General features: G+C 33.1%; 2 protein-coding genes across 3 annotated transcripts; both read right to left on the bottom strand.

The window, feature by feature from the left end:
• Positions 1-19,778: 19,778 nt before the first annotated feature.
• On the bottom strand, positions 19,779-32,102 carry LOC143063242 (D-serine dehydratase-like). Of its 2 annotated transcripts, none has more exons than XM_076235257.1 (9): positions 31,971-32,102; positions 28,889-29,087; positions 28,361-28,498; positions 27,854-27,996; positions 26,216-26,396; positions 25,786-25,907; positions 23,753-23,942; positions 22,997-23,105; positions 19,779-20,096 (listed from the first exon to the last, which is right to left on the bottom strand). In XM_076235257.1, exons 2-9 carry the CDS (start codon positions 29,077-29,079, stop codon positions 20,007-20,009), a joined length of 1,164 nt encoding a protein of 387 aa, XP_076091372.1. In that variant the 5' UTR covers positions 29,080-29,087; positions 31,971-32,102; the 3' UTR covers positions 19,779-20,006. The 2 variants fall into 2 exon arrangements, with proteins under 2 accessions (XP_076091372.1, XP_076091373.1); XM_076235258.1 differs by lacking the exon at positions 31,971-32,102 and adding an exon at positions 30,904-31,030.
• Positions 32,103-35,523: 3,421 nt separating this feature from the next.
• On the bottom strand, positions 35,524-66,443 carry LOC143063241 (uncharacterized). The gene is made up of 5 exons (XM_076235256.1): positions 66,142-66,443; positions 45,656-45,876; positions 44,236-44,453; positions 42,508-42,718; positions 35,524-41,002 (listed from the first exon to the last, which is right to left on the bottom strand). Exons 2-5 carry the CDS (start codon positions 45,870-45,872, stop codon positions 36,237-36,239), a joined length of 5,412 nt encoding a protein of 1,803 aa, XP_076091371.1. The 5' UTR covers positions 45,873-45,876; positions 66,142-66,443; the 3' UTR covers positions 35,524-36,236.
• Positions 66,444-72,089: the final 5,646 nt, after the last annotated feature.

The following is a 72,089-nucleotide window of genomic DNA, read 5'->3' as shown; positions in this document are numbered from 1 at the left end:
TACAGAAACAGTCCTTGGAGCTCGAGCACAGCAGCATTTGCAGCTCAGTATGACTACATCCGCCGACCACACCTTTTGATTGCGATCTGAAAACGATGGTATCTTCATCAGAAGCTGACCAGTTACTTTTGACGGCGATAATTTGTTCATGGATAGTGTAAAGTACAAAGGAACCCTTGGCCTCTGGGAAGTTATGGTGAAAAAGAAACCAGAATCGTTCGAGCACGACGACCTTGACGACTATGCAGAGATCCTGAAAAGTTCCGGTGATATGTTTAAAGTAGGGATGGCAACGAGTACTCGAGTACTCGGGTACTCGCTCGGAAGGCCGAGTACTCGAGTACAGTTTTAGTACTCGGATACTCGCTTGCCTGTTATACATGTTGAGATATTTTCTCTTCACATTTCCACTCACTTTAGTTCCGTTGAAATATCCCCTTCGTAATATTAAATAAAATCAATTAAGATTATAAATATGATTATCCTGAGGCTACTATTTGTTAAAGTAGTATCAGCAACGTCCTTTCCTTCCGAGGGAATGTTTTCATGTGCACTACTTGTAACAAAAAATAGAAAGTCAAACAGTCTTTCGTCTGAAATTGTTGACCAGATCATATTTCTAAATAAGAACAAAATCAAAGTGACCGGCGGTGAACCCTACGCAACAGATTAGGGACATTTTTAACGGTGTTTGTATACGGATCAACACTTTCATGGATTAATAATTAACTCGTCACAAGCCATAAAACTCACCTTTGTTTGTTAATCAAGACTTCTATGTAAACGTGATTGGTATGAGATGTACAATTAAATTAATTTAATCACTCTATATTTTAAACTTAACTATAATTGTTTAATATTAAAAAAAACAAAAGTCGAAAATAAACTGACAACGTCATGGCTTTAAAAAAAAAAGAAAATCAGATAAACGATGGTGCAAAAGGGGAAGACTAAGCAACACAAAACAGTTATTTGAAGTCCAATATTATTGTTGCCAAATTAATGGACAAGTTCTATCATAAAAGATACCAACTCCTCATGAATAGATGATACATGTATTGGCTACTTTGTCGGACTTTATATGCAAATATTTTTGGTTTTTTTTATTGTAATTTGGTTCATGAACACGTACATAAACTGCTATTATGATAGGTTATTTGTAGAAAACGGCAGTCGGTAATTCATTGCTTAATTGACACAAAAACAGAAGAGCAATGTTTATAGTACGTTAGTTTTATATGTAACAAAACACTGCATCCCACCTTAAATCTCAACTTTTCAATAGACGTTTAAGATTCATCCGAGTACTCGAGTATCTTGACCGAGTATCCGAGTATTAAATTTCAGATCTTTTGACATCCCTAGTATAAAGGCAATTCCATCTTTTCAAGAACCCCGAAAGCGAGTAAGAATTACAAGTGAATGGGAATCGTGTCCCACATCTACCAGAAATATAAGTTTGGCAGTGAGCTGCAAACCGTGTTTTTTTCCAACTTCAAGCAGCTTCTAGATCGCTTGGAACTGTGTGCTGCAGCATACCAAGCAGGAAATAATGGTGTGTGCAACGAAATTGTGTCGATTATCCATGCTATGAAAAAGGGTAGATATATCAGCATCGAAGAATATATGGCGCTTCATCATAGTATCCTATACTAAATGTTGCAAATCAAGAAAGGTTACGCCTGAAAGTAGGCATACAGTGGTAGAGGACTGTTTGGCACAATTAACAGTTTGGCTGGACGCATGTTTACTTCCTCTGCCACCAAAACCATAGGAAGTAAGACCGTGAGTGCAAACACCAATGAAGCCTTGAGAGGTGTTGAAAAAGGGGCCCCAAAGCCGTCGACCATGTGGTTGATAAAGAGACCCGCCCCCGAAAATGCAGAATGTCCACTCAACAGTCCAATGGTCAACCAGCAAACCGCAGCAAATCCAGTTGAACAACCTGATCTCCGGTTCTGGCATTGCTACCAGCCACGACTTTGCGCTATAAATAAATACATAATGTCCAACATCCTTATAATCACCGAAGGGTTGATCTACGACGTAAGTCTATAAAAATATAAGGTTCACGAATACGAACCTCAAGCTGGTGCCAACCTGAATAATTCAGGTGAGATCCTAATCAACATCGAAACCCAAGACTTGTTCCTCCATCCCGCTGAAAGTTATCTCTTGGTAAAGGGGCGACTGTAAAAGAACCACGGTAGTTCATATGCTAATGCAGATCTAGTGTCTCTCATTCACAATGGAATCATGTTTCTCTTCAAGACTATCAGTTACAATTAATGCAAGCTCTCATGCCAGCTGATCGAACATATCAACGACCCAGTCGTTGATATCACTATGCTGGGAATGTTGATTTATCCCAACAATTTCTCCAAATCCCAAGGCCTTAACTAGCTGTGGTACAAAGATTCATCTACCGAAGCCGAGGCCGAAAACACAGGCTTTGCAGCACGTCATGGGTATATTATCACCAAGCCCGCCAATAAAAGGATCGTTTTCATTCACCACACCCCTGAGACATATTTTCGGCTTTGCAGACGATTACAACAAGATTGTGTATGGATTCAAGCACGAATTGTCACTCGTGCGCGACTCGGACGACAATGCCATCCTGCTGCTGCCGTCAACGACGTGGCGAAAATCATCCTGAGTAAGATCTCTTGGTTTGTTCCTCACGTCCTTCCTTCCTTCCGATAAAAAAAAACTGCGGTTGTAAAAGACCATCCAAAGCAAGAGTAAGATCGATTTTGGTTCCGAATACGACAGTGTGATTCTACAAGTGCTACCGAAACCTTACAGTTCCACTGGCGTTTGTCTGCCAAGAGCGGTCGGGAGAAACTGAGATACATCATCGTAGCCTTTCAGACCGGTAAAAGTACGATCGGACTTAAAATGAAGCCGTGTTCGACCACTGCCGGTTGCGAACTATCTACGTCACCCTCAACGCAGAACGCTACCTGGCGGTAGACTTCAATGCCAGTTTCACACAAACCAAGATCGCCAGAGAGTACAAGAATGTCGCAGAGTTCTAACTACTTCAACATTGACCGTTTTATCAGCAACTGCAACATTAACCCCTCCGATTTCAACGATCTGTATCTACTGTTTGTCATTGATGTGAGTCACCAGTCCATTTGAATCCGATAGTCAGAAGATTAACGTCGTGTACAAAAAGTACAAAAATGGATAAAATTCACCTACAAGTAACTCCTCTTTGCCAGCCGCCCTGTCGAAGTCTATGCGATCGTTGTGACCAACAACTGAGAAGTATGACGGTATCGAAGAGTGGAAGTAAAAATATGTGATAATGGTGTACCATAAATAAATGGATAACACATGGTTTCAGCAATTGCTAAAATCACCAACCCCAAGCATGGGTTTTCCTTCATCGTTTCTGGAAACGATAGCCAAATTCTTTCCCGGTTCAACCTCCACTGCAACTCAAGGAATCAAAGACCTACGAGATGGCATTGGTAAATCTGAAAACCAATAATTCCACCCCTAACATTCATATGTATACAGGAAACCATTCAATCTGCTACTCTCCCGATGATGGTGCCAACTGGTTTTCCATCGCACTGAGCACAGGTTCCTATGACATCGAAGACATCAACAATGAAATCCAGCGACAGCTACGGCTCAACAAACACAAAACGAAGATCATCATCGATGCCAACCAAGCGACCCTAAAGCAACGCTGACCCTCGCCAAACTCTATCAAGTAGACTTCAAAGTTGTCAATAACATCAACACCGTCTTTGGATCCAAGTGGCAGATTTACACGTTCGGTATGATCACAAACGGTTATACAGAAGGGGAGCACATTGTAAATATCATCAGAATCAACAGCATTCTGGTGAATGGTGATATCAACCATGAAGTTATGTAAATGGTACACAACAGTCTTCAATCTACAGCTTTTTTTTTCCCGCAGACGGTCCTGGTATGAAAATCATTCAAACCCCCAAGCACCTTTTGGTAGTATACTTGCTAGTGATCTTGCGAACCAGCAATCGCATGCAAACATATATCAACGATCAAGACGGTAGGCTCATCGATCTCAGAGGTGAACATCTCACTATCCGTTTTCATCTTCTTGCGTTTACACAGTGAATCCCAGTGGCAACGGTCTCTACCTCAAATCCCCAAACGCCAGGATTACCTATGGGTATGGACTCTACTTGGAGCGTGGTCAGCAATTCCATGACGGAGCCGTTCTGATCTTATATTTAGATGCTTACAGTCCCTTCAAAAACATTGTCCTCCTCGGTATGCTCCTATAAAATAAATGAACGATTTAGATTCTTGGTACCGACAATGTGTGTCGAATCAACTCGATGCAGAAATTTGAAGGTATCAAACTACCTTGAATGCCTATAAACGTCTGGACAAAGCTGTATATGTAGCACTGGGTGCTTGTTCTGTGGTTAGTTTGATGTTAACCAGCAGTACCCTGGGTTCAGCTTTGACCGGTACAGGTCTTATAGCCACCCTTCCTCTGGGGTTTCTAGCTTGCTTGAATGCTACCACCGTAATGGATCTCACACTAATTTCTAGGCATGTAACAAAAACAAAACCAAAAAAACACCACGATACCTTGCGATTGCCCCAGTCCAAAGAGTCCTTGGTTGAGCAATGTATCAGATCTGATTTAGCTAATGATGAACTGATCTATGATGCCGAGTTTGGGAAAGTCGTCACCTGCCTCAAAAACTCAATTCAATGGTTTTATACCCGATTTTCAGGCTTAAACAACATATCCTAACACTTCCAATTATACCGTCCTTATCAAAAATATAAAAGCCGTGGTAATCATAGCCGGTGCGCCTGGTTTTTTTCCATCCAATAGCTCACGATTTGCACTGCTCCATCGGTCTCTCTCTTTGCCCCGACGGTGGTCAGCTGATTGTTTAGTCTTTCACATCCCCGGATATTTTTCCCTTTCCAGCACAAGGTTATGATTTTTGCGAACCCACATTTCGTGTCAACTTCGTGTCAACATCTTTAATGTCTTTGACAATCCAGGGTGAGTACTGACTAACTTCTCGCCATTTGAGGGTTTCCTCAGCAGTATTTTCCAAAATTTCGACCTCTTGCGCCATATTCTCTCTCTGATCAGACATATTTGTAATCTCACAATCCATTGTGTTTATTATCTGTGGATTTTTCTTGGTGTGTTTTCTTTCTTCCACAAAGATACATTTTCCCACGACCCCAGCCCCCACTTTTTCTCCTCTTAACCTCGTCAACGAGCGTGCAAGATTTTCGAATTTTTCAGTCCGGTCCCAGCAGAACTCCCCTCAAAATGTTCACGCATATTTCGATATTTAAGTCCTTCGTTACTCCGCGGAATAAATTGACTATATACCATGTGTTCCTCTTTTTATAAGCTTCCGAATGAGGTATTAGGTCGATCTGTAATAAAGGGCTGAAGGGTCACAGTATTCCATTCCATTATTCAAAATATCCATTTCATTATGCAAATTGGCTATTTCTTAATTTTCACGCGTATTTTGGCATTTAAGTCCCCCGTAACCCCTAAAATGGTCATTGCGGTACATATTGGTTTTTTTCTCAATTTATTCACGTATTATTTCGACATTTAAGTCCGTCGTTACTCCTCTAATATGCGTTGCCAAACATATTGACTATATACCTTTTGTTCCTCTCGTAATAAGCTTTCGAATGAGGTATAAAGTATATCTATAATTAGGGGATAAATGGTCGCAGCATTCCATTCCATTATTCAAAATACCCAATCATTATTTAAAATTTGCTATTTCTTAATTTTCAAGCGTAATTTGGCATTTAGGTCCTCTTTAATCCCTGTAATGGTCATTGCGGCACATAATGTTTATTCTCAGTTTATTCTTCTATTAATAAGCTTTGATTTGGTGTAAAAAAATCCTGAATAAGAGGCGACGGGTTGCAGCAGTCCAATCCATTATTCAAAATATCCATTTCATTATTCAAAATTGGCTATTTCTCAATGTTCACGCGTAATTTGATCTTTAAGTCCTTCGTTACTCCTCTAATATGCGTTGCGGAACAAATTGACTATATACCTTTTGTTCCTCTTTTAATAAGGTTTCGATTGAGGTATAATAAATAAATCTGTTATTACGGGTTGAAGGGTCCTGTCAGTCCATTCCATTATTCAAAATACCCATTTCATTATTCAAAATTGGCTATTTCTTAATGTTCAGGTGTATTTCGATATTTAAGTCCTTCGTTACTCCTCTAATATGCGTTGCGGAACATATTGACTATATACCTTTTGTTCCTCTCTGAAAAAGCTTTTGATTGAGGTATAATATATATCTGTAATTAGGGCCTGAAGGGTCCTGCTAGTCCATTCCATTATTCAAAATATCCATTTCATTATTCAAAATTGCCTATTTCTTAATGTTCATGCGTAATTCGATCTTTAAGTCCTTCGTTACTTCTCTAATATGCGTTGCAGGACATATTGACTATATACCTTTTGTTCCTCTTTTGATAAGCTTTCGATTGAGGTATAATATATATATCTGTAATTAGGGGCTGAAGGGTCTGCCAGTCCATTCCAATATTCAAAATATCCATTTCATTATTCAAAATTGGCTATTTCTTAATTTTCACGCGTATTTTGGTATTTAGCTCTTCTAATATTCGTTGCAGAACATATTGACTATAAGCATGTTGTTCCTCTTGTAATCAGCTTTCGAATGAGGTATAAGGTTTATCTATAATTAGGGACTAAAGGGTCGCCGCAGTCCATTCCATTATTCAAAATATCCATTTCATTATTCAAAATTGGCTATTTCTTAATTTTCACGCGTATTTTGGCAGTTAGCTCTTCTAATTTTCGTGAACATATTGACTTTATACATTTTGTTCCTCTTGTAATCAGCTTTAGAATGAGGTATAAGGTTTATCTATAATTAGGGGCTAAAGGGTCGCCGCACTCCATTCCATTATTCAAAATATCCATTTCATTATTCAAAATTGGCTATTCCTTAATTTTCACGCGTATTTTGGCATTTAGGTCTTCTTGTATTCGTTGCGGAACATAAAGACTATATACATTTTGTTCCTCTTGTAATCAGCTTTCGAATGAGGTATAAGATTTATCTATAATTGAGGATAAAGGGTCGACGCAGTCCATTCCATTATTCAAAATATCCATTTCATTATTCAAAATTGTCTTTTTCTTCATTTTCACGCGTTTTTTGGCTATTAGGTCTTCTAATATTCATTGCGGAACATATTGACTATATATATTTTGTTCCTCTTGTAATCAGCTTTAGAATGAGGTATAAGGTTTATCTATAATTAGGGGCTAAACGGTCGCCGCACTCCATTCCATTATTCAAAATATCCATTTCATTATTCAAAATTGGCTATTCCTCAATTTTCACGCGTATTTTGGCATTTAGGTCTTCTTATATTCGTTGCGGAACATATTGACTATATACATTTTGTTCCTCTTGTAATCAGCTTTCGAATGAGGTATAAGATTTATCTATAATTGAGGCTAAAGGGTCGACGCAGTCCATTCCATTATTCAAAATATCCATTTCATTATTCAAAATTGACTATTTCTTAATTTTCACGCGTAATTAGGCATTTAGGTCTTCTAATATTCGTTGCGGAACGTATTGACTATATACATTTTGTTCGTCTTGTAATCAGCTTTCGAATGAGGTATAAGGTTTATCTATAATAGGGGCTAAAGGGTCGCCACAGTCCATTCCATTATTCAAAATATCCATTTCATTATTCAAAATTGGCTGTTTCTTAATTTTCACGCGTATTTTGGCATTTAGGTCTTCTAATATTTGTTGCGGAACATATTGACTATATACATTTTGTTCGTCTTGTAATCACCTTTCGAATGAGGTATAAGGTTTATCTATAATTAGGGGCTAAAGGGTCGCCACAGTCCATTCCATTATTCAAAATATCCATTTCATTATTCAAAATTGACTATTTCTTAATTTTCACGCGTAATTAGGCATTTAGGTCTTCTAATATTCGTTGTGGAACATATTGACTATATACATTTTGTTCGTCACGTAATCAGCTTTCGAATGAGGTATAAGGTTTATCTATAATTAGGGTCTAAAGGGTCGCCGCACTCCATTCCATTATTCAAAATATCCATTTCATTATTCAAAATTGACTATTTCTTAATTTTCACGCGTAATTAGGCATTTAGGTCTTCTAATATTCGTTGCGGAACGTATTGACTATATACATTTTGTTCGTCTTGTAATCAGCTTTCGAATGAGGTATAAGGTTTATCTATAATAGGGGCTAAAGGGTCGCCACAGTCCATTCCATTATTCAAAATATCCATTTCATTATTCAAAATTGGCTGTTTCTTAATTTTCACGCGTATTTTGGCATTTAAGGTCTTCTAATATTTGTTGCGGAACATATTGACTATATACATTTTGTTCGTCTTGTAATCACCTTTCGAATGAGGTATAAGGTTTATCTATAATTAGGGGCTAAAGGGTCGCCACAGTCCATTCCATTATTCAAAATATCCATTTCATTGTTCAAAATTGACTATTTCTTAATTTTCACGCGTAATAGGCATTTAGGTCTTCTAATATTCGTTGCGAAACATATTGACTATAAACATTTTGTTCGTTTTGTAATCAGCTTTCGAATGAGGTATAAGGTTTATCTATAATAGGGGCTAAAGGGTCGCCACAGTCCATTCCATTATTCAAAATATCCATTTCATTATTCAAAATTGGCTGTTTCTTAATCTTCACGGGTTTTTTGGCATTTAGGTCTTCTAATATTCGTTGGGGAACATATTGACTATATACATTTTTTTCGTCTTGTAATCAGCTTTCGAATGAGGTATAAGGTTTATCTATAATTGGGGGCTATAGGGTCGCCGCACTCCATTCCATTATTCAAAATATCCATTTCATTATTCAAAATTGGCTATTTCTTGATTTTCACGCGTATTTCGGCATTTAGGACTTCTAATATTCTTTGCGGAACATATTGACTATATACATTTTGTTCGTCTTGTAATCAGCTGTCGAATGAGGTATAAGGTTTATCTATAATTAGGGTCTAAAGGGTCGCCGCACTCCATTCCATTATTCAAAATATCCATTTCATTATTCAAAATTGACTATTTCTTAATTTTCACGCGTAATTAGGCATTTAGGTCTTCTAATATTCGTTGCGGAACGTATTGACTATATACATTTTGTTCGTCTTGTAATCAGCTTTCGAATGAGGTATAAGGTTTATCTATAATAGGAGCTAAAGGGTCGCCACAGTCCATTCCATTATTCAAAATATCCATTTCATTATTCAAAATTGGCTGTTTCTTAATTTTCACGCGTATTTTGGCATTTAAGGTCTTCTAATATTTGTTGCGGAACATATTGACTATATACATTTTGTTCGTCTTGTAATCACCTTTCGAATGAGGTATAAGGTTTATCTATAATTAGGGGCTAAAGGGTCGCCACAGTCCATTCCATTATTCAAAATATCCATTTCATTGTTCAAAATTGACTGTTTCTTAATTTTCACGCGTAATTAGGCATTTAGGTCTTCTAATATTCGTTGCGGAACATATTGACTATAAACATTTTGTTCGTCTTGTAATCAGCTTTCGAATGAGGTATAAGGTTTATCTATAATAGGGGCTAAAGGGTCGCCACAGTCCATTCCATTATTCAAAATATCCATTTCATTATTCAAAATTGGCTGTTTCTTAATCTTCACGGGTTTTTTGGCATTGAGGTCTTCTAATATTCGTTGGGGAACATATTGACTATATACATTTTGTTCGTCTTGTGATCAGCTTTCGAATGAGGTATAAGGTTTATCTATAATTGGGGGCTATAGGGTCGCCGCACTCCATTCCATTATTCAAAATATCCATTTCATTATTCAAAATTGGCTATTTCTTGATTTTCACGCGTATTTCGGCATTTAGGACTTCTAATATTCTTTGCGGAACCTTTAATAGCAGACTGTGCGGTATGGGCTTTGCTCATTGTTGAAGGCTGTACGGTGAGCTATAGTTGTTAATGTCTGTGTCATTGTGGTCTTTCTGGATAGTTGTCTCATTGGCAATCATACCACATCTTCTATTTTAAATTTCCTCATTTTTATGCATTTTGTGGCATTTAGGTCCTCCGTAAACCCTCTTATGGTCATTTCGAATCAAAATATAGCTATTGTGTCACAGTCAATTTTTTCTATATTTTTTTTCACTATTCACCGCTTCAATTTGAATAATGAAACATAAACCATTTCATTATTCATTATTCATTTTTCAATAGTGAATAGTGAATAGTGAACTATTTCATTATTCATTATTGAATAATGAATAATGAACTATGAATAATGGACGTACTTCAGCGCGGTTAGATATAGGATTATTGCATGCCGTGCTAGCAATGATTTCCTTAAAACAAGTTTATTCATGTAGTAATTGATAAACCAAATTTAAATATGGATCAAATCAAGTACACCTTTTAAGGTGCACTCGACTTTAGTGACTTTAGATTTAAAAGGTTTCTTAGAACTTTTTATAAAAGATAAATGCTAGCATATCATAGAAAGGCAGGTGAGTAATCTATGATTTAAATTTTATAACAAAAATCTCTGTATTGAAGGCTGTGGATTTTCTATAAAAATTTTGATTTATTTGCCACAAAGTCCTCTTTTTCTATTAAATACAATGAAAAAGTAAATAATAATGCTTTGGATCAAGTTACCCCTTGGTATATGTACAAAATGGCCTATCTGTATTATTCATTATATCTGTAGTTTTGATACTATTGAAGTTTGAAAAGTTCGTACAAAAATGGAAGGAGTCATAAACCTTAAAAACACTAATGAATGGGTTATATCTGAAAGCAAAGGAAATGCACTATTGTCATTCTACAGACACGCCAAATAATAATTTAGGATTTATTACAAAGTTTTAGTTGAGATTGAATTCAAATTCTAGTCGTGGTAGAAGAAATAATAACAGGGGATTCAATGTCATTTCTGAATCTGGATATTTATCGATACATATGATTGTCAGTGTGTAATATGTTGAACTTATGTTTTTAATTTTGAATTTGGATCTATTAGAAGTATTTTCAATCAGACTTGCTGCATTCGATTTGTATTAATCTTCATTGGTCAAAGGCGAAAAATTGGGGAACCAAGGCGAAATTACGATTTTCATCTACAAGTTAAAAGATAAGTAATAACAAACAAAATTGATGACTTTATCTGTTTATTTTCAAAATGTATCTTAAAGTCTCCAGTCTATGTCTAACTTTGCTAAGCTGTATTGCTTTGTACTTTATATTCCTTATAATCATTTGCCATATTCCTTAGTATTGAACTAATCGGTATATAGGGTGTTAAATTTGGAGGAGTATTTCAGGAGCGACTGTTTCTTGTAAAATGGCAAGGATATGGAGATTGTAAATGGAAACCCCACCGTCATATTCCAAAATATCTTTAACAGGACTATCTTACATCATATTCTTCTGAAGAGTGTTCTTCTATTTTTGAGGAAGCCGTCCGGTAAAAAAAAAGCGCGCCATTAGGTATTTTTTTTTATAACATTTCGACTGACGCTTTATAGATACACGTTTGGAATGATCAAATAATCACTAGTAACAAAGACCAGTTTAATGGACTGAAATAGCGAATTGACCGGCCCAATGGTGTAAATGTAGGACTGAAATCCCCTGTTAAATTACAATCAGCACTTACTTTTATTAAAAACTTCCTTTCCGTTGCTGGTAAGATAGTGAACAAGAAGATTGAAGTCGTGAACCTAAGAATGCTTCATCAACAAGTGTAACATCTGCAGAAACATCCTTTTGTTGGTCTCAACATATCAATTGCCCTTTTCCCAGAATGTACATAGAAAACAGTGTGTTGACAAGCGGTGGTACATGACTCCAATAGAATATTCATGTAATAATGTAAGGAAATAGATTTTTGCAGCAATATGTTGATGAAGAAATATGTTTTTCAGATAATTATATATTAGAAGCATCATGATAGTAACGTTCGTTCATATAAAAACCTGAAGATTTCCCTTTGACTTCTGACATCATCAGATAGTAAAGTCTAGGAGCTTAATTTCATATAAATAAAAGTTAGTAAATTCATTATAGATATACTATTTCGTACCTCATGGAATTATATATATATATATATAATACCGTTTTGATCCCTAACATCACTGAAGAGACATTGATCTGCTTACCCTTCCGGAGCACCTGAGATCACGCCTAGTTTTTTGGTGGGGTTCGTGTTGTTTATTCTTTGGTTTTCTATGTTGTGTCGTGTATGCTGTTGTTTGTTTGTCTTTTTCGTTTTTAGCCATGGCGTTGTCAGTTGTTTTGGATTTATGAGTTTGACTGTCCCTTTGGTATCTTTCGTCCCTCTTTTATTGTCGAAATCCGGATCTGGTGTACTAAAAAAAAATTGACACCGTATGTTTGTGGCATAACATCGTGGCCACAAGTTAATTTTTTTTCTGTTTAGTATTAAACTTATATTAAGATCCATTTTGTTACATCTTGTGATCAATTTTATTTGGCAATCGCCAATGGCATCCTGAGTCAGCAGGGTTAAAGAACATCAGTTGTTCGACCTGTTAGTCAATTGCGTTTTGTTTTAATATACCTTTTCACTTTTTTGGTCTTTTGGAAAATGTTGTTTGTGCTGTTTTTAAACCCTTCTACAACGAAATTTGTTTTACATGCACACGTATAAAAATTGCAGTTTTTATCCAACGCAATCAAAGGTTTGAACGTAATTTTCAATTTATATATATGCCATTTCGTACCTAATGAAAGATTTTTAAAATATATAAAACTTTGAACCTCATGGAAGATTTGTATATGTACCATTTTGTACCTCATATACATTTTAGCTATAGCTTTAGTAAAAGGTAGGTCACATTTCTGTTAATACCATTGATTTTGATGCTTTTATATAAACCTGCTACTAGCGTGTTGTTTTAAAAAGGTAGCATTCTGTTTTTTGAAATTGCGACGTGTGCCTTAACATTGAGATATACTCAATTGATTCTCGTAATGTGTAGTTGAACCTTACCTATATTTTATATGCAAGAATGTTTTTTTTTAATTATTCTTTTGAAAAATATGTTATACACTAAAAAAAATATATGTACAAAACGTTTTTGAAATTTAGAAGATTAGATAAATCAAGGATAGTTTATGAATCTAATATAATGTTTAAAAACTTTAACTGCAAACTGAATTTAATGTTAACTGGAAGAGAAAAAATCCTTCTAGATACTAGCATTTGATCATAACAAGCTTCTGTTCAAGTTTGGTACAAATCCAAAATAGTATAAGAAAGTTATTAAAACTTTAAAAAGTTTAACCGCATAGTGAATGTGTTGTTTTCTGGCAGAAAATCTAAGCCCATTTAAAAGTAAAATACGGAAAAAATAGATTTATTTTTTACCAAATTTCCTTCTAGATATTAGCTTTTGATCATAAAAAAGCTTCTGTCCAAGTTTGGTACAAATCCAAATAATATGAAAAAGATATTAAATTATTTTATTTAAAGTTTAACCACAGAGTGATTGTGTTGTTTTCTTGCAAAAAATATAAGTCCATTTAAAAGTAAAATAAGGAAAAAATGGATTTATTTTTTAACAAATTTACTTCTGGATACTATGTTATGATCATAACCAAACTTCTGTTCAAGTTTGGTACAAACCCCGGATAGTTTAAGAAAGGTATTAAGATTTTAAAAACTTTAACCACAAGTGGGTGTAATGTTTCCCCAGCAGAAAAACTAAGTCCATTTATAAGTAAAATACGGAAACATTGGAATTTTATTTTTACAAAATTTACTTCTGGATACTATCTTATGATCATAAACAAGCTTCTGTAAGTAAGTAAGTAAGTAAGTAAGTAAGTATATCATTTATTATAGTGACATGTGTAGTATAGATAATATTACATAATAATAATACAATAGTTAAATAAATTTACACCCGGCCCGTTGGACATATAAGTCACTTTAAACTTAATGTTCAAATTTTCAATACGCAATGTGATGGTTACTTATAAAGAAGTTCCTTACTTTTACAGAAAAATAAATTTAAATATTTGGCAGTTTGTCTTTGATGAAGTTTCATTAAATTAGCAAATGTTCTATTGATTCAAATAATAATTGTCTTAAATTATGGTAAGCTTTACAGTACAACAAGAAATGTTTTTCATCTTCTACAGATTCGTCATCACAGAAAGTGCAAAATCATTCATCAGGAGCCTCATTTCTGAATCGTCCAGTTTCAATGCGTAAAGGTAGAATACCACAGCGAAATTGTGCCATAACTGATCGTTCTTGTTTCTTGATGTTCATTTTGACGTAAAGTTCAGTCTCGTACCTCTGTTTAATAGTAATGCAAGTCCTTAATTTGGGGAGAGTATTGATTTTTACCAGTCCAATCGTTTTCACAGTATTCCATAATCTTTGTTTTAAAAAGTTCAATGTTTCTTAAATTTACATATTCATAGCAACTGTCCATGTCCACTTTGTGAAGAATTTCCTTCATCTGAGAGCTCCACTGACCCGATTTATTATAGTTCCAAAGAAAAGCTCTTTCGTTAGTCTATTATTGTCCATTTTAACTAGCCGATTCCATCTTCTAACCATAGAAATCCACCACCTTAAAGTTGGTTGTAACCATCCTAGTTCACTATTCAGAGAAACAACTAGTGTAAATCTGTGTAATCCCAAAATATATCTAATAGCACGGTTTTGTATAGCTTCAGTTGAGTGGTATGTTTTATATCCACAAACACCTGCACAATAATCAATGACTGGTACATTACACGACTCGAAAAGTGTTTCAAATGTTTTAAATGCAACATCCTTAAAATTGTGAATCTTTGATATCATCCCTCCTACTGCCCGTCCTCCAGCTTTTTCTAATGTTTCGGTGGCAACACTAAAATCCATTTTATCATTGAAAATAATGCCAAGATATTTGTATTGACTTACATATTGTAAACTAATTGGTCCAATCTTGAAATTATAGTTGCTTTGTGGGACACGCTGTTTTCAAAAATGCATGACATTTGATTTTGAACAGTTAACACTAAGTCTCAATCGTTGGCACCAGCTGTATAAAACATCTAAGTAACGTTGCATATCATTTTCGTTCTCTGTTAGAATAACAATGTCGTCAGCATACAATAGAAGACTGATTTTCTCATTATCACAAGATATTCCAGTTTCTAGATCTTTAATTTCAGTAGCTAAATCGTTGACAAATAAAGCAAACAGGCGATAAATTATCCCCTTGGCGGACCCCATTTGAATGCTGGAACCAATTTGTACGATGATCATTTACGCAGACACATGATTCTGTGTCAATATATAAGCTAGAAATAACATTATATACATGTTTCCGTCAATTCCGTTTAAGGGAACAGTCATTATTTATCAACTGAGGGGGTCGGTGCATTTTAGGGGGGGGGGGGGGTGTCATTGCCAAAAATATTATATCACTGGGGGGGGGGGGGTACCATTAAAAAATATTTTTACTGGCGGGAGTCACACAATAAAGGTTTTTATGTCTGACTTGTACAGATAAATTGTTGACAAAATTGAAGTGAGTGTGCAATCTGTGAAATAATGTCTGTTTATTAAATCTTTGATAGTGTAAACTGTAAAGCACCATGCAGCAGGATATGGCTAAATTCTCAAGGGCAGTGAATCTGATCACTCCTTATCACAGTTTTGTAAATTTACAATCAATTCTAGTTTTGACCACAATACACTATATGATTTGGAAAAAGAACAAATATATTCAGCTGGGGCCCAAAACAAAAATGTGTACTTGTTCAGGGAAAATTGATAACACAATAAACTCTTAAAACATACATCTGTACAAAACAAAGAAAGGTCAGAGGTTCCTGGCTTGGTTGTATATTTCTTTATCTCAAATAAATCATTTACATATTTAATCAAGAAAGGACAAGAACCATTTAATCGATGCTATTTTATTTGCACTTCCTAATCATTTGTAAATGTGAATCCTGACCCCCCCCCCCCATTCATAACTAGATATTTTTAAGTTCAAAGGTTAAAAAAAATAAGATACAAGGGACTGTGATTTGGATTAAAATAACAGTCAGTATTGAAAGTTTATCTACCAGTATACTGACAAAATTTGTAGAACTATAGGTTGCAGTAAAATAAATTAATAAATTGGAACATACAATTTTCTGTATATTTTTTCTATTTTTCTACATGCACTTGTCAGATATTCCTTTCTGAAAAAAAACAAGAAAAAAAGCTGTTTGTTATACTCAGAGCTTCTCTAAGCCAGTTACTATGTAGCTGGTCATCATCTCCTCAACACAACTGGGAATTCTTTTTTTTTTGGGGGGGGGGGTCAAACTTTTGAAATTATGTTCTTAGGGGGGGTCATTATGTGGTTTTATAAAATAGGGGGGGGTCAAACTTTTGAAATTATGTTCTTAGGGGGGGTCATTATGTGGTTTTATAAAATAATGGGGGGGGGGGTTCCCAACATAAAATTTTATATCAAAAATATGAACCGACCCCCTCAGCTGATAAATAATGACCATTCCCTAATTGCAGTTTGTATTGTAATAAATTCCTATCTACATAATCAAAGGCTTTTTTTCAGATCCTCAAAGGTATCAAATGTTGATTTCCTATCCTGAATAAGGCAATTCTAAGAAAACACGTGATCGTCACATGACCTATCTCTTCTGAAACCGCTTTGTTCGTCAACAATTAATCCGTTATCTTCTAAAAATTGTTGCACTCGTTATTTAAAGTAGAACTGTAACATTTCGCAATTACCGAGACTAAACAGATCTCTTCCTGTAGTTCAGTGGAATTATTGGGTCAATAGAACAACCTATCGGAATTGGTCGAATAAGTGCTTTCCTCCATAACAACGGAACTTTTCCTGTGTCGAAACAGAACTGAAATAACACCTGCAATAGTTTAATAATTGGTTCATCTTTTAAGCACTTCATTATAAATTCCATCTATTCCAGGATCTTTTTTCTCTTTCAAATGTAGAACAACTTTTTGTATTTCGTCTTTATGAATTTTCTGATTCAGTATATCATTTGGTATATACAACGGAAGAAGCATATTATCTTTCAAAAGTCGTTTATGTCGTAATGCGTTTTCATAAAATTCATCATCGTAATCGTTATTGTTGTTCATGTACACATTTTTAAAATTCCCATTTGTTTATCACTGTTTTCTCATCGAATGACATAGAACCATCGTCATTAACACATTCCGTTGGAATAACATTCTTCTTCTAAGGACCAAGTTTTTGTAATTCTGCTCAAATTTTTTTCGGATCTTCTGTATTCAGAGTTTCTTTTTGTAAAGTACAATCCTGCTTATATTTCCGTTCATGAAATCGTAAACGCTTATCGAATTTCTTTTGTGCCATAACAAATTTGTCTCGTGTCTCACGTTTCCCTTTACTGGTTTTAGACCAGAGAATAACTGGCAATAAGTTCAAAATAAGGAGGAACAAAATGAAAAATAGGCAAAAGAAAAAGAAAAGAATACAGAATAATGGGGAGGTAAAATATAAAGTAAGGAGAGTAATCAATGGACAAAGTGAGTAAAGAATAGAGAAAATTGGTCTAGAAAAATAAAGAAATGAAGAAATGAAGTAAGAAATCAATACTCTCCTATAATGAACTCTGGAAAGTTAAATACTAGTATGTAATATGTATGGATTCTTCTTTTTTTATTATTTGATAAGTTTATTGTCATATCGAAAATTGCTCCCTCGAGTCTGGAACAATTACACTAGCCCCAGTATAATAGTCCAAGATCGAGTGTTTTTATTTTTAAATATTTAAATAAAGGACTATATTAAAGTACTTTTAGCTAGTTTATTTCATTTGTTCTCATGACAAGTAAAAGTCCGATGTTAAGTTATATATTCGTTGATAATTTATACATAACGAACATAAGACGAAGAGTTACTGCGGCAAACGACCTATATAGAGGCTATCTGCTGTAAAATACGTGTTTGTGTATCTTTTCTCTTGTGATTATTTGTGTATCTGTGTCTGTTCTCTTGGAATTGAAGTATTTCTTTGATTTGTTTGTGTGTCTGTGCGTATGTTAGTAAAGTGTTTGTGAGTCCGTTCTCCTATAAGATAAGTGTTTCTTTTTCTTGTTCGTATGTCCGATCTGTAAGTTACGTGTTTCTTTGGCTTGTTTGTGTGTTTGTTCTCCTTTAAGTAATGTTGTTTTCCGTCTTGTTCGTGTGTCCGTTCTACTATAATTCAAGTGTTTCTTTCATCTTGGCGTGTCTGTTCTTTTGATAGAAATAAGCTGTTCTAGTTTTCTTTGTCTTGTATATCTCTAGATTGTCATTTGTAATTTTCTGTTGGGGAAAGTAAAGTTGGTATTGTTAATACTTACTTATGATATATATCCATTTTCGTTTCATAAGTTTTTGTTTATACCATTACATATATCAATGTATTATACTAGGATACATTCTATCAAGGGCTATTCGAATGTCATAAATATGCACATTACTTTGGGAAATGTCAAAAGCAATATCAACGCTTATTCCATATTTCGGTATGCATGATATTAATTTCAGGAATAAACTAATCAGATATGCACGTGACAAATAATGCATAAACTGTTCGTTCACAATCATACCAAATGACAAAAAAATAACATAACAACCAAACTCCACTTATGGCACAGGTCCAAATGGTGAAGTAAAAATCATCCCTTTGTAAATTTTACGGACGCCATCACGAGTTGGTTGACCGTTTAGAATAACCGTTTCACAGAGGATATCGGATATGTTCCTAATTTCGTAACTACAATATTCTTCTCTTTTCACGAATGTGACATACCGATTTAGAATATTTACCGGATTTGTAAAAACGTAAGCAACACGACGGGTGCCGCATGTGGAGCAGGGTCTGCTTACCCTTCCGGAGAACCTGAGATCAACCCTAGTTTTTGGTGGGGTTCGTGTTGCTTAGTCTATGTTGTCTTCTATACTATTATTTGTCTGTTTGTCTTTTTATTTTTAGCCATGGCGTTGTCAGTTTATTTTCCATCTATGAGTTTGACTGTCCCTCTGGTATCTTTCGTCCCTCCTTTGCCGAACGGGCTTCAACGTCATGATTAATGCTATAATGCTATAATTGCATGATTTATGATTTGAAAATTTACAATGCAAGTTAAATGAACTAACTTTTTTTTGGATAGAGTTAAGCCTTCCGACTGACATTTTATCGTGTGTTTTTCTATGTTGTAATGTTATAATATTGTTTCAGAAAAAAGAAGAAGGTTTGGTACCATTAAAATGTTTAATTCCGCTGCAAATGTTTGCACCTGCCCTAAGTCAGGAATCTAATGTACAGTAGTTGTCATTTGTTTATGTAATTTATACGCGTTTCTCGTTTTTCGTTTTTTGTATAGACTAGACCGTTGGTTTCCCGTTTGAATGGTTTTACACTAGTAATTTTGAGGCCCTTTATAGCTTGTTGTTCGGTGTAAGCCAAGGCTCCGTGTTGAAGGCCTTAAATTGACCTATCATGGTTTACTTTTATAAATTGTTATTTGGATGGAGAGTTGTCTCATTGGCACTCTCACCACATCTTCCTATATCTATAAATGTATTTGATCATTGCCAAAACCGAAACGCTTGCTACTTGACAATGGTATTAACGGTCACTTACAAAACTAACAACGGTATTGCATATTTATTATTCTGGTGTCGTGCTATTTTCATGACCTTTAAATGAATGTAATTTATAAACCTGATATATGTGTTAGTTTTCAATAGTCTCAATTATATGTCAAATGGTTTCCTCATTTTTCATTTTGTATGCTAGAATTTAATGTGTAAAGACATAATGAACGGTATACGCAATGTTTCTTAAATGAGACTCCTTATTCCACTGAGTCAGTTTGAATCACCACCCTTTGGCTGGTTTCCACATGTCAGTTATCGTGTTCCCAGAATGTACATAGAAAACAGTGTGTTGACAAGCGGTGGCACATGACTACAACAGATCAAAAACACAGAAAATGAAATATACAGATTAGTTTCTCGTATCAAACATAAACTAAAAGAACTAGCCAAGAAATTTGTTTTTGTCCCGGCCGATAAAGCTGCTAATAATATTATTATTGTTTGACGGAAATTTTACATTGAGGTTCTGAAAAAAGAAATCACCAATTCACCAACATTCCAACTGAATCCATTTTCAGAAAACGACATCTGTAACAAACATAAACTATTAGCTACCGCTTTACAAACAGAGCCAAATACAATGAAAGTCCCAACTATGTACTGGCTTCCGAAGCTACACAAAACACCTTACAAATATAGATTTATTTCGTCTTCAAGCCATTGTTCCACTACTAAGTTGTCTATTCTTCTTACCAGCACACTTGATACAATTAAAAACCTGATAAGAAATTGTTTAAATAAGGCCTTCGAAAATAGTGGAATTAATTACTTTTGGAGTGTCAAGAACTCGTTGGAAGTACTTGATAAATTGCATGCTTATATTGGTGATTTTAAATCTGTTCAAAGTTTTGATTTTTCTACCCTGTATACCACATTGCCTCACATTCTCATTAAGAAAAAAATTCACGCACCTAATTAAATGGGCATTTAAAAGTGTCAGAATGTGAATATATATGTTCAAACTCTTTTAGGTCATTTTTTTAGTAGCAATAAACAAAAAAAACTATGTCAATTGGACATGCTTTGATATTATATATGCCCTTGAATTTTTACTAGATAACATTTTTGTTCGCTTTGGGGCTTCCGTATATCGTCAGATTATCGAAATTCCAAAGGGGACTAACTGTGCACCACTTATTGCGGACATGTTTTTGTATTGCTATGAGTTACAATTTATGACAAAAATAAGCAAAGATCCATCGAAACAACATCTGATGATAAACAAATTTAATAATACTTTTAGATATTGGATGATATTTTGGCTCTCAATAATGACGACTTCAGTATGTATATTAAAGATATTTATCCTGTTGAACTTACTTTAAATAAAGCTAATACTAACAATGACCACTGTCCTTTCCTCGATCTTGATATCTATATCACTAACGGAAAGCTGAATACTAAAATTTATGATAAACGAGATGATTTTTCATTTCCTATCGTTAATTATCCATTTTTAGATGGTGACGTTCCCTTGTCACCATCTTACGGTGTTTATATATCTCAACTAGTACGATTCGCTCGTGTATGTAACAATGTTTTAGATTTTAACGAGAGAAATTTATGTATTACTGAAAAATTATTACACCAGGGTTTTCGATATCACAAACTATTCAAAACATTTACTAAATTTTATCATCGGTATAAGGACATCATTCGTAAATATAGCTCAACATGCAGACTTCTTATACGTTCAGGTATTTCACATCCATTTTTTTATGGAAATATTCTTTATAAAGCACAAAGGTGTCAGTATTCACCTCAAAAACTAACAAAACCTTTGAATAGACTTATTAAGAAGGGATATAGTTACGATACTGTTGTCAGGTCATTAAAGATTGCATATTTTGGCGTTAATATTGATTTACTTATAGGGTCTTTGCATCGGAACTAAACACATTTATTCAAAAACCAGTTGTTGGCATGACACGGGTTATGTTCTTCTCATATATGTTATGATGATATGATACTAAACCCCTAACGGGAAGGATTGTGCCTGATGTTCATATGATGAAATCATAATCTTTCAGTCAGTTTAATTGAAGTCTGGAGCTGGCATGTCAGTTAACTGCTAGTAGTCTGTTGTCATTTTGTTTATTTTCTTTGGTTACATCTTCTGACATCAGACTCGGACTTCTCTTGAACTGAATTTTAATGTGCGTATTGTTATGCGTTTACTTTTCTACATTGGCTAGAGGTATAGGGGGAAGGTTGAGATCTCACAAACATGTTTACCCCCGCCGCATTTTTGCGCCTGTCCCAAGTCAGGAGCCTCTGGCCTTTGTTAGTCTTGTATTATTTTAATTTTAGTTTCTTGTTTACAATTTGGAAATTAGTATGGCGTTCATTATCACTGAACTAGTATATATTTGTTTAGGGGCCAGTTGAAGGACGCCTCCGGGAATTTCTCGCTACATTGAAGACCTGTTGGTGACCTTCTGCTGTTGTTTTTTTCTATGGTCGGGTTGTTGTCTCTTTGGCACATTCCCCATTTCCATTCTCAATTTTAGATATAAAAATCACATGCGTTTAACGAGTTGTGTATAGACAATAGTTTGTTAGTAGGCTTTCGACTTTACAAGAAAGATATGATAATGGCATCATTCAAATAGTGTATGCATGCGAAGTATATATCTTCCAGTTGACAATATACTCAAGCTGGTGTTCTCAATCACGATTTTTTTTATGATAGAGAGTTAGTTACTTACAAGAAAGATATATGTTCTTATTGTCTTACACATAATCCGGTGCGTTTTTGATCGACTATGACATCAGCAAATGTGTATTATCTTCGGATAATTTTGATTTACACAAATAACACAAGGATGCTACATGTGGAGCTAGAACTGCTTACCAATCCACATCGCATGCGTTCATGTCCGTATTTTTAAGGAGTTCGTTTTGCTTAATCTTCAACATTGCACAGTTAGAAACTTGTGGTTTTCAGTGGCAGCCTTAGGTCAAAACGTGTTCATCTGTTATTTTATCTTAGGAGATTTTTTACGAATTTGTATAAACGTACTGTCATTTGTGATATCTGTTTTGTGTATTTTAGTAAATTACTGACGTCAAGCAATGACACCTTTGTTAGCTGCCATATCAGCGGTTACAAACACAGAACGTTTTCTAAGAATAATTAATGACTTTTTAAGTATGTCGGTTATTCAGATGGGTGATTTATGCGTTCTTTATAACTTCGCTGGAACTTACATGCCATGGAATGATAAACAACTGTGATCCAATAGGATATTTATCATAATTAAGTTTATCTCCGGATTTTGTAGTTACTTTGCCAATCTCTTGTGAAAACCCAATTACTCTGAAATATTGAAAAAAATCTGTTTTTCAAGATTTGAATACCTATATAATAAACAAGTAAAAACTATTTGAAAAGTAATCTTAGAAGCTTGAACCATGAGTTTACAACCTTCGTTGTAATAAACAATATCCATAATTTCTATAGGACACGACAACTCAAAAATACAATGAAATAGAAAAAAACCAGAAGGATGCTCTTTGATACGATACTATTGGATTTTCGAATTCATGGGACCCAAAAAAACTGACCTTTTCATAACTTCTATGTCTGCTTAATTATAGTAGAGAAAATGTATATGATGAAAGATTTTATTCGTGTTTTAAACTGTTAATGGGATAGAGCAAGCCAAATATTGATCCCCACCGAATATTTCAAGACTATAATTTTCACAACAACAGAATAGCTGCTACTATTATCAAAAAGTCATTTAAGCAAAATAGAAAATGCCTTTCATGTTTTTTGGGACAAAATCTTTTACTATTTACGTTGTACATAACATAGAAATAAGAAGATGTGGTATGAGTACTAATGAGACAACTCTCCATCCAAGTCACAATTTATTGAAGTAAACCATTATAGGTAATATCCCTATGAAGGTACTAGTCAAGATGCTATAGCACCTATAATAACGCAAACACAATGCTTACTTCAAATCAGGATTGTCCACAAAAGTCGAAAATTCATTTGGATATTCATTCATTCCGTCATAACTAAGAGCCAAGAATCCACAATCTATCAGGAAAATATTATGGCTTGGTTTATGTCCAATAATTCGTGTGGTCAAACGACATGCTATGTCATCTATGTCACAACTACCAATGGTGACTTGTTGCATATCTAAAACAATGACTATATTGATAACTTGTTTGCAAAGATTCTATAGTTTATGTACGCCAGTCACATTTACATGATAAATACATTGAGGTAAATGAGGAATAATAAAAAAAGACTTTCATATCAATAACTATAGTAATATAGTATTACATTGCATAGGAAAACAATCCGTAACATTCCTTTTTCTCGTAATTTCATTCTTGTAGCATAAAAAGTAATTATGAGAATTGAATGCTCCTTTTGGCACTTTATTGTGTTGAAAAAGCATCCACACTTATATTAGATGTGCTTCGATAAACGCTTGAAACACCCCAATATAATATAAAAAAAACTTTTAATTCTTCAATGAAATAAATATAAGGTTTTTGTACCGTTTGGAATGTATAGAAAATTTCTGTATTGCGTGAGAATACCGGTAAACAATGTTTTGTATCTTAATCTTTCAATCAATGTTGTGATTGTAGCTATAACATTGATGTATTTATATATAGGAAGATGTGGTATGAGTGCAAATGAGACAACTCTCCATCCAAGTCACAATTTATAAAAGAAAAACATTATAGGTCAAGGTACAAGGTCAAGGCCTTCAACACAGAGCCTTGGCTCACACCGAACAGAAAGCTATAAAGGGCCTAAAAATTACTAATGTAAAACCATTCAAACTGCAAAAACCAATGGTATCATCTATATAAAAACAACAACAAATGGAAGTTTTTAACGAACTTGACTGGCTATACAGCCCTTGCACGGTCGGGATATAAAAATGAGAAACGAGAAACACTTATGAACCACATAAACAGACAACAACCACTGAACATCAGATTCCGGACTTAGGGCAGGTGTAAACAATTACAGCGGGATTAAACGTTTTAATGGTACCAACCCGTCTCCCTTATCTGAAACAATAGTGTAATATCACAACATAGAAAAACACACTATAAGATATCAATTGGAAGGCTTAACTCAATCAAAAAACGAAGTTACACAAATTAACACACAATTAACAAATAAAGGAGTAGGTCCGGTAAGGGCCAATTTCGGTCTCAATTTTCAAGTTCATCTAATGAAAGATTTTAGACACTTTCTAAACACTTAAGTGTCTATTTCAATTGATTCAATTCGTTAATGTGGAAGATTTTAACTTAATAAGTCATTTAAAACGCCCCGATTCAAGCTTAAATATGAAAAATCTATCAAATATGCTAAAGATCGTCACTTTTCAGATGGTTTTTGTCAAAAATGAAAGTGGCCGCATCCGTGTTCATCCTCAATCTTTATATATATTATGTATTATCAACAAATACAACTTACATTTCAATATTATGAATGAACACGAATTCGGCCACTTTCATTTCAGACGGAAACCGTCTAAAGTTTAACTTAAATGCTACAATTGTGAAGATTTCAGTAATTTAGCATGACTTAATGATGCTAGTACCCGATATATGTGCATTGTGTTGTCAAAAACAGCCCATATTTATGTAGCAGAGGCATTCTACTTTGCAATGAATATCTAAACGATTACATTTTCACAATTTTCTAAAACTGCTATATTTTGAGGCCAAAAAGGGGTCTTACTGAACCTACTCCTTTGATCTCTGATACAATGCAAATAAATATTAATAGAAATAAGGGATGGATAATTAATGTAAAAAGTTAATGAATAGGTTTAAACTACGGTAAAATTATAAAACCGCTGTGAAATGTTAAACAATTTTTTAGAAAAAACATCAACATTAAAAAAAAATCCGTCATTTGTCTGCATGTTCGCTGAAAAATGTAAATTAAATTAAGAAACTAAAAAATAAAAAAATACAATTAACAATTAAAACTTTAAAATACGAACCATAGAATATGTAATTTCCAGGATGGAATTCCGTCAGAACATTCATACCCTCATGTGGACGTGAACAACTGGGCGTATTACCAATGGCTAAAGTTCGGCATTCGATATTGTTGTCAGTAAATCTTTAACAAATTTAAAATGCAAAAATAAATACATGTAATCATATTTGCAAATTATTACAAATATCGTAATTTTATGCATTCTATCCCTTGATATCCTTGACATAGATAAGAACCAAGGAGATGAACAAATTATTATGTAAAGAAAAGTTCACAATTTAAAGGGAAACTATTTGATCATTTCACAAATGTTATTTTAAAATCATACACGATATTTATCCGGCCATTTGTTATTACAAAATGCGATGATAGTGTTTATCACATCCTCTTATTATAAAGGGGAAACAAGATGACGAATTTTAATGTCATACCTTTTATGCAGAGTTTGTAGTAGATCTGTTCCTTCTTTGTTTGCGTTTTCTATTCCTTTTGAGTCTTTTGCTTCATACGTTTTACCATTATACAAATACAATCCTTGCAAGTCTATATAAGGAGATTCGGAAGCTTCTTTCGCAAGTTTAATAACGTCACCACTGTCCCATGGTACACCACCTAACCAAAATAAGAATAAAACATTTAAAAAAAATATTTAGCAAGTTAATAAAACGCATATCTTTTATAGTGTTTGTTTTAACAGAAACAGCAAAAGATCTTTTATTAAGACAGAATAAACAGGACAACAAACATTAAAGACAAAAAAGCACCGATAATTTTCCTGACTTGGTGTAAGGCAGACATAAGTGTCCAACTAGTTGTTTTAATAATTTATCCGTGGCGTATTTGAAAAAAAACAATTTTGCTACCAAAAGGAATTGGAACTATTGTGCAAAATTATATGGTTTTGTGCGGATAATACATGTAACACAAAGGTAGAATTTAAAATAAAAACTTTAGAAGATTTTCTTTCAGAAAATGAAAATGTTTCAACACACTCGTTTTCTTGCTACATATTTTTTTTTTTAAATTTGATGACCATTCCTTTGAAAGAAATGAAATATCTAAATTATATTCCCCGATTTTATAAAAGTTTAAAATTTTCGATCAACGAAAACGTTTTCTTTGTTTTTTTGGTAAAAAATTATGTTATCATATAATAAAATTGCAAGAATTTCTTCATTTGAATGAGAAGTCGCACACTTAAATTTCATTTCTGCATCAACTTTGCTAATTTCAGTACATTTGATGATCTGGGCACGTATGCATAAAACCACTAAAGTTAAGATATCCATTCGTAGTACTAAAAGAGGGACGAAAGATATCAGAGGGACAGTCAAACTAATAAATCGAAAATTAACTGACAACGCCATAGCTAAAAATCAAAAGGACAAACAGACACACAATAGTACACACGACACAACATAGAAAACTAAAGAATAAACAACACGAACCCCACCAAAAACTAGGGGTGATCTCAGGTGCTCCGGAAGGGTAAGCAGATCCTGCTCCACATGTGGCACCCGTCGTGTTGCTTATGTGATTACAAATCCGGTAAATAGTCTAATTCAGTAGGTCACATTCATGAAAGGGAAGGGGATTGTAGTTACGACGTAAGGAACATATCCGATATCATTTGTGAAACGGTTATTCCATAACGGTCAACCAACTCGTGATGGCGTCCGTAAAATTTACGAAGAGATGATTTCAACTTCACCATTTGGTACTCTTGATTTAATAGCTTCCTTGTGAGCAACAACCCTCTATCTAGAAAATCATGATATGAAATGCAAGCACGGGAACATCGTATCAATTGGGAAATATATACACCGTATGCAGGTGCTGCTGGAATGTTGCTTCTCAGAAATGGAAAGTTCACAATTCATTTATTGTAGGACATGTAGAACAATCTTAACTTAAGTAGTTTTATGCATACGGGTCCAGATGATTTGAAGCTGTTTAAGTCGAAAGTTTTTTTAGACCATATGTACCCCAAGTATGAGTTTACGGACTTTTCTATTTCGAACTGTACTGTGTTTTTTTCCTTCTGTGTTTAAAGTAAACGACAGACGTACTTCTTCCACAGCCGTCGTCGATCTCGAGATATACAGACCACTTCTTTCCGTTCTCTAACGGACTACTCAACAAAGCTATCAATCCATGGAAGTTTTCTATCATCACATGAAAAGCCTTTAATCTGTAAGCTAACTTTTTGCACCTGAAAAGATGCATCGAAAGTTTATAACGTCATATAAATATTTTGAAGGAATATAATATCAATAATCTTAATTTCTGGATGAATTTGTTTTATAATATTTTGATACCTCAAAATTTGTAACGTCTCAGTATAAAACGAAAAACAAACAAAATAATCATTAGGAACTTTTTAATAATGATTTTGAAATATGTCAATTATTAATATTTTACAAATAATACATCTGCAGAGTACTGAAGAGAAAATAGAAGGTAAAAAATCATTTTACCTCCAATTATTCTTTTTGATTTTATGGTTTTATGTTATCTCAATAGTGTATATCCTATATATTTTCCCTCCTTTTAATTTATGTTAAACATTAACTAACCTTTCAATACGGGCAGCTATTAGTGGATGAGCATATAGAATATCATCAAATCCATTCTTAGCATAGAATTCAGCTTCTTCTAAAGTTGATACTTCTATCGTTCTATTTGTGCCGTTGGTCATTAAGGTACCGAGCTCTCTGAAACAAATCATGGTTTATTTAATATTAAGAAAGGAATTTCTATGTTATTCTCGTTTATTCATAACTTTATAAAGATCTAAATTAGTACATTATAAACATTGCTGACATCTTTTGTGACATTGTTTTTTTAAAAATCCAACTATGAGTTTTTTCAATTTGGAAAAAAACTGGCCTAACAAACCAAAGAAAGGGGAAACATTTTATCTGAAAAGTTAAAGTTTAAACACATAAACACGGAACACAAGGGTTGCCCAAAATAGTTTATTGCGAGCTGATAGATAAACACAAGTTATCCTGCATTTGAATATAAGTTTGGTGGCAGTTGTGCTTTATAATATTTCATTTTATTTGATGACAGTACAACTGATGAAAAGAAATAATACATACACAGTTTTATGCGTCTTCATATGTGGACGTAGCTGAACTCCAAGTCTCTCACAAGTATCTACCATCTTCTGAGCATTCTTCTTAACTTTGTCATAGTCGACCAGGAAACTTGGTGTCGGAACATCAGAAATTGTTGTTGGCATTTCCTTGCGCTCCAATATTTCTAAAGGAGAAGGTAGGAAAACAGCCATTTTTTAACCTGAAATTGAAACTATGGAATTATTTTTCATGAATCACTTGAATTTATCTGAAAACGTAAATGCAGAAAGGTCACTTGGATCACTACAACGTTATAAACGTGTCAAAAATGACTGCATCTGAAACAATGTTTTAAGTCCTACTTTTCTATACAAAGCATGTATAAAACAAATACACATGCAAAAAGGTAACGAAAAATACGAAACGGGAATACATGTTTAACAGTTATCATAGAATACATTTCAGTTATACCAAATTATTGAAGACACTTGTTTTGACATCTGTCTATTTTTAAAGACCTTCTGTATGGTTACCTATAACGTGTCTATTGGTTATTTTTTGTTTTGATTGTTTTCTAAGGAATGTTAACCTTCTTTTACTTATGTATCCGGATAGCATGATTCTTTTGAGAAAATCACATTATCTCAAGCGTAACTCGAATCTGGGACCTCTGTCTTACCAGGCAGCGCTTTAACCGACTGAATTAAAGAAGTATTTTCTTATCTCAATCGCTTACGTCTGACCAAGTCTCTACATAAATAATGAAGGGAAGCAATCCCGTCAGACTTCTCCCACTTCAAGAATCATCATACTATTATGACTCGCACACACATACCCCAGCTAGAAACCCTCTTTAACTACCGTCGGTTTTTAGTTGGGCGCCAAATTTAAACAGAAAGCATGATTCTCATGAGAATGTCACATTATCTCCATCAAGACTCGAACCCGGGACCTCTGTGCTACAAGACAGCGCTTCAACCGCTTACTGCTGACTAAATATTTACTACTGAAGGGAAGCAATCCTGACATCCGTATAAATAATTTTACCGCTCAAAGTAAGAAATGATCTTTAAAACGTAAAATAACAAAAATACCGAACTCCGACGAAAATTCAAAACGGAAACGGAAAGTCCCTAATCAAATGGCACAATCAAAAGCTTAAATAAATCAAACGAAGAGAACACAACGGTCATACTCCTGACTTGGTACAGGCATTTTCTATATAGAAAATTGTGAATTAAACGTGGTTTTATAGCTAGTTAAACCTCTCCCAGTCGCATAAAAGTTCCATTATATCGACATCAATGTGTGAACAAAAGACCGTCACTTTAGTTGTCGAGACGCTCAGAAACCAAAATGTTATGGACAAAAAACAGTATATGATCCCTTCGTAAATTTTACGGACGCCATCACGAGTTGGTTGACCGTTATGGAATAACCGTTTCACAAATGATATCGGATATGTTCCTTACGTCGTAACTACCATCCCCTTCCCTTTCATGAATGTGACCTACCGAATTAGACTATTTACCGGATTTGTAATCACATAAGCAACACGACGGGTGCCACATGTGGAGCAGGATCTGCTTACCCTTCCGGAGCACCTGAGATCACCCCTAGTTTTTGCTGGGGTTCGTGTTGTTTATTCTTTAGTTTTCTATGTTGTGTCATGTTTACTATTGTTTTTCTGTTTGTCTTTTTCATTTTTAGCCATGACGTTGTCAGTTTTAATTTAGATTTATGAGTTTGACTGTCCCTTTGGTATCTTTCGTCCCTCTTTTATCAGAAAACAGATCAGTTGAATGTTTATCTACAGACACCGCACGCCTATTCTTATTTATTTTAACGTTTATTTTGAAATTTTGATCTGAACATGAATTAGACTAAGCAGGATAAGAATCAATATGAAAATGCATGTTAATGTATAAAATCCAAACTTTTTTGTATTCAACACAATATATGTAAGATTACTGTCATTTACACAAAGTTGATTTAACAATTAATTTACATGTATGCACACCTATATGCTGACTTACCTGTAATTAAAGGTATCAATTATCAGTGTGAGATTTACAACCACACAGCTGCTATATAAGTATTTGTTCACATAAATAACGGCAACAGAAGTATACCGGTGTTCAAAAGTCATAAATCGATTAAGAGAAAAGAATCCGGATTACAAACTATAACCGAGGGAAACACATCAACTATACCGAGAACTATACATACCTCTGGCCTTTGTTAGTTATTTTAATTTTAGTTTCTTGTGTACAATTTGGAAATTAGTATGGCGTTCATTATCACTAAACTAGTATATATTTGTTTAGGGGCCAGTTGAAGGACGCCTCCGGGTGCGGGAATTTCTCGCTACATTGAAGACCTGTTGGTGACCTTCTGCTGTTGTTTTTTTTCTATGGTTGGGTTGTTGTCTCTTTGGCACATTCCCCATTTCCATTCTCAATTTTATATACATGTATATGTATTTAAGACAAATGAATTACATAACTAAACGGTTTCAAATTTCTTATAGTCAAGGCATGAAGAAGAAGGTTTATATCTCTTTTTGTTTGTATTTTGTGTGTGCTGTTTGCTATAGACTGAATGAAATCTAAAAACGGTTTTGAAAACAAACTTGAACTTTCAAGACTGCATAAACTAAAATTGTTATTTTCCTTATCACATTACAAAACTTGACACGGTTATTTACACATATTTACCAACATCCCCGCTCACTCTGAGTATTTTAATTCGAAACGGTACTGTAGAACATACATTAAAGTCATCTTATAAAGTATATACGCATAAAGATTGTTCGAATACCAAAAATCAGAAACGACCATTAAAAACGTACGTACTAAAAGAAAAATGTGTATACATTCACATGCATAATTTTTTAACAATCTATTTTTAACACCCACATATACATGTATACATGTACGTACTTGCTAGTGACCTCAAGTTGTGTCGAGGAACATACACATATTATTGTCGATAATATTAAGATCAATATTATTGTTTTACCGTTGTATGCAATTATAAAAAAAAACAAGATTTATCAACAAATATAGTACTATGTATTTGATTGGTTATTTGTACAACTTACCTGTCTGTATTGTAGTTTATCAAGAAACACAGGTCAGAGAAAAGTGATAAGAAATTACCAAGTAAACACTTATAAATATCTGAACATATAAAGCTCACACCCAGTCTTCATATACACTATTCAGTGGGTCATATATGAAAGGCCGAATACACTATTGTCCATCCTCAGGCACATTAAATAATTACTTGAGATTTATAAGCTAGTCTTATTAGGGGAATAAATCACCCAGAAAAGGGTTGCATTACCGCTGCATTCATCACACTAACTGGATATTCATTTATTAAAAAGTAATATGTTTTATAGTTTAAATTATAAAACTTATATACATAAAATTGAGAATGGAAATGGGGAATGTGTCAAAGCGACAACCCGACCATAGAGCATACAACAGCTAAATCAACTATTTTCTGAAGGAAATTCTTTAATTTGTCTAAATTTAGAAAAAAGTTTACTTATTTTGATTGTTATCTTACAGCCAACAATTCGCCGACATCTTTTCGTTTGCAGCTACCTCAGCGTGACCCTCCTCGTAAAAATCTGGAGATCGCAATACACAAGTGCGAAGGGGAAAATCAAATTGGCAGAGAGAGTCAACAAATGTAAACATCGCTCCGTCTTATATATCTTATGGTACATGTTATACACGTGCTTACCTGATATTCATGCTTCTTTGTTATTTTTTTTTACGAAAGTGGCAATCAGTAAACGTCGGTTTCAAAACACGACCATTAAATTGGCTGTCATATTTTCTCAACACTGACCAAGTGAAATCTTTTTTGGACGATAAAACGATGTGGATACGTAAAAAATAATAAAATACTATACAGAAGACTAAATTTATAATATAGGCATGCATTGGTTCAAGAATTGGATTAATATTATTTGTCACCAGTCACTCGTTGGCTATGACTTTAAATACATTTGAAGACGGGCTTCAATAACATGAAAACCGAAGAACATGATTCTTATTAGCAAATCACATTATCTCCTACTGGACTCGAACCAGGAATATCTATATTGCAAGTAACCGCTCAAACCGACCGAGCTAAAGAAGTAATTCCGTACCCCACAGTAACTGGTTTCAAATGGGCACTTAAGTGACAAAATGTAATTACAGATGAGGTAGTTGTTTGAAAAGAAGTACCATAAGCACAGTAAAAACAGGAAAAAAAACAAAAACAAAATCCAACAACAACATTTATAACAAATGGTTGTAATTGTAAAGTTTGAATCGTACCAACAAGCAGTATTTTAATCAGAATAAAACTTCATATGTTTTTGCTATATTCATTTGCACTTATCCCCATTTGTCAAGGGAAAAAAAATTGGGGAACCAAAACTAAACAAAAGAAACCCGCAGAAGTTTTGTTCATTTTCAGGTTACTGTCTGTCTGATTGACGTATATTCTCTCATTTTATTTATATGCTTCAAACTATGTAGCATAGCATATGTCTAGGAATAGACACATAATTTAACTAACAAATCAATCAATGTTAACTCCCGTCCAATTGTATAGCATTTTAAAAGGGTACCAATTTGATTGCACCTCATGCGCATTTGGACATTAATGTGATAGTCGAGGGAAAAATGAAATTCAAAACTTATACAAACGTTGAAGGGCTGGCAATAACGGACCAAAAAGGAATTAAACAACAGAAAAGTAACAAGACTTTTATTTAAGGCTGCAGTAGTTTAACAATGTTCAAGTCCTGTAAACTGATTAGGAAGAGACATATAAAGGTATCGAACAGAAACAATAAGTAGGAATATAATGAGTTCCGAAATGAGCGAGACTGGTTTGACGAAAGGGTAAGAGTCTTCTGATACGCATGTTACACCCGCATGCGAATGTCACAATAATCGTAATAATGAAATTACAGATCATGTGATAATACTGGTATCAAAAGATCTAAGACCGCGAAAAAATGTCCCTTTTGAGTTGAAACACTTACAAATCGTACAGGTCAACCAATTCGGGATGGTGATAGGAAAACTTATGAAGGGTCAATTCTAGTCGTGCCTCCCTATAACTCTATCCGAGGAGTTTTCGTGAATAGTATTAAAAAATGAAAACAACACAATATAATTTTCATGCATCCGAATCGCTTTAAACAATATACACATGTATATTTACTGGTAACATTCCCACGTTATGTCTCTAGGAGATGTAAAATAGAGATCATAACCGGAAACCAGTATGTAAACATAATTAATTATCTATGAATATTATATATCTCCCTAAAAAGAGGCGTGGTTTGAGAAACAGCTATATTTACAAAGTGCAACCTAAAGACAATGTATGATAAAACTCAGACTAAGGGTATCCATTTATTTTTGAAAGAACAAAAAACGAGGTTACGTTCGGAATTTAATCATATGCATGATTTTAGGAAAGAATACTGTCAGCCTTACATTAGGAATCCGTATGCGTCCTGTTGCACGACAAACATTGTGTCTCTAAATATAAACTCTTCCACATTTCACAATATAAATAAGAAAATGCAGAATGAGTGCCAATCATAAAAGTCTCCAACCAAGCCACAAGGTATAAAAGTTAACAATAATAACAATTATAGGTCTTTAACACGTAGCTTTAGCTCACACCGAACAACAAGCTATACAGGGTTAAAAAAACAACAAATGTAAAATAATTCAAACAGGAAAAACAATGCCTAATCTATTTTGTTTTAACTGTATCTTTCCGGAAGACATCACAAAAGTAATAATTCCTTTTAATTTTCAATTTTGTTTTATGTATTCCGAACTTACTAGGTTCAGTCGTGAATTATCTGAACTGTCTTAACGAACGTTACCTAAATATGTTTAATATTTTATAAACTTGTTTATCCTGTTGTTATCTGCTTAGGCAGGTTTTTATTATATGTTTTAGTGTTGTTTTTTTTTTTATCTTATTACAAAATTTTGAAATGGAAATCGAAATAAATTTGAGTTTTAGTTTTATGTGTTCATGTGTTGTTTTTGGATTTCGATAGCAAACATTTTTTTTTTAATTTGGATACATACAACGTTTTACAGTTTATATACCTCGTTCTTATTCCCAAATATATTTAAGTAGGTCTTTGTACATATATAGAATAATTTGTATTGGTACCGTTAATGGTAATACTACCACTGGGTTGATGTCTCTGTTGGTCGAATATTATTTCCAGAGGCTATCATAAGGTCACTTTCCGGTACGATGGTATAGGCATGAAAATACGGATTTTGTGTTATTATTGTTTGCTGTTACAAAATTTTAGAAAATTTAAGTGAAGGAATAATCTTTTTGTTCATTTTTGGCTAGGCTCTTCGTCGTTTAAATCAGCTTTTGTTTTACGAATATTTTGGCCATGACATCACTGAAATAATATCTATTGTTGAAATGGACATCTGGTCTAGAAACATTGGCATCGTTTATAGTATCAAATCCTTTTCTTCAGGCTTGAATTATTGAGGATTTTATAATTGTATCTGCCGTTTTATCTTGTAACAGTAAACCGTTATTCAGTAACCCGGGCTATATAACCAAAATATACACAAATTTAAAGAAAACAATTTATATCTGTGTTTTTATTGGCAAAATTAGTATGCAACGCATTAGTTTTCATAAGTTAAATGAGAATAACCAAAAAACCTTCGATTTGATACCAAAAAAAAGTATTTTGTATTATACGACGGTCTCAATTTAATCTCCTATCCTAGACTCTCACTAATTGTTGAAAATGTAAACAACAAAATATTTCTATATTGATAAGAATTAGATAAAAATAAACAGCAGCCATAACTCTTTCCTTTTGTGACTGTCAATACACTTGCATTTCCGTACGACAACTGTATATTAACTACAATATCAAATACAATTTGGAAACTTTAATATCTTCTCCGCGACTAAGGGGTATGCTGATGAGCAAAAATACAATTTCTCTACACAATTATGATATTCAAACATGAAGTCTAATTTCAATATTTCTTCAAGTCGATCAGAACTTTTCAGTCAAAAGGTAGCTATCTTTCGATAAACCTTTAATTTGATATTGTTGTTCGTTATATGTTTTTCAATGATTTTTTTTTAATATCGAGCTTCTGAAAACCCACATCTACGTTATAATGTTTTTTATGACCCCTTGTCCATACGCATTAGAGAAGGTGATTCTTGATAATGGTTTATCAATTAAAGTATACACTGTTACATTACAATTTCTAATGGTTTAAATAAAACCTTCTTACATAATAAATCAAATGTTTGACACTTCCCATTTCTCGTACTAACCTGTTCTACTTTCAATTAGTTTCATAATGTTTGTATGACCTAATTTACAGGCCAAATCCAGTGCTGTCTGATTACCTTTATCTTTTATATCTACGTCTGCTTTATTATTGAGTAAGAGTTTAATGATGTCATAATGGCCTTTCTCACAAGCAACATGTAATGCTGTTTTCTTTTTGTTGTTGATGTGATCAATATTTACATTTGTTCTTAACATAATCTTTACAGTTATAAAACTTCCCGATAAGACAGCTACGTGAAGCGGACTTTCATCATCTGATCCACATATATTCACATCTGCATTATAATCAACAAGAAGTTGCACGATATCATGATAGTTATGTTTCCAAGATTGACTCTGTTCACATGCTATATACAATGGAGTTTTGTTCTCCCTGTCAGCTTGGTTAATTTCACAGTTAGACCTCACTAATAATTTTGCATTGTTCAAACGTCCTGAATAACTAGCTACATGAAGAGGACTTTGTCCATCATTATTGACAACATTTATATCAGCCTCGTTGTCAATCAATAGTTGTACCACGTCCTCATTCTCAACTGAACATGCATACAATAATGGAGTATTATTGTGTTTGTCCTGCTTATTAACTGGACATTTATTTTCTAGTAACAGTTTAACTATATTGAAGAACCGAGAATTTACAATTGTTTGTTGAAGTGTTTCCGGATATTCCTTTTTACATGCCACATGCAGTACGGTCTGACCCGTGTCATCAAATAAGTGCAAATCAGCATTAATATCCAACAAAATTTGAACAATATCATCATGTCCTTTAACACAAGCCATGTGAAGAGGCGTTCTATTTCTATTGTCCGTCATATTAATATCACAGTTAGTCTGCAACAATATTTTAACATTCTCTGAAAGTCCACAATAACAGGCGACATGCAGCGGACTTTCTCCATCATCACTTCGAATATGAAGATCTGCCTGATTATCAATCAACAGCTGAACAAGTTTATCGTTTCTTATGCCTGATGCGTAAAACAACGGCGTTTTCTTTTCGTTGTCCACTTGATTAATACGGCAATTACAATCGAGTAAGATTTTAACTATGCGCAAATAACTGTCGTCGCTCAAGCTTTCAAGGCGAATCTGTTTACATGCAGTAGTTATTATGGTGTCCTTAGTATAACTGCATAAATTAACATCAGAATTATTACTTATTAACAGATTTACTATGTCATAATTTCCCCTTTCACATGCAATAAATAAAGGTGTTTGACCTTTATTGTTAACATCATCAATATTAGCACTATTTTCAATTATTATCTTTGCAATATTAGTTTGGCCATTCGAACTGGCAACAAATAAAGGACTTTCTTTTTCGTTGTTCGATATATTGACATCAGCTTTATTGTCAATTAAAATCTGAACTATGTCATGTTTGCCATTTTCGCAAGCAATCATCAATGGGGTTCTATTTCTATTGTCGGTTGTGTTCAAAGCACTGTTTTTATTAATTAACATTTTCACAATAATGTAGGCGTCAGCATTACTATTACACGCTGCATGGAGTGGTGTTTGCCCAGTATTATCACATATGTTGATGTCGGCATCATTATCGATTAAAAGACAAATGTCATCAAATTTTCCTTGCTTGCAGTAAACAAGCAACGGAGTTTTATTACCAATATCAGTTATATTAGTATTGCAATTGTTCCTAATTAAGGTTTCAACTATATAAACATTTGATGCTAGATGGAGAGGTGTTTGTCCTTCATTGTCAAAACAATTCACGTCAGCACCATGAGTAATAAGCAACTGCGCGATATTTCTGTCTCCTTGCTTACAGGCAATATGTAAAGGTGTCTCATTGTTGTTGTTGCCAAGATTAATATCGACTTTATTATCAATCAATAACTTTATTATATCAATATGAGCTGCCTCACAGGCAACCAATAATGGGGTTCTGTTATCGTTGTCTGTGTAATTAATATCAGCATTTTTACTTATTAACAACTGGACAATATCAATACGTCCATACTTAGAAGAAAGGTATAATGGCGTGCAATTGTTACTATCACCTAAATTGATAGAACAAGTCCTTAATAAAGTTTTGACTATTTTTGTATATCCAAACTCACATGCAATATGGATAGGAGACTGGCTTGTGCAATTGCTGATATTAACATCTGCGTTGTTATTATCTAATTGCAGAACAATCTCTTCATCACCGATTTCACTGGCAAGAGAAAGTGCACTTTTATTGTTATTGTCAACTGCATTGATATCACAGTTATTATTTAACAATAATTTAATTATATTATAGCGCCGGTGTATGCAAGCAACATGAAGGGGAGTTTGACCATATTTATTACGTATATTTAAGCTATATTCTTTTCCAAGAAAATTGTGAATAACCTCAATACGGCCTTCTTTGCTAGCATTAAATATTTTGATATTAGATTCTTCATTTTTCGAGTTTTTACTTTCAAATTGATATTTGTCAAAAATATCAATAATGTCTGCATAGCCATATATCCTAGCAACATCAGGTATATACTGATTATTCCGATTACAGATCGATACATCTGCATAGTGGTCAAGTAAAATTCTCACTATGTCCTTGTAACCGCATATGCCGCTGGATCTTCTATCTACGACACTTGCAATAAACAATGGAGTTCTTTTCTTTGAATCTGTTTGATTAATATCAATATTACTTTTTAGTAAGATTTTCACTGTATTATAATTCCTCTGAATACAAGCAATATGCAGTACAGTTTCGCCAAATATATTACGTATGTTTAAGTCAGCATTATTACTTATCAATAATTCAACAACATCATTATGCCCTTCTTTACATGCAGAAAATAAGGGTGTCTCTTTTTTTGTGTCAACCTGGTTAATATTACATCTTTTCGTAGCAAGCAAATAATTAATAGTAGTCATATTTCTCCCTTGACATGCTACATGTAGAGCGTTTTTGCCAGTTGAATTCGGTATGTTAACATCTGATTTAAAATCAAGTAAAACTTTTACGATATCATGTTGATCGTTTTCAGAGGCTATGAATAACGGTGTTCTTTTGTATCTATCGGTCTGGTTTATATTACAATTGTACAATAACAGAAGATGAACAATGTCCATATAACCTTTCCCGCAAGCAGTATGCAAGGCCGTGCGTCCAAATTCATCTCGGACATTAGCACAACATTTATTTTTTAATAAAACACTCATAATTTCTGTGTGACCTTCTTTACAAGCTACAACTAATGGAGGATCTAGGTCATGTCCACGAATATTTATATCATAATCACAGGTCAAAAGGAGTTCAACAATGTCCACTCGTCCTTCTTTGCATGCCACAAGAAGTGGTGCGTGTCGATGTCTTAAAAAGATTTGGGTATCAACCAACCATTCATTATTACCATTTTGATGATGAATAGTTTCAACATGTTCAGCCATCGGTGAATTTTTGTCAGTACTTGTTCTACGTTGTGCGTTATTCATGTTTCTTTTACTGATTATGAATTTTACTATTTCCTTGTATCCGTTCAATGTAGACAGAAATAAAGGCCATTGATTGTGTACTATAGCCAGAATGTATTTTTCGTTTTTGTTTAAAAACTTTATAATTTTTTCTTGAAACAATCTATGTTTCATCTGCTGCGTGTTAAACACATTGACAAACGATTTTCTTTCAATTTCCATACCCATGCGAACAAAGTATACACATTCTAATTCTGGCGGGATCAGTATAGTAAATTCATCATGTTCTTTGTTTACGGATGCAAATTGGATTCGGTCTCGAATAAAATTGCCGTTTGCATGTTGCAAAATAACTTTAGGAATCTTTTTCCCAAAGTACAGAGCTATGATGTCAAATATTTTATCATGTAAAGTTGTTATCGTATTCGCTTTCTCCCTGATGTAAATTTCTTTTAGAGTCTGTAGACACGATAAGACATACTGCAGCGTGGGGCGAGAAGGTAAATTCAAATAATTTACAATGGCATCAAATGCCTCTATAAATTTAATGTTGTCGTAAAAATAATCTTTTTGTAGATTATTATTGTGAATAACAAGCAATGCTAGACCTAAAATACAGCATTTATTATTGTCATACATCTCGTCTAGCTCTTTTTCAAATTCGTCATACGGATTTTGAAATAGTAGTACTTTTGTTTCCTGCTTTCTGTTTCTATGAATCACGCAAAGTAGTGGAAACATATCTATACCTCTAACCATATCGTCACTAATATGAGTTATCGTTTTCTGATCAATGTAGCAACCTGCAATTTTTCTTTTTTCTGCTACAGTTGCTTCAAATTCTTTAGAAAGTAAGTTGCATTCCACTGTTTGAAACATTTGTGAAAACTTCTTAAAAATTGGTGTATTTGAAATTAGTAACCTGCAAGTAGCAAGTATGCGAAATGTACTGTTTTCAGTCCTAATGCAACCAATTTTAGTTTTTAACCTTTCCAGAGAATATAATATACTTTTTTCTGCAGAAAATCTTCCGAATATATCATCTATTATAAAAATTTGATCATGCGGCGGATTATAGTACTTGACGATATCGCATGCATCCGTCAAAGGTATAATTTGATAGCCATTATTTATCTGTAAAGTTAATGCTATATAATGAGAAATAGCGGACTTTCCCATCCCAGAATTCCCTGTTACGACTACAAATGAGTTGTTCTCTACTTGTTTTAGGACTTTTGTTGCTCCAGTAGTAATATAGAACGTCATCATTTCTGTTCTCCAAAGTTCAATCTCCTTTGTAAACAAATCTGTAATTTATAAAATACGGTGGTTATATAAGCATATTGAACCTGAGCACTCCTTTAGATACCTACGATGCAGTCTTTTATATGTGTCATTTATTTTCTGCATGTTCTCTTTTTCTCAGTTTTGTAAAAAAATATTTAGAAGTACAATTCCTTAAAAAAATGATTTTAAATGTGTGGGTTAAATATGGGCAATGATTATACACTTATTCATAAAAAAGTATCACGAAAAATACCGAACTAAAAGGTAAATTCAAAAAGAGAAAGTCCATTAAAACTGAAACGTTGAACTTTATAAAACAACGGATGAAAACAATAATCACATTTCTGAATTGGTACAGGCATCTTCAAAAGAAAAATGTGTCAAGATCTGATTTTCAAGAGAAGAAAGGAATATCCTGATTTACTAACAAAACGGGCATTTCTGAAAATTAACACGTTTTATACTATTTTATGAAGATGTCTAAAAAAAAACACATGGATCAGTAAAGTGTAAAGTGCATGATCAGAAAGATAACTTAACCAGGTTTAAATTTCTATCGGTTTTATTCTGGTTTACCGAAGTGAGCAAATTTATTTACATACATACATTTGAAAATAATATTTCCTTGAAAGATCTGTTAAACTGTGAAACCGGTAGGATACTATAAAGGTTACTATAGGAGAAATTACGAACAATTTGATATTGCAATAGACAGAAAAGAAGATGCAGCATTAATACCAATGGGACAACAAACTACCAGAGACCAAATGAGATGATATAGAAATAATCAAGTGAATGTCACAATACGGTCTTCAACAATAAATAAAACCCACACCGCATATCAAGCTATAAAAGGCCCGACATGACAAAATGTGAAACAAACCTAAACGAAAACACTTACGGCCTTATGTATGTACAACACCACAAAGAAATTTGATATATACAGCAACCAACAACAGCCGATGAATTGCAGGCTCCTGACTTGAGACATGAATATTCAGAAAGTGTTTGGGTAAAACATGTTTGCAGTTGCCTAAATATCTCCCTAACATGGGTCATTGGTGTCACAGCGCAACATAAGAATAACTATAAAAATCATTTATCAGTTCATTTCATTGAAGTAAAACAAACTATTTTTTTTAAAGTAATCCGAATTTATTAAATTTTCGGATCTTCCTAGTATAAATCTGGATACCCCAACTTTAACTAGGTCTGCAGATTTGTACTGGATTTTAATTAATATGAATCACAAATTAAATTGTTACTATTATACATTGGAATTCAATTTGTACTGTAACAAATAAACTCATCATACTAGTAAATGCCAGCATTGAAATTTTTTATTTGCGCCAGACGCGCGTTTCGTCTATAAAACACTCATCATACAGAATTAAAAAAAAGTTGAAAAGGCCAAATAAAGTACAAAGTTGAAGAGCAGAAAGTACATTCAGCTCACTTTTAGAAAATTTAAACGACATAAAATATAAATACACATGTAAATGCTTTATTGTATCATAAACCCTACCTTTCAAATTTTTTGGTATCGGATCATTCAGTTGCTCTTCTAACGTTTCAACTCTTTTAGTAACTTTAACCAATTCTTCCTCCAGTTTTATTAACTTGTTTTGAGTTTTAATAAAACTGAGATGATCTTCTCTTTGTGAAGTATCAAACTGTTTCGCATACAAAGTATCACATTCTATCTCCATATAATCACCACCGAGTCTGATTAGTGCCTAGAATGGTAATTATAATAATATTGGAATTAAGAACCTCGATGAAAATAAGCATAGTAATATCGTTTGTGGAAATTACAATACAGCGAACCAAGGCTATAATCGTCATGATATAAAGGGTCTTTTTTATCAAACTAAAATCAACAGAAGACTTTGTAGGATTATTAAACAGCTCCATAAATTCTTGGTGTTAAAAACAATCCATAATACAATCCAAATTGATTTTTGTGAATAGAGGTTTTTGACTTATTCAAATTTCCATAACAAAAAAACACAACCTATCTGAAATACATAACTGTATTACCTAATGCTGGAAATAAGCGCCATATTTCCAAATACACAAAAGTCTGTTCCTGTTAATAAGACTAATCGTCATATCTGATAGAAACAGATGTCTGTCTTTACTTTGTGGCTAAAATGTTTGTTCAGGATAATTATAAATAATTTTTTTAGACAAATAAATGCCCCGGCTTTCAACGCTGAAGTAACTTTAGTATAACAAAGTCAATGTAGGTCTTTCTTTGGAATAGTATTGTGTCTAGGAAACACAATTGATGCACACACAGATGTTATGTCAAAATAACTATAATATTTAACCTCTTTTACCCCAAAAATGACAAAGTTCAACTATCTCATGAAAGAGCAAATATTAATAAAAACAAAACCCTGACCACATGCACACCTTCAATATATATATAAACAGCTAGCAAAGTGAAAACTTTCTAGCATTTAAACTGTAGGAGAAGTTATCTGGAAACGCTCCTCTCATGCACGTAAAGACTCCAAAAAATTACAAAGTTCAACTATCTCCCAAAAGAGCAAATATAAACCATGATCAAACCCTGAACAAATGCACACATACACACCTAAAATATATGTACATACAGCCAGTATAGTAAAAACTATCTAGCGTTCAAACTGTAGGAGAAGTTATCTGGAAACGTTCCTCTTATGCAAGCAAATACTCCAAAAAAATACAAAGTTCAACTTTCTCCAAAAAGAGCAAATATTAAAATTTAAATCCTGACCACATTAATACCTTCCTTATATGTACAAACTGACAGCAAAGTGAAACATTTCTAGGATTCAAACTGTAGGAGAAGTTATATATAAGAAATAACTATATACCCATAATGGGACGGACAGACGGACGTACGGAAGAACGAAATGATCGACCGGTGGATGGGGGTAAAACAATATTCCCCTAACTTTTTGTTGCGGGGGCATATAAAGTATGATTAAAAAAAAAATCGAAGGTAAATTCAAAAAAGTCAAATCCACGTCCATAAAATCTGACAAAATCAAACGAGAGACTTTGTCAACCAACGGAACTAATGGAAAACAATCATCGTTTGCCTGTCTTGATAAGTTCGAAGAAAATGGTGTGATAAATCTGGTTTTATAGCTAATTAAACCTCCAACATCATTTAATTATTTCAATGAAAAAGATATTTTGTTTGATTTATCCAATAGTCTGGATGTGTTCTCTAAATGTTTAAATGAATATTTAAACTCACCATTTTTATATCATTCCAATAATCTTGAAAATCTATGCTACTAATAAAACCATCTTCAGAGTGAGCTATCTTATTTCTGTAAAATTTAATTCTGGACAGATCAGCTCCTACAGTAAGATTAGCTGATATCGGAGGTTTGTCACTAATTTGAATTGGCGTTAGATTCCTTATGAGACAAATCATTAACGTACTGTCAAAATGTTTTGATGATCCTTCTCCTGAAAGAATTACAAAGTAAATAATTTGCAAATAGATTACATTTTTCCTGTGGGACGTATTCAGGCATGGTTGTAATTTTCTGGACGCCATTATGGCGAAATCAGGATGGAAATCGACCCTACAGTAGGATGAGTCGTTGTCTAACTCACTATTGATATGTTTCGAGATCTCAGATTTAAGGTACCAGTTTAGTCTTCTGATCTATAAATTTACCGATGTGTTCTATTCCCGATTATAACATTTTGACTGAGTGTGAATTCACATGGCGAGTGACGTGTAGGAGGAGACAATTGCCCCATCGACGCACATGAGTTGGCTCTTTTTGAGGTTTTTTTTTTTTTTTTTTTTTTTTTTTGCTACTCCAGAAGTTTCTGTTTGTAACCCTTAATTTTAATCTATTTACGAGATTTGAACATCGGTAAACTACTGTCGTCATTAACATAAAACTATAATGTATAGATATAGGAAGATGTGGTATAGGTGCCATTGAGACAACGCTCCATCCCAGACAAAATTCTTGAAGTTATGAAAGTAAACTATTATAGGTCAAGGTACGGTTCTCAACACGGAGCCTTGGCTCACCATACAGCAAGCTATAAAGCGGCCCAATGACTAGTGTAAAACCATTCAAACGAGAAAAACCAACGGTCTAGACACAAAACGAGAAATGAGAAAGACTTATAAACCACATCAACAAAGACACTACTGAACAACTTAGGACAGTTGCAAACAATTGCAGCGGGTTTAAATGTTTTAATAGGTACCAATCTTCACCCTAATCTGAAATAATAGTGTAACATCAAAACATAAAAAGACACACTTTAAGATATCAATTGAAATGGCTTTACGCAATCAAAAGACAAGTAAACATACATTCCGGGTGCGGGAATTTCTCGCTACATTGAAGACCTGTTGGTGACCCTCTGCTGTTGTTTTTTATTTGGTCGGGTTGTTGTCTCTTTGACACATTCCCCATTTCCATTCTCAATTTTATACACTGAACGAATAATTTAATCTATGATACAATGTAAATACAAAATCAATAAAATAAGGCGTGAATAATTAAAGTAACAGTACTATACCGCTGTGAAATATTAAACAATTTCAGACTTTTATGTATGTTTGATAAATTATTGACAAAGAGCCATGTGTTGGCTTCTGTATATGTCAAAGATACAATATAGAATAAATATTGACCAACCTGTTCTTGAGAAAAGTAAATTCCATTGTTCTTGGTTGATGTATCCTTTATTTTTCAGGTCGGTCAATTTGCAAATATTTGAATTTAATGTTTTATTCAGGCAATCAGGGTGGAATTCATAGTCAAACTGTATTCTGACAGCTCGTGGTGATATTCTCAGTATTAGTAATGCAATCTTTATGTAGTTCGACTCTTCCATTGTAATAAGTGTTGTCATAATTCTGAATAGAGATAAAAAGTTGGTGAGTGTATTTCATCGGTACAAAGTTACGCACACTTGTTCAGTATGACGAGGAATTATGACGAGGTTTATAACTGCTCAGAATTATGTATGGGCACCTTGAAACTCGATCGTTTTCACTTTTACCAAATACACATACAAAAGACAAATATTTTATAAGCACAAACTCATCAACAATAAATGGTTAGGGCTCATAGCATATTAGTTACATAATAGATGAAACTTAATAAGTGTCGAAACAATTACTATTATTAATATTAAAATGTAATATCAAATTGAATATAGTCATTATAACCGAACCTTTAACCTTTAACATGTGTCAATGTATATCTATAACAACGATTACACGCAATTACAGTATTCAGGTCCTCTCAATGGGGATGTACCTAATAGATATATAAGATAAGATAAGATAATATATATTTTATTACCAATTAAGGGTCCATAAGGGGCATGTAGAGAATACATGTATAATGAAACAAAATATTGATTAACATAGAGGGTGTTCACATACTAAAACGTGCGAGCCAATCAGCTATTATATTAATATAATAAATGTAAGCGTGGTTGCGGTTGGTCGTGGGTGTGGTTTACCATATAAGAACGAGTAGCCTCATCACGAATTGTGCTCTCCTGTGTGGAGTAATGAAAGACGACAACAGTGGCGCTGTAACGAAAGAATGTGGATGGAGATCGGAACGAAAAAGGGCTGAGGCGACACAACAGGAGTAAGTTTGAACAGTATAGATCGCACCTAGCTAACATGGAGCACACATCTAATTTTTAGCTGTTGCAACACAAGGCAGCTTTGCCCACGAACGTATATTTTTGCTTGTAACAGTTTTGTTTACTCTTACATGTTATTTTTATTTCCTGTATTTTTTGTTGCAGAATAATAATTTGTATTCTGTCTTGAACAAGATCATGTCTCTTCAGCTCTTACAAACACGTGATTTTTATTTTAGAATTTTACCCCCCCCCCCTTTTTTTAGAACAAAAGGTGGGCTATACACCTTATCATTATTTTGTCCGCCATTACTGGATATCACACAGGTTTCTGTAAAATGAATCCGGGTCCGTCCGCCCTGATTTCGGTTCGCCCTAGTTACTGTTCGCCCCAGTTCCGTTTCGCCCTGAGACCGTTCGCCCTGGGTATGTTCGCCCTGATTTTTTTTTTATTATAGTGTTGTGTTGTGTGTATTTGATTTAATATGTTGAAGTCAGTCTACAATTTCGCCGAATATTTACGATTTTTATTTTTCAGTATAGTGTTGTGGTGTGTATTTAATTAAATATGTTGAAGTCGGTCTACAATTTTGCCGAATATTTACGATGTATTATGTTGTCTACAGCTAGCTGCTACTAGATTATAAGTTCATGCCTAACAATTTGTACATCAGTGTTTTTACCCATCCAAGCTGACTATTTTATTTGAGATAAATGTTATTTTCATTATTAATCCATCAAAGGCAATTCATATACCAATCAGTGATATCAAAGATTTCAAATCATACCTAATCAGCAATAAAAATTCAATCAACAGTAATTAAAAGTAATTATAAAATGAAGTGTAACAATGCAGCCAAGAATTTTATTTAATTAATATTCTGTATTTAACTGTTAATAGATATACATACATTTTAATATATATAAATATATATTTCTTTCATTAATGTAACATAAACATATCATAAATGAAAATAGGGCAAACGAACCCAGGGCGAACGGATTACCACGGCGAACAAACTCAGTGCGAACGAACCTAGGGCGAACATGTAATCAGGGCGAACGATCCCGATACCCTGTAAAATTTTGACTTCATAAAACAAATATCTGACGCCACAATAGAAAAGTGATTGTTGTTCAACGTCCGGGTCAGCCAGGATTAGCAATAAGGTGTATTGTCTAATGAGGTGGGAAATAAACTGGTCTGCCGTTCCATCTATAGATGTGCCCTGAAGGAACGGGTTAGAGCCATTGTCACATTGACATTAATTGGAAGGGTCTTACATATTCAACTATTCGCTAATAAAATATTGACCAATTATAGTGATAAGAAATTGACCTCAAATGTCGACTTTTATGGGGACTGTTGTCGGCTGTTCTCTAAGCTTGGGATTTCAGGATTGACCCTCTTGGGATCTGGGAATTTAATTTTTGAATTTCGAGATGTCAGGATTTCAATTTATTTAAATACAGGACCTTGGTATTTCGTGTTTTTAAGTCCTGGGATTCGGGATTAGTACCCCTCAAACCGCCCCTCTCAATTTAATCTGCAACACCTACTGAAACTATAGAACAAATTACTGTAATGTGTTCGCAAACCGGTGAGAACCTTTCTAACCAACTAAACCAACCAACCGACCAGACAGACACCAACAACATACCAAAAGAATTAAACAGGACATATGAATGCTCAGAATTACTACTGCAGCCACTACTGCATACCGCATATGACACAAATATAGTTTCTAGGTCGGAAAAGTCTCCTTTTTATGTGTGTGTGCAAAACGGATTGTATTTTTATATGTAATGCAAATAAGTATCACATTAGTGGCTAGAATTTACGTTGATGTTTTGAATGTAAACACAAAATCGGTTCAAGTGTATAATATTAGTTATCTTGGTGTAATCAGGGGTGTACAGAATTTTACACCGTTGTTGAAAATTCATACACCCTGAGGCGCAGCCGAATGGGTGTATGAATTTTCAACAACGGTGTAAAATTCTGACACCCCTGATTACACCAAGATAACGAATTTATTTCTTATGAACAATTCCTTTACTCATTTTGAAACCAGGATGTTAAATTGAAAAAATGGTAATGAAAAATTTACAGTGTAACATTTTTTCAATGTCCATGTTGCTGCGCATTGTAAAATACTTTTTACTTAATTTTTGGAAAAAATCAGAATTTTTTTTTGTGTTCTTTGAGTTTTTCGGGGAAAAAAAATTTTAAAATATTTTTTAAAAATTTTTTAATTTTTTTTTTTTTTTGAAATTTTTTAACATTTTATTTTGATTATTTTTTTTTTTCAATATCTTGGCAAAAAAAAAAAATTCTGAAATTTTTAGCAAAATTTTATTTATCCCCAGGTGAACCAGGGTGGGGTGTTATTTACACCGGGGTAATTAACCAATCAGATTGCAGTATTTTTGCTGCATAAGAAATAACAAGTTTTATTCACCAGGCATAATATTATAACAACTGGAACATGAATTAACAGATATAAATCTCTTAAGCAGCAATCAAACAATTAACAATATTTCGTATAGCTTAGATGAACAGATAATTCTTTAAAACAGGTACACCAAAAATCAACATTCAAGAAAACACAGATTCTATCGGCAACTCTCCATATAAATACAATAATTTTACATGTTAGTAAAATACTACACAAATAAGTCACAATTTTCCTAACCCTCGATATTATAGAGATATATTAACAGCAACCCTGACTAATTGAAACAAACGGACACTTTTGCCGACTTTACGCACCTTTCTTCTATTTAAAGTTAAAATTCATTATCAAACTTTATTCTCAAAACTTATAATATTTAGCTGAAAACAAGAAAATTATTAAATCTCTGCCTCCGTTAAAAACTGGAAACTGGAACAATTATATGAACTGCATAAATAATTATATTGCATATGTATTGCAACATTCTGGAACTTAAACGGCTGCTTTAGAAAAACTGTACCTTGAAATTTATGAGACACGTAAATAAAGTTGCTAGACGACGGTAGGGACAAGCTGGAACTAACGTAAAATACTATCAATCTTACGCTAGTGTTGTTACTTCGCGTGAGAGAAATTCCAAATATGGGTGAAATCAATGACCCAATGAGGAAACTTCCTTATAAGGTATCTATCTTTGCACTAAACGTCTGATCAAATGACGTCAGCACAGCCCTATTACTGTGAAAAGGTGCGCAACGTACATGTAGGTGCAAAAATAGATCATAAGAAGTTATTACAATAATCTAAATAAAACTTCCTTCTACCTAAACTTTACATAAAATACTCTAACATTTATCCCTATTTTGAAAAATATACAAAAAATATAACTACAGGATGTTCAGGACAGTCTACAAATTATACAATTTCTATTGTCACTATATTTATAATAATACTTGTGACTTCTGGTAAAAGCGAAAGTGAAAGTAACTTATAATTAATCAAAAGCTGCCGGTAAGAAAACACACGTTTTCTATCATTCTGGAACATACAATATTAAGGGCATACGATACAGTTTTGAACCTGTATTTACAAGTTGATGAAAATTTGCATATAGGCTATTTTTTACCTGATTAAATCAAATATGTAATAAAAAATATACCTTCATGTGCTACTTTTTGAGTAAAATAAGGTCGAAATTTTGTATATTTGCTCAAAATTCAGATTTGTGTCCGTATTTTCTTTTTCGAAAGAAAGACATAACTTTTTTGTTTTAAAAGATAAACACAAAATGGTTTTTGTTAAATAATCGGTAATTTCTGTATTTTATAAGTATCATTAAAAATTATGCAATTTTTATTCCGAAATAACTCCATCTTTATCAAATGTTCATGAATAGAGGAAAAAACGTCATTTTTTGCTGCATGTTTATCAAAATTAAAAAAATTGCGCTATTTACAGTTTTATAAAATTTGGGTCACATAATCTCCTTGCAAAATGAAACAAATTGCTGTTTTAAAAAATAGGGGTCCATGCACTCGTTTTCAAATTAAATCAGTTTGAATGATAAAAATCAGTCGAAAAATGCATCTTTTCCCGATATGTCAGAGTTTGACGTCGCGAAAATAACATTTTACGTTAGCAACGTCATTACCTTCACTGTAACTGTATCGTATGCCCTTAAAACGATTAAACAATATGTAGGTAATAATGAAATAAAATACCCACATTTACTGCTTTAATAAAATAACACAAAGTACGGTTGGCAGAAATAAAGACAAGACAATGTAAATGGTATTTAAGTTAAAACATGAAGTCTTCATTATACATAAAGTATTTACCAGATTAGCTAAATAATAGTTCAACAAAATATGAACAATATATCAATAAAAAATGATATCTGTCAAAAACGTCACATTACAATCTCAAGCTGTTTTTCATAGATATAAGAAGATATGGTATGAGTGCCGCTGTGCAATAAGTCAATGAACATGATGAAGGCGTTACCTTCTCTGTACATTTAAGAACAGTTCCTCAAAATAGTTATTTGATATTAAATGATATCGGTCTACACCAATGCAAAATGGATCTTAAGTTGCGGTAAGTATTTTCATCACTGGACTGAGCACCTCCGCACAACATGCACAACATGGAACACCACCAAACACCCAAACATTTTGTTTTTATCTGGCATGTATGGTTATAAATTTGACCTAAATATATTATTTTAGTTATTAATTTTCAACAAATATTGAAATAATAAGTTTAAATAAGAGACCAAATATCTCCATCAAAAATAAAAAGAGAACACCACGGGACACACACAATATCTATAAAAAAAATTGCTTCTTTTAAATACAGGACTATGGATTGATTTGACCACTTAAAACATGATGTGTCTTAACTCGACATAATAATCCATGATACCATGGACTGATTTGACCACCCACAACATGCCATGGTCTTAACTCTACATAATAATCCATGAGACCATGGATTGATTTGACCACTCACAACATATCATGGTCTTATCTTTATATAATTGTCCATAAGACCATGGATTGATTTGACCACTCAAAACATGCCATGGTCTTATCTCTACAATATTATCTAGAAGACTATGGATTGATCTGTCCACTCACAACATGCCATGGTACTCACTCTTCATTTTTATCCATGAGACCATGACTTGATATGTCCACTCACAACATGTCATGGTCTTATTTCTTCACAATTGTCCATGAGACCATGGATTGACTTGACCACCCACAACATGCCATGGTCTTATCTCTACAATATTATCCATAAGACCATGGGTTGATTTGACAACCAAAACATGTCATGGTCTTATATCTACATTATTGTCCATGAGACCATGCATTGATTTAACCACCCAGAACGTGTCCTGGTCTTATTTCTTCATTATTGTCCATAAGACCATGGATTGATTTGACCACTCACAACATGCCATGGTCTTAAATCTACATTATTGTTGGAAATCACGCACATAAGAGAAATTATAATCCATGAGACCATGGATTGATTTGACCACTCACAATATGCCATGGTCTTATTTCTTTATTATTGTCCATAAGACCATTGATTGATTTGACCACTCACAACATGCCATGGTCTTAAATCTACATTATAATCCATGAGACCATGGATTGATTTGACCACTCACAACATGTCATTGTCCTATATCTACATTATTGTCCATGAGACCATGGATTGATTTAACCACTCACAACATGCCATGGTCTTAAATCTACATTATAATCCATGAGACCATGGATTGGTTTGACCACTCACAATATGCCATGGTCTTATTTCTTCATTATTGTCCATAAGACCATTGATTGATTTGACTACTCACAACATGCCATGGTCTTAAATCTACATTATAATCCATGAGACCTTTGTATAAAAGTGACACCTAACATCCACGTATTCCAACATCAATCTGAATTCCGATAGCAAAAAATCTTATTCGGAAGACTCCGTATACATACTATAAGTATTTTATTGTAATTATATTACAAAATATTGATCACATGATGCTAGTATTACTAGACTTGCAATTGCTTTAAATCAATCCAAACTTTGAATAAAAGTGACACCTAACATCCACGTATTCCAACATCAGTCTGAATTCCGATAGCAAAAAATCTTATTCGGAAGACTCCGTATACATACTATAAGTACTTTATTGTAATTAAATTACAAAATATTGATCACATGATGCTAGTATTACTAGACTTTAATTGCTTTTAATCAATCCGACATTAATATAATGTTTCGGCGGTTTTTGTATTATATGCTAATGATAAATGTATAACATTTATGAAAGGGTTTAAGCATTGTAGGCCCGCCATCATCAGGGATTTACCTATATCAATTTATTTTAATTTTGTCGTTGTCAATAGATCTGCAATATTTTTATGCTTTTTATAAGCTATTATTGGTTTGCTTGAAAATATTTCGTTGCAAACTGCATCCTGTTTTAGTAGGTCCCAATGTTTACTAATGCATTGTTTTAATTTATGAATGCATGGATTAAATTTCGTTGCCAATACTAAAGGAATTTCCTTTGTATTTTTTGTATAAAAGTGACACCTAGCATCCACGTATTCCAACATCAATCTGAATTCCGATAGCAAAAAATCTTATTCGGAAGACTCCGTATACATACTATAAGTATTTTATTGTAATTATATTACAAAATATTGATCACATGATGCTAGTATTACTAGACTTGCAATTGCTTTAAATCAATCCAATCTTTGTATAAAAGTGACACCTAACATCCACGTATTCCAACATCAATCTGAATTCCGATAGCAAAAAATCTTATTCGGAAGACTCCGTATACATACTATAAGTATTTTATTGTAATTATATTACAAAATATTGATCACATGATGCTAGTATTACTAGACTTGCAATTGCTTTAAATCAATCCAAACTTTGAATAAAAGTGACACCTAACATCCACGTATTCCAACATCAGTCTGAATTCCGATAGCAAAAAATCTTATTCGGAAGACTCCGTATACATACTATAAGTACTTTATTGTAATTAAATTACAAAATATTGATCACATGATGCTAGTATTACTAGACTTTAATTGCTTTTAATCAATCCGACATTAATATAATGTTTCGGCGGTTTTTGTATTATATGCTAATGATAAATGTATAACATTTATGAAAGGGTTTAAGCATTGTAGGCCCGCCATCATCAGGGATTTACCTATATCAATTTATTTTAATTTTGTCGTTGTCAATAGATCTGCAATATTTTTATGCTTTTTATAAGCTATTATTGGTTTGCTTGAAAATATTTCGTTGCAAACTGCATCCTGTTTTAGTAGGTCCCAATGTTTACTAATGCATTGTTTTAATTTATGAATGCATGGATTAAATTTCGTTGCCAATACTAAAGGAATTTCCTTTGTATTTTTTGTATAAAAGTGACACCTAACATCCACGTATTCCAACATCAATCTGAATTCCGATAGCAAAAAATCTTATTCGGAAGACTCCGTATACATACTATAAGTATTTTATTGTAATTATATTACAAAATATTGATCACATGATGCTAGTATTACTAGACTTGCAATTGCTTTAAATCAATCCAATCTTTGTATAAAAGTGACACCTAACATCCACGTATTCCAACATCAATCTGAATTCCGATAGCAAAAAATCTTATTCGGAAGACTCCGTATACATACTATAAGTACTTTATTGTAATTATATTACAAAATATTGATCACATGATGCTAGTATTACTAGACTTGCAATTGCTTTAAATCAATCCGACATTGATATAATGTTTCGGCGGTTTTTGTATTATATGCTAATGATAAATGTATAACATTTATGAAAGGGTTTAAGCATTGTAGGCTCGCCATCATCAGGGATTTACCTATATCAATTTATTTTAATTTTGTCGTTGTCAATAGATCTGCAATATTTTTATGCTTTTTATAAGCTATTATTGGTTTGCTTGAAAATATTTCGTTGCAAACTGCATCCTGTTTTAGTAGGTCCCAATGTTTACTAATGCATTGTTTTAATTTATGAATGCATGGATTAAATTTCGTTGCCAATACTAAAGGAATTTCCTTTGTATTTTTTGTATAAAAGTGACACCTAGCATCCACGTATTCCAACATCAATCTGAATTCCGATAGCAAAAAATCTTATTCGGAAGACTCCGTATACATACTATAAGTATTTTATTGTAATTATATTACAAAATATTGATCACATGATGCTAGTATTACTAGACTTGCAATTGCTTTAAATCAATCCAATCTTTGTATAAAAGTGACACCTAACATCCACGTATTCCAACATCAATCTGAATTCCGATAGCAAAAAATCTTATTCGGAAGACTCCGTATACATACTATAAGTATTTTATTGTAATTATATTACAAAATATTGATCACATGATGCTAGTATTACTAGACTTGCAATTGCTTTAAATCAATCCAAACTTTGAATAAAAGTGACACCTAACATCCACGTATTCCAACATCAGTCTGAATTCCGATAGCAAAAAATCTTATTCGGAAGACTCCGTATACATACTATAAGTACTTTATTGTAATTAAATTACAAAATATTGATCACATGATGCTAGTATTACTAGACTTTAATTGCTTTTAATCAATCCGACATTAATATAATGTTTCGGCGGTTTTTGTATTATATGCTAATGATAAATGTATAACATTTATGAAAGGGTTTAAGCATTGTAGGCCCGCCATCATCAGGGATTTACCTATATCAATTTATTTTAATTTTGTCGTTGTCAATAGATCTGCAATATTTTTATGCTTTTTATAAGCTATTATTGGTTTGCTTGAAAATATTTCGTTGCAAACTGCATCCTGTTTTAGTAGGTCCCAATGTTTACTAATGCATTGTTTTAATTTATGAATGCATGGATTAAATTTCGTTGCCAATACTAAAGGAATTTCCTTTGTATTTTTTGTATAAAAGTGACACCTAACATCCACGTATTCCAACATCAATCTGAATTCCGATAGCAAAAAATCTTATTCGGAAGACTCCGTATACATACTATAAGTATTTTATTGTAATTATATTACAAAATATTGATCACATGATGCTAGTATTACTAGACTTGCAATTGCTTTAAATCAATCCAATCTTTGTATAAAAGTGACACCTAACATCCACGTATTCCAACATCAATCTGAATTCCGATAGCAAAAAATCTTATTCGGAAGACTCCGTATACATACTATAAGTATTTTATTGTAATTATATTACAAAATATTGATCACATGATGCTAGTATTACTAGACTTGCAATTGCTTTAAATCAATCCGACATTGATATAATGTTTCGGCGGTTTTTGTATTATATGCTAATGATAAATGTATAACATTTATGAAAGGGTTTAAGCATTGTAGGCTCGCCATCATCAGGGATTTACCTATATCAATTTATTTTAATTTTGTCGTTGTCAATAGATCTGCAATATTTTTATGCTTTTTATAAGCTATAATTGGTTTGCTTGAAAATATTTCGTTGCAAACTGCATCCTGTTTTAGTAGGTCCCAATGTTTACTAATGCATTGTTTTAATTTATGAATGCATGGATTAAATTTCGTTGCCAATACTAAAGGAATTTCCTTTGTCTTTTGTTTGGCCTTTTTTCTTATTAAATCAGATCTATTACATGATAATGCCTCAGTTATGTACTTTTCGATTTCAATCTCCTTGTATCCTCTCTTTATTAAGTTCGATCTGAACTGTAACAAAATATATTGTAAATCAACATCATTATTTGTTGTTCTAATGTATCTGATTACTTCGCCCTTGATAAACCCTGCAAACACATGTCTACTGTGACAGCTTTTACGATCTAGATAAAGGAAGGCATTTGTCGGTTTAAAGTGTGTTTTCACATCCAAAATATTTTCATTAGAAAATCTAGTTCCTTTGAAAATATTAACATCAAGAAATATTATTTCTTTAAATGAGAATTCTAGTGTGAATTTCAGGAATGGATGATGATTATTTGCTAACTCTAGCAAATCCTATATTTCCTTCGAATTGAAACCTTTGTATAAAAGTGACACCTAACATCCACGTATTCCAACATCAATCTGAATTCCGATAGCAAAAAATCTTATTCGGAAGACTCCGTATACATACTATAAGTATTTTATTGTAATTATATTACAAAATATTGATCACATGATGCTAGTATTACTAGACTTGCAATTGCTTTAAATCAATCCGACATTGATATAATGTTTCGGCGGTTTTTGTATTATATGCTAATGATAAATGTATAACATTTATGAAAGGGTTTAAGCATTGTAGGCCCGCCATCATCAGGGATTTACCTATATCAATTTATTTTAATTTTGTCGTTGTCAATAGATCTGCAATATTGTTATGCTTTTTATAAGCTATAATTGGTTTGTTTGAAAATATTTCGTTGCAAACTGCATCCTGTTTAGTAGGTCCCAATGTTTACTAATGCATTGTTTTAATTTATGAATGCATGGATTAAATTTCGTTGCCAATACTTAAGGAATTTCCTTTGTCTTTTGTTTGGCCTTTTTTCTTATTAAATCAGATCTATTACATGATAATGCCTCAGTTATGCTATATCGATTATTTTTTAGTACCTATGGTACAAAAACAACACACGTATATAAAGGATACGTCTGATCTAATATACAAGTTGGAAAGAATTAAGCCTAATGCAGATTGCTGGCTGTGTAGTTTTGATGTAGTATCAATGTACACTAATTGTCCAATTGATGAATTATTATCGGCAGTTAAAATTTCGTATGATCAGTTTGATAAATCAGATTACAAAATCAAATGCCCACCGACGGATGATTTAATCCATCTCCTCAGATCAATTTTAGAGAACAACATTTTTGATTTTAATGGACAGCTATATAAGCAAACAATAGGAGCCGCAATAGGAGCCGTGCCTAGCCCGGAAATCTGTGATATACTTATGTATACAATTATGAAAGAAATTCTTTCTAAGTTTGAACATAGAAAAAATATATTTTTCTATGGAAGGTATCGTGATGATATTATATTAATATATCACGGCAATTCGAAGGAAATAAAGGATTTGCTAGAGTTAGCAAATAATCATCATCCATTCCTGAAATTCACACTAGAATTCTCATCTAAAGAAATAATATTTCTTGATGTTAATATTTTCAAAGGAACTAGATTTTCTAATGAAAATATTTTGGATGTGAAAACACACTTTAAACCGACAAATGCCTTCCTTTATCTAGATCGTAAAAGCTGTCACAGTAGACATGTGTTTGCAGGGTTTATCAAGGGCGAAGTAATCAGATACATTAGAACAACAAATAATGATGTTGATTTACAATATATTTTGTTACAGTTCAGATCGAACTTAATAAAGAGAGGATACAAGGAGATTGAAATCGAAAAGTACATAACTGAGGCATTATCATGTAATAGATCTGATTTAATAAGAAGAAAGGCCAAACAAAAGACAAAGGAAATTCCTTTAGTATTGGCAACGAAATTTAATCCATGCATTCATAAATTAAAACAATGCATTAGTAAACATTGGGACCTACTAAAACAGGATGCAGTTTGCAACGAAATATTTTCAAGCAAACCAATTATAGCTTATAAAAAGCATAAAAATATTGCAGATCTATTGACAACGACAAAATTAAAATAAATTGATATAGGTAAATCCCTGATGATGGCGGGCCTACAATGCTTAAACCCTTTCATAAATGTTATACATTTATCATTAGCATATAATACAAAAACCGCCGAAACATTATATCAATGTCGGATTGATTTAAAGCAATTGCAAGTCTAGTAATACTAGCATCATGTGATCAATATTTTGTAATATAATTACAATAAAATACTTATAGTATGTATACGGAGTCTTCCGAATAAGATTTTTTGCTATCGGAATTCAGATTGATGTTGGAATACGTGGATGTTAGGTGTCACTTTTATACAAAGACTAGTCTCTGTGATCACAGATATGGCTAGACATTATAAGAAATATGCTAAAAGAAATAAACACAAACGAAGGCTGAGAAACAAAGCTGCAATGCAGCAAAGTAAGCTAGAATTTATGCTATCACAAGCTAGAAAACAGGTTGTTAATCTTTCGCATAGAAAATTAACTGATGACGAGTATTTGGTTTTATCCAGAGGTTTGAAATTCATTCCTTCACCGTCAGTCAAAAGGGCAAAGCAGGACTTATTACATGATTTTGATGAATTAGCCAGAAAAATGAGATGTCGTTACTTATATCATGGTAACTTGGATGAAATTCATCCCTTCAGAGTTAAATCTGGACATACGCCACCTTTAAGCTGCAACACCCTTGAAAATTACCTGTTTAATACAAAGCACGAACTATCTTCAATGCAAATTCGAAAATTTCGAAACAATCTAAGTCTTTCACAGAGGTCCGGCATTTCGTCTCTGTTAAATGATGAATCATTAATCATTAAGAAAGCCGATAAAAGTAACAATGTTGTTATTTTAGATAAGGTCAATTACCTTTTTGAAGGCGATCGCCAATTAAATACACAGCATTACACCAAATTGGAAAACTTTGACCTAAAAGCACTTAGATGTAATATCAATACATATGTCAAAGGCATGTACACCAAAGGTGTTATAGATTACTCCAAATTTAATTACCTTAATAATGGTAATCAAATTGATTATGGACCTGGGTATATGCATATCTTGCCTAAAATACACCGATTAAATGAATCGGAATTAGTAAAAATCAATAAATATGGGTTTAACATTGATAACATAATGCCGCCATGTCGGCCAATCATATCTCAGATTGGTACTGTCACAGAATTTATTGGACGCTATATCGATTATTTTTAGTACCTATGGTACAAAAACAACACACGTATATAAAGGATACGTCTGATCTAATACACAAGTTGGAAAGAATTAAGCCTAATGCAGATTGGTGGCTGTGTAGTTTTGATGTAGTATCAATGTACACTAATTGCCCGATTGATGAATTATTATCGGCAGTTAGAATTTCGTATGATCAAATTGATAAATCAGATTACAAAATCAAATGCCCACCGACGGATGATTTAATCTATCTCCTCAGATCAATTTTAGAGAACAACTTTTTTGATTTTAATGGACAGCTATATAAGCAAAGAATAGGAGCCGCAGTAGGAGCCGTGCCTAGCCCGGAAATCTGTGATATACTCATGTATAAAATTATGAAAGAAATTCTTTCTAAGTTTGAACATAGAAAAAATATATTTTTCTATGGAAGGTATCGTGATGATATTATATTAATATATCACGGCGATTCGAAGGAAATAAAGGATTTGCTAAAGTTAGCAAATAATCATCATCCGTTCATGAAATTCACACTAGAATTCTCATCTAAAGAAATAATATTTCTTGATGTTAATATTTTCAAAGGAACTAGATTTTCTAATGAAAATATTTTGGATGTGAAAACACACTTTAAACCGACAAATGCCTTCCTTTATCTAGATCGTAAAAGCTGTCACAGCAGACATGTGTTTGCAGGGTTTATCAAGGGCGAAGTAATCAGATACATTAGAACAACAAATAATGATGTTGATTTACAATATATTTTGTTACAGTTCAGATCGAACTTATTAAAGAGAGGATACAAGGAGATTGAAATCGAAAAGTACATAACTGAGGCATTATCATGTAATAGATCTGATTTAATAAGAAAAAAGGCCAAACAAAATACAAAGGAAATTCCTTTAATATTGGCAACGAAATTTAATCCATGCATTCATAAATTAAAACAATGCATTAGTAAACATTGGGACCTACTAAAACAGGATGCAGTTTGCAACGAAATATTTTCAAGCAAACCAATAATAGCTTATAAAAAGCATAAAAATATTGCAGATCTATTGACAACGACAAAATTAAAATAAATTGATATAGGTAAATCCCTGATGATGGCGGGCCTACAATGCTTAAACCCTTTCATAAATGTTATACATTTATCATTAGCATATAATACAAAAACCGCCGAAACATTATATCAATGTCGGATTGATTTAAAGCAATTGCAAGTCTAGTAATACTAGCATCATGTGATCAATATTTTGTAATATAATTACAATAAAGTACTTATAGTATGTATACGGAGTCTTCCGAATAAGATTTTTTGCTATCGGAATTCAGACTGATGTTGGAATACGTGGATGTTAGGTGTCACTTTTATTCAAATATTACATGTATAGCTGGTAAAATAAAAAGACAGGTTATTCCAATAAACAATAAAATAACATGTGTGCATGAACTGCAACTACCCATTGGAATGATGGCAAATAATTAACTTTTGGAATGACTACTATGGTGCATAAAAGATGCAGTGATTTTATTATCAAAAGTTAATTTTGTTTACGTAATACTTCAAGTGCTCAAGAATAAAATATTAATTTCTTTGTTCATTCATTCACAGTATGGTACATGTACATGTACCAAAGCATAATTAGTCTTACCCCTATCATCAAACTGTTGTACAGTTGCTGCGGCTGGACACTGAAGTTCTGGTCTGGATGATGTTGCTCCAAAAACAGTCTTAAATATATAAAAAAAAAATTCTATATAATTGTTCCATTTAATGTTTTTCATTTTATAATATGCATATTTTATATATATTAGCAGAACTTACGAACAACCGTTGTTCGACCTGTTAGTCAAATGCATTTTGTTAAAATAAATACTTTCTCACTGTTTTTGGTCTTTTGGAAAATGTTGTTTGTATTTAGACCACTTTACCAAGAAATTTGTTTTACATGCACACATATAAAAATTGTGGTTTTTATAAAGCGCAATCATAGGTTTAAAGGTTATTTAAATTTATACTTGTAAATAACCGGTATACACATCGTACATATATATATGATACGACAAATGATACGGATTTTGCCATGTATTAATTATTCTGTATATATACATATATACACCAATATCAGCCCAAGGGCTTTAGGCCCGAGGGTTGATATTGGTTGAGGGTGATACGGCATGCGATACGGATTTTACCATGTTTTATACGCTTTATCATATATTTCAACAGAAGAGTATTATATTATATGAACTGTTTTCTGATCCATAGCACCGGGTTACCTTCAGTTCTACTTTTGTCTTGTTTCAAAGGCCTTCCAAGAACTACTCAATTACTTATCCGAAGCAACTGGGTAACCTTACAATTTGCGTGCTGTTGTTTTAAAAATATTTTGTTTATCATTGTATTTTTTTGTGTGTTTTGCATTTTTTATAGTTGCATAAAGCCATTTAGTGTGCCAAAAAATATGAAAACTTGGCGTTCTTGACGTCACATGTACATAATAATGACGTCATTCAATAAATTGCGTCACGCCCAAATGACCGTACCTATTTTGATGAAAAATATTTCTTAAAAACTAAAATAAAAAAAATAAATAAAAAAGTAGGGTGTGATAAAGGGTATGGGATAAAGGGTGCGCATCAAAGTTGCACAATATGGATTAAACAGCAGGCTATTTATCAAATATGAAAACTACTGTATTTACTACTAAACATATGATATTAAAATATAAATATACAACTCGTCTAAACTTCAGTGTTCTCCCCAGGCCGATACGCAGCGCCTTCATAATATTTTCGAAGATCCCGCAGCGTCTTAATTGTCCGCTGTCCCTTAATACTTGATCCCGCAGCGTGTTAATTTTCACATTTTCATTATAAATGTTGGTTAAAATTGTCAAGTTGCTCATCACCGCTGAGAGGTCGGTCAGTGTTACGCAATAACTGATAATTAGTTTTACATCAACCCAACAATGTTAGATCTTTTAATTTGCTTTCACAAATTTTTTGTTCTTCCCTCGCCGGGATTTGAACCCATGCTACTGAGATATCATGACACCAAATCGCCTGCACTGTAGCTTATAGCCGTCCACTAGACCACAGTGGCTTCACAAATAATAAAGCTTTCAGTGGCCGTGTGTTACCGTTCCACATCAGTTTTAATCTAGCATCATACTACAGTACATTATATACAAGGCATGGAGATGTTATTGTTACAGATCAGCTCAATTATCTATAGTAAAGGATCCTACACATTAATGCAAGATACAGTCACAGAAAATAATTATATTTATAAGTACGTCTGAGTCAGTGACAACTGTACAACAGATTTATCCATCGGATCACCAGCAACGATGGTGCTACATGGCTGTGTACATTATGTATATACAACTCGTCTAAACATCAACCCAACAATGTTAGATCTGTAAATTTGCTTTCGCATATATATAAATTCAATATTAATATATAAAACATCTAAATATTCATGATATTAGTCAACATTCTTTCATACCAGGGCACTGAATCGTTACAAGTAAAGATACATGTACACAATAACTTAATCATATGAACGACTAAAAAGTGAACAAAATATTTCATTAAAACACTGGACAGATATGAAGCAAAATGTGTCAAACCAAGTTCATTTATTGACAAATTACAAATGGTGCAGCTCCTCATGTTGTCAATGTGCATTGTGAGTTGTTCAACGCAATCAATTAGATTATTTTGTGTACTCATCTGCCCGATTAGAATTCTTTTTCATCAAATTGGGACTCACAATATTTAATAAAAAAACAACAACATAACCCCACACCTGGAAGTTAAATGGTCATTCCCTAATAGAGTACAGGCAGATTTGGTAAGAAAGAAAAATCTAACCTGCTATTTATTCAATGGAAATCGGAAATTTTATAGCAAATTGATTCGAAAAGACAAATCCCCCCCTTTTTTCCCACCAATGACCTTTGAAATATAAGTCACCGACATCGGTGTATAAATAATTGATGAATGAAAAAATAGATCTTTCAAAGCTCTATTAATCAATCAATGATATTTAAACTCCACATATTATTTCTGTTTAGTTCTGCAGAATATTTTGACACAAATTATCCGATATAATTTTTACAGTTCGGCGACCAAACTGAAAATGAGATGCACGTGCTATAGATATTTAAAAACAGGATGGAATCTTCAATTTGAACCACTTACTCTTGCATCGGAACTCATGTCTTTTTGTTTCGACTGAAAACAATGAAAATTGAGGCGAACAAAAATTGTGGTTTGGGTCTAAATGAATTCAGCAAGATGGCGGATGTTGTGGGTCAGCATCTAGCATCCTGTAGTCACATGAAACCATGGACCAATCGCACCGCAGGCACCCGAAATTTTTTATAATATATTTTCTGATTGGTGCGCACGTTTTGGTAGATGAATGCACTGCATAGATACATAGATAAATACACAATTGAAATACAATTTGACATTTAAAAAGCCCTTGGTTTATAGTATATGATATGTTTATGTAAGAAATAAATACATCTAACTCATATTGACTTAAATTAATTTTCAAACAGCATTAAAAACCTGATTGCCTTCACAGCTTAACAGATATGAGATATTTTGCTGATTTTAGAAAAATTTGGTATTTTATGGCAAACAAAGTCAAAGACAACATCTCTATCAGAGTTAAATTTTTCACATAAAAATTTAAAAAAAAATTAGTTCATCTTTAACACAATCAGAGGAGCAATATACTATGTATACACGTTTGTTTTTGTTTATGTTTTTCATGCAGGTGTCAATGATGAGTCAGCTGATGTAAACGAAACTCCAGTATGGCTTTAAAAATTAAAAGCCTGGCCTTGCGGTCATAAAACTTTCGAGAACGATTTTTGTACTCAGACTCCAGCATCAACCAATCAAAATGCTTGATTTCATATTTCGAGCATGATTTTTGTCCTCCGAGCACTGAGCAAAGTTGTATGACTTCAACCCTTGGTATATTTGATGAGTGAGCCCAGTTGTCAGCAGCACCTAATTTGTTTAGATGAATTAGCATTGATATGGTTATATTATAAGATTGACTTGTCCTCGATGCTTTTCATCATTATGATAGTACTTTATTCGAACTTTTAAATGTCTTGATTTGAAGGGCAATGGTGAGATAACAGACTTGCTATTCTTGTCTTCTCCCTTTACGTAACAAAATAAATCCAAACCATCTGATTTCCAATTATATCGGATCATCATAATGGAGTAGAAGCAAGCCTAATTCGTCTAAACATCAGCCCAACAATAATAGATCTGTAAATTTGCTTTCGCATGTTTTTGTTACTGAGATATCGTGGCACCGAATCGCCTTGCACTATTCCCGACGCGCTAGACTATCTGATCAACTAGGCTATATTTCATTTTAGAAGCACAATACAAAGATTTGTTTACTTCCAATCACTAACCTTTAAAATGCTGTAAATAGTTATCAAAATTACCAGGATTATAATTTTATACGCCAGACGCGCGTTTCGTCTACATAAGACTCATCAGTGACGCTCAGATCAAAATAGTTAAAAAGCCAAATAAATACAAAGTTGAAGAGCATTGAGGATCCAAAATTCCAAAAAGTTGTGCCAAATACGGCTAAGGTAATCTACTCCTGGGGTAAGAAAATCCTTAGTTTTCGAAAAATTCAAAGTTTAATAAACAGAAAATTTACAAAAAATGACCATATAATTGATATTCATGTCAACACCGAAGTGCTGACTACTGGGCTGGTGATACCCTCGGGGACGAAACGTCCACCAGCAGTGGCATCGACCCAGTGGTGTAAATAGTTATCAAAATTACCAGGATTATAATTTTATACGCCAGACGCGCGTTTCGTCTACATAAGACTCATCAGTGACGCTCAGATCAAAATAGTTAAAAAGCCAAATAAATACAAAGTTGAAGAGCATTGTAACTTTTTTATGAATGCATAGAAAATAATAAAAGAGGTTTATATAGAAAGATAAAAGATTAATCTTTTAAATGGTTGCAATATTTTTATTATGCAATCATTATGTAATCAATTACTATGTAATAAGTGGCAAAATCTGGGTCAGTTAACTTGAATGAATTTAGTTCTATCATCTCTTTAACTATACAGAAAAATTTAACGAAATCTTAATCAACACATCATGGGCTTCAAAAGAGTGTCTCAAATTGTCCTTATGGTATTCCATTCTCTCATAAATCTCTAATTAATGTTAACATCCTAACCAAATAAAAGAAGATAATGTTTGATTAGGTGTAAAATTTGTTTCATACATTCTAGCTGAAATCTGAGACACCCTTCCGTAGATAATGGCCATAGGAACAACATATACGAAAATAAACCCTGTAGGGATACCTATGTAGAAGCTAATTTCATTTACAAGTGGGGTGAAAAATATTTTAGACACAGTTAACATTATAATTGGTTACATAATTGTTGCATAATACTAACATTGCATTAATTTGAAAGAGTAATCTGTTAGCTATCCAAAACTACCATTTTTCAATCATTATTAAGAAAGTTACAGCATTTTAAAACTTCGAGTTTGATTTATAAAATCTTTGTATTGTGCCTCCTTTACACTCAGCTATATTAAATATCATTCTAACTCACCTGTAGTCTCTCACTCTCACAAAACACAGTCGTGTTCCTAATACCTGTATATATAATTGTAAATACTATAACTTCAAGTCGTTTATCCAGTCGAGTGAACAAACACAGTCGAATAAAATGTTCAGTGTATGATAAAACATTCCTGCTGTTAAAACAAACTTCGGCAAGTGTTATGTTCGAGAATCTTATGACCCTTTAACTGTATCAAAATTTCAACATTATTCCTAATCGAAAGTATTTCATCAAATTTGCGCACAAACAAGTAAATGACACTATTTATATCAAACATATTCTTATAAATAACAGTGTAACGACAACTTAAAGTTTAAACAATTTCATGGTTTGTTGAATACTTTTTAGTACTAATATAATTGATTTATTTATATCATAATATAATTGAAAGTATACACATTGAATTGGAAACCACCTTAATGGCCTCGCGGAAAATAGAAGGTTCGGTAACCTATCGGGTCAAACCAAAGAGTTGGAAATTCGTATTTTCGGCTTCTCCGCTCAGCACTCGGAATTGAGGAGTAAGTGAAATGGCTATTAAGAATATTGTGTTCAGTCAGTGTGGTTTTTCATTACGTTAACAGCTACCTTGTGAACAAGCACGCTAAAAATTCAGTCTACAAAGAACTGTGTATATCCACATTACAGTAGCATAATCTCGTCCTATTATGCATATGATATTTCCCACTAGAAATCCAACATCGTCATCTTGTGAAATCATATAATATAAATGATAAATATTTATCTAACAATGCAGTCTTCCTCACTGTGCGGTATGATTATGAAAAAAAAAACAGATTGCAATCATTAACAATATTAGCGTACTTGTTTATGTTCATATGTGCAAAGGTTGAGAGAATTGGCAGATATGCAAATGTTAATAGGACTTGTAAATGATGAAATGTTGAAAGAACAAGCAGACGCGCAAAGGTTGATAGGTCTGACTGATGTACAAAGATTGATTGGACTGACAGATGTACAACGCTTGATTGGATTGACAGATGTGCTATCGTTGACAGAACTGACATATGTGCAAAGGTTGATAAGATTGATATGTTTGCAAAGGTTATATGACTGGCAGATGTGCGAATGTTGATAAACAGACAGATTTACAGATATCCATTTGACGTGGCGCTGTACTTATACATCCCGTCATTTTGTTAGTGTGCCATGATAATTTTTTTTGCGTTCTTGTCTTTCATTTAATCTAAAATGCTTTGTCTTTATGATTTTTGTCTTTCTTTGTTACATATTTGTTTGTTTTTATAATCTTTACCATTATAACACAATATGACTGCTGTACCCTAATTTTTGACATTTTTACCTATTATGTCTGTTTGTTTTGTTCACTCATCTTTGTCACTATAATGGAATTATATGCGACAGTCATTCAAGTGAGAGATTTATCTAGCTATCAAACCAGGTTAAATTCATGTTATGTTCTACATAAGAAAATGCATGTACCAAGCCAGAAATATGACAGGTGTTATCCATTCGTTTGATGTGTTTGAGCTTTTGATTTTGTCTTTTAATTACGGACTTTCCGTTTTGAATTTTCATAGCAGTTCGGTATTTTTGTTATTTTACTTTTTTGGTTGATAGTGCAATCAAATTGTGTATATTATGTTTTCAAATAAACTATAGATAAATCTAATTGTAATTGGGGTACAGAAATTTTTTACATAGACGAAATCCTCTTATCAAATGATTCAAAGTTCGTAGTTGGTGACTATTTTGAACGCATCTATCCGAATTAACCTTAAATGAAGGATACAACAGATGCATTATATCCTCATTGCCCAATGGCTGGTCTTTCACCAAAGATATAGACAACCAATGTTGACTAAGAACAAAACTTTATCACGAAAGAGATGGTTTCAGCTTCCCAGCAGTGAACTTTCTATTTCTATATATCAACATTCTAACAGCGCTTGCATATAGAGTATGTGTCTCTCAATTGATACTTTAATCCATGACTTCTTTTTCCTATCTTTTATACCGGTTACAGGGTAACATTTACATTTATACATAATTTTCAGCCATGAGCAGAGGCTACCAAAGAATACAGTATTCAACTTTTTTGCGAACTGAAATCAGTGAACTAAAATCAGTTTAAGCGTCACGTGGCCACATAAAAATCCTTTTTTATTACGAGTGATACATGTGGTGCAGGATCATCTGAGATCACCCCCAATTTTGGCGGGCTTCGTGATTTCTCCGACTTTAGTTTTCTATGTTGCGTTTTGTATACTGTTGTTTGTCTCTTTGTTTTTTCGTTTTTTAGCCATGGCCTTGTTAGTTTATTTTCGACTTATGAGTATGAACATCCCTTAAGTATCTTTTGTATAAAATTATAATCCTGGTACTTTTGATAACTATTTACACCACTGGGTCGATGCCACTGCTGGTGGACGTTTCGTCCCCGAGGGTATCTCCAGCCCAGTAGTCAGCACTTCGGTGTTGACATGAATATCAATTATATGGTCATTTTTTATAAATTTTCTGTTAACAAAACTTTGAATTTTTCGAAAAACTAAGGATTTTCTTACCCCAGGAGTAGATTACCTTAGCCGTATTTGGCACAACTTTTTGGAATTTTGGGTCCTCAATGCTCTTCCAACTTTGTATTTGTTTGGCTTTTTAACTGTTTTGATCTGAGCGTCACTGATGAGTCTTATGTAGACGAAACGCGCGTCTGGCGTATAAAATTATAATCCTGGTACTTTTGATAACTATTTTGTCTCTCTTTCACACAAAGTTTGATATTTAATATTATAGTATCAATGTATCCTTGACCTTTGATAAATAAGGGATAAAATCATTGTATATATATTTTAATGACTATCTCTGACAACAACAAAGTAACTGTCACTGATGAGGAAGGTGTTGTAAACGAAACACCAGCCTGGCTTCAAAATCATAAACCTGGTATATTTAACGAGTGAGCCCAGTTGTCAGCACTTCTGTGTTTAAATGAACTAAATGATATGGTAATATTAATAGATTGACTTGTCTCAATACTCTTCATCATAGTACTTTGTTCGGCCTTTCAATGTGTTGATTCGAGGAGCAACTGGAGAGTATCTTGTAGATGAAACGTGCATTATGCGTTAACTATTTATAAGCTTGTTATATTTTATGATTGTTTTTGCATAAAAATTTATAACAATTTGTTAAAAATATAATTTTTTTAATCTCATCAAAAAAAAAATTTGAAATAATAATAAAATGTTCAGATTCAAAATCATGAAACAATCGAGGAACATTCGTTATATTTTTTGTATGCACAGATTTTCTGTTGATCCTTTACACATATACGTACTGTATAAACATTATAGAGTGTCTACGATCAATTTTAATTCTAATATTTTGTATTGTGAAAAAAACCCGGACCTCCGTAAATACTAGTTTAGCCCACTTGACTAGATATTTTAGTGGAACAAATTTGAATTACATTGAAGGCTCCACATAACAGGTGTTATACGCGCGTCTGCCGCAAATAAAAATTTCAATCCTGGTATGTATCTATTATGAGTTTATTTATATTCAACATTCGAATTTCTTTCAAACAAAACGTAACTCTTGGAAATATCTTTCAAGTAGCATATAAATTCCAGTCAATGAAAGTCTATGAAAAATAACTAGGGTTTTGATTGCCTAAACATATTAGTGAAGGAGATGTCGGGCATATGTACGTTAATGAGACAGTTATACACATAACCAAATTACGCCTATGAAAAAAAAAACATTCAGAAAAAGGAAAAATATATTTAGTCATATTAAAAGTGTTTGCTTTAAATGTAGCTGTCGTGAAGGTCTGAAGTAAGAATGGTACCAAACGCAATCATTACAAAAAGGTACTTTTATGATGGCGACAGCTAGGTAGGGTCGGCCTGAACATACTCTGCATTTCTTTGTTTTAATTGTATTTCTCTTATGAAAAAGTATTGTAGTAACGATAATTGGAACATTTATATCCGTCGTCATATGTGAAACAGATATTTCATAACGGTTAATCAATTCGTGATGACGTATGAATAATTTTCATACGGATGATACGGTGCTTTTTGTCCGCAATTTGCTTTTTGTCCGCTTTTGCTTTTTGTCCGATTATTTTGCTTTTTGTCCGACACTTTTGCTTTTTGTCCGTTGCTTTTTGTCCGTTTCGCTTTTTGTCCGATAATTTCGCTTTTTGTCCGAAACTTTTGCTTTTTGTCCGTTGCTTTTTGTCCGTTTTGCTTTTTGTCCGATAATTTACTTTTTGTCCGACACTTTTGCTTTTTGTCCGTTGCTTTTTGTCCGTTTTGCTTTTTTAGCTCACCTGGATCAGAGGGTTAAGTGAGCTTTTTTCATCGCTTGGCATCCGTCGTCGTCGATAACTTTCAGAAAATCAGAAACTAATGGCAAAATTAAAGCAAATATGGCCACAATCATCCTTAAGGTATGTTGTTTCAAAAAGGTATCCGTTGACCCCGCCCAAAAATCAAGATGGCCGCCTTGTCTATAAATAGAACATTGTGGTAAAATGTAGATTTTAGCTTATATCTCTGTTACAAAAGCATTTAGTTCTGGGATAAAAATATTCATCAAGTCATAATCTATATGCCCGAGATTTTTTAGTTACATTGGACAACGCGTTTTGGGGTTGCTGCCCCTGATAATTTAATTTTAAGGTAAATTAGCATTTTTTAGTTTTAATTTGAGGGAAGTTTTATTTTAAAGTCGTTATAACGAGTAAGCTTACTTGTTATAACGACTTAACTAACAACACAGCTAACTTGCTTTAACGACTTAACTAACTCGCTTAAGAATTTGCTCATACTTTGCCAAAACGTAGTATCTATAGATATATGTTGAAAAATAAAAATGATAGGTCACCGGGCATTTTCTCAAGCTACAGGACGTGACAAAATGACACATTTTGTATGGATTATACAGGATAAAACACCATTTTGTGATTAGAAACTAAACAAAATGATAGAATTGTTAAATACTTAAGGGAAAGGAAGATAGCTTTCAGACAATGCCTTGAGAATATCAAAAGACAAGATAGGGTCACCGTACATTTTTTCTGGCTAAAATACAAAGTAGGAAAATTCCATGTAGAATCCTTCAGAAAATGCACTGTTTTGGAGTTACTTCCCCTTAAAATGCCAATTCTATTTTTTTTAAACAACCAAAAATAATCAATCTTTGCAAAAATATTAATATTTATAAGTTATATTCTTATAAATTGGTTCTTTTAAATGAAAATTCACATTAAATATCTGCATTCCTGCATCAAATTTTGCTAGCTTGATAGAAAATCTAAAATCTAAAAAAGAAAATTAAAAAAAAATGACAATAATACATAAATATTTAAGACTACTAGCAGTGACTGACCTGCCAGCCAACTGATTGAAAGATTGTCTTCATCATATGAATATCAGGCACAATCCCTTCTGTTTAGTGCTATACCATCTAAAAATGGATAATTAACGATAGGAAATGAAAAATCATCTCTTTTATCATATTTTTTTGTATTAAGCTTCCCGTTAATGATATAGATATCAAGATCGAGGAAAAGATAGTGGTCATTGTTAGTATTAGCTTTATTCAAAATAAGTTCAACAGGATAAATTTCTTTAGTATACATACTGAAGTCGTCATTATTGAGAGCCAATAGATCATCCAAAAATCTAAAAGTATTGTTAAATTTTTGTATCAAATGTTGTTTCGATTGGTCTTTGCTGATGTTAGTCATAATTTGTAACTCATAACGCAATAAGTGGTGCACAGTTAGTTAACTTGACGATATCATACGGAATCTCAAAAGCGAACAAAAATGTTATCGAGTAAAAATGCAAGCGCAAGTATAGTATCAAAGTATGTCCAATTGACATAGTTCTTTTGTTTGTTGCTACTAAAAAATGACCGAAAAGAGTTTGAACATATGT

The sequence above is a fragment of the Mytilus galloprovincialis genome, chromosome 2 (genome assembly GCF_965363235.1).
Source record: "Mytilus galloprovincialis chromosome 2, xbMytGall1.hap1.1, whole genome shotgun sequence".
Classification (NCBI taxonomy): Eukaryota; Metazoa; Mollusca; class Bivalvia; order Mytilida; family Mytilidae; genus Mytilus; species Mytilus galloprovincialis.
Note: the sequence above shows the minus strand (reverse complement) of the source record. Positions and strands in the feature narration are given on the sequence as shown.

What these genes read in the sequence shown, in the direction of transcription:
- LOC143063242 (XM_076235257.1), bottom strand. Translation starts at nt 29,079, where the DNA reads ATGGCTGTTTTCCTACCTTCTCCTTTAGAAATATTGGAGCGCAAGGAA. An exon ending in ATGAAGACGCATAAAACTGT is followed by an intron (nt 28,499 to 28,888) that starts GTATGTATTATT and finishes GATTTGTTTCAG; the next exon opens with AGAGCTCGGTACCTTAATGA. An exon ending in CGACGACGGCTGTGGAAGAA is followed by an intron (nt 26,397 to 27,853) that starts GTACGTCTGTCG and finishes TATTTTGGTTAG; the next exon opens with GTGGTGTACCATGGGACAGT.
- LOC143063241 (XM_076235256.1), bottom strand. Translation starts at nt 45,872, where the DNA reads ATGACAACACTTATTACAATGGAAGAGTCGAACTACATAAAGATTGCA. An exon ending in TTTACTTTTCTCAAGAACAG is followed by an intron (nt 44,454 to 45,655) that starts GTTGGTCAATAT and finishes TAATTCTTTCAG; the next exon opens with GAGAAGGATCATCAAAACAT. An exon ending in ATTGGAATGATATAAAAATG is followed by an intron (nt 42,719 to 44,235) that starts GTGAGTTTAAAT and finishes TTACCATTCTAG; the next exon opens with GCACTAATCAGACTCGGTGG.